General features: G+C 39.3%; 1 protein-coding gene and 1 long non-coding RNA gene across 5 annotated transcripts; one reads left to right on the top strand and one right to left on the bottom strand.

Moving 5' to 3' along the window:
* The first annotated feature begins 38,930 nt into the window (after nt 1-38,930).
* Nucleotides 38,931-43,006, top strand: LOC112825949 (uncharacterized). The gene is made up of 3 exons (XR_003208817.2): nt 38,931-39,373; nt 39,792-39,846; nt 42,785-43,006. It is a non-coding gene; the product is annotated as an uncharacterized lncRNA (long non-coding RNA).
* On the bottom strand, nt 39,533-69,328 carry SLC18A1 (solute carrier family 18 member A1). Of its 4 annotated transcripts, XM_025874028.1 has the most exons (15): nt 69,205-69,328; nt 68,173-68,536; nt 67,496-67,554; nt 64,609-64,692; nt 63,309-63,401; nt 60,995-61,084; nt 60,710-60,753; nt 58,650-58,710; nt 58,470-58,565; nt 43,798-43,876; nt 42,801-42,852; nt 41,241-41,304; nt 40,855-40,974; nt 40,501-40,634; nt 39,533-39,646 (listed from the first exon to the last, which is right to left on the bottom strand). In XM_025874028.1, exons 1-15 carry the CDS (start codon nt 69,326-69,328, stop codon nt 39,533-39,535), a joined length of 1,578 nt encoding a protein of 525 aa, XP_025729813.1. The 4 variants fall into 4 exon arrangements, with proteins under 4 accessions (XP_025729813.1, XP_025729814.1, XP_073747351.1 ...); XM_025874029.1 differs by lacking the exon at nt 58,470-58,565; XM_073891250.1 differs by lacking the exon at nt 64,609-64,692.
* Between the last annotated feature and the right edge of the window lie 2,761 nt (nt 69,329-72,089).

The raw sequence follows: 72,089 nt of genomic DNA, 5'->3' as shown, positions 1-72,089 counted from the left end.
ATTCACTATGGCTGGTAGCTTACAACAGATACAATTGCAGTTGTGTTCTTAGTGAGTCTGACTTGGGGGAACAGGGAAGAATTTGTATTAGTGTAATCATTGGCCATTCTGAGCAGCCTTCCACTTTGGAGGGTCTGCACTTGCTTTTTCCTCTGCTCAGATGCCCTTCCCACAGATACCTGCTTGGCTCTTCCTTCCCTTTATTCAGGTCTCTGTCAAAGAGGCTTCCCTGACCATCCTTTCTAAAATAGCATCTCTCCTTTGTCACTCTCACCCAATTTAGTTTTTCTTTAAGGCCCTTAACACCACCTCACATAAAATTAACTCTCCTTGAAGTCCTCTCTACCTTCCACTTGAATATAAACCCCAGTGAGACAGTGATCTTTCTAGGTATTCCAGGTTTTGTTACTTGATTTATGCCATGTGCCCAGTATTAGTGTGTAGTACACTGAAAGGGTTTAATATGAGTTGAATGAGTAAGTGAATGAATCTTCCCTCACATAACCATTTAGTGATAATTGTTCTTTCTAAAGCTTCCCTAAATTTCATTAGAGCTGGGTTATAATGTGTTTTTCCTAACCACATTTCCTAGTAATGACTTTCATACCCTAAGTCACGCTGGGGATGCCCTAGGTCTAAATCAGTTTATAATGGCATCACTTCAAAGGAGACTCCTAGCTACCCTATGACCAAGCAATTGCACTCTGGATATTTACCTCAAAGAATACAAATGTAGTGATCCAAAGGGGCACCTGCGGAGGGAGGTGGAGGTATGGGGTATGATGGGCATTAAGGAGGGCACATGATATAATGAGCACTGGGTGTTACATAAGACTGATGAATCACCGACCTCTACCTCTGAAACCAATAATACATTATATGTTAATTAATTAAATTTAAATTAAAAAATGGAAAAAAATTATTATCAACTTCAAGGAAGATAAAAATACAATGCCCTTGAATAATTATAACCTATCTTATATTCTAAAGAATAAGAATTATATGCAAATTCACTTTATAGGGATGGGAATAATTTTCATGGAATAATATAACTAAGTTTATTTTATAGAAAAATAGTTTACAAAATAAATAAATAAATAAATAAATAAATAAATAAATAAAATCTTAAAAAAACAAACAAACAAAGGAGACTCTTATTTGGAAAATTCACCTGAGTGGAAATTAACCATAAATGGAGTGCCCTGGGACAAGGGTTCACATACAAAAATGTATGCATAAATATTCACAAACATTCACCTACACACACACAAAATCTCACACATGCATGCACACATAGCAGTTTGGCCTCTTTGGTAAATAATATATTTTGTCACCATGTAAAATATATGTTGTATTTATTCTCTGGAATATGTTTTTTAGCTTTTAAAATTTTTTAAATAAAAACCAAAAATGTTTAACTCCATAAGGATTCTTACACAGACAAGTTCGTAGTTTCAGTATTTAAAAACAGGTTATCCACAATGTAGAAATGACTAAACACAAAACAAAATAGAAAAGAACTAAAAATGCATGCATTCATGTAATACATTTATACTTTCAGGACATAATTTGATAGAATTCTAATCATGTTGATTTTTTTCAAAGTCCTAAACTGACATTGTAGCAAGTTACAAGATTACCTGCATACGAACATGCTGTCTGTGGATAACAACTCCATAACTGATTCGATGCTATCACTTTCATGTGTTTCTATATGGAGCTGTATTTTATAAACTTAGCCCATCTTGAAAATCTGCATTTACTCCATAACTCAGGGAGATTATTCATGGATGTAACCACAGTTACGTCTATTGTATTTATGTTTTAGAGGAATGAAGGTAAAAATAAAGTAGTCTGAACATTTGCACATTTCTGGCTTCTGAGTATTCATTTCTTGCTAAGTTGTGAAAGTGTTGTTAAGAATTTGGTACCATTCTAATATCCTTATTCCTTTCTTCATCCATTCAACAAATATTTATCAAAGACCTACTATGTACCTGTTCTGAAAGTTTGAGGTATATCAGTGAAGATAACTAGAAAAGATTTCTGTTCTTATGGAAATTTTTATTAAGGAGAGACAGATAAGAGTGTATTATTTTCCCAGTGTTGCATAACAAATTATCACAAACTTGGCAGTTTAAAAAAACACACATGTATCATCTCATAATTTGTGTAGGTCAGGAGTCAGTGCACAGTCTGCCTTTTAGGAACTTTCAATCTTACTACAGAAAAGAGTCATGTGAAAGTATTACTAACAGTTCATTAGATACTAAAACCTCTTAAAACAACAGCAACTTAAAAACTAGGTACATCAACTTAAGACCATTCAATTTTAGTTTAGGGTTGAAAAGACCATCACTATGATTTCAAATGTATTTCTTAGGGTCTGACTGTAATCACTGTCTTTAAAGTAACTTACTAGGACTAATATTTGTGGTGATGACCCTTAATCATATGAAAAAGTTAGAATCTCCTTAGGGTGCCTGGGTGGCTCAGTAAATTTCAGGTCATGATCCTGGAATTCCAGGATCAAACCCCACATGGGGCTCCCCGCTCAGCAGGAAGTCTGCTTCTCCCTCTCCCTCTGCTGCTCCCCTTTACTCATTCTCTCTCAAATAAATAAAATCTTAAAAAAAAAAGAAAAAGAATTTCCTCAGTGTCATCTGTACAAAAGTCTGCAAACATCTATTTTAAATTGATTTCTACCCAAAACAGCTAGAATGTATTCATATTTTGGTACTTAAAAGCATAGGTCCTCACCCATTAAAATTAAAATTGGCCTTCAGAAATGACTAATTTCCTAATGGTGACTATTCAAAATTTGACTACACTTTGTAGTTGAAGAGGAAAGGCCATGAAAGTTTTCTTGGGGGATGATCAGAGGGGACTCTCCTCCAATCTAGGCAATTCTGCACAAGTTTAGCTTGTACCTCTGTCCCAATTTCTGGTGGACAGGTGTAGTTTCAAGGCACTACTTTCCCATTTCTCCTTAAATTATTTCTCACTCTTTTTTTTTTTTTAAGTCAAGTAGCAGCATGATTCATACAATTACTTCCTCCTCCCACAAAGTCTTAGAAAAGGCCTTCCAAATGAGAACAACAGCAACAAAATGATTACTATGGTTATTTATAGCAGGCCAGGATTAGTTCATTGAATTGCAAAATTCCTCTTTCTGCTTTTAATTCTGTGTTTTTCTTTTAAAATGGAAAGAATTGGGTGGGATTTATGTAAGCATTTAGTTTCTGGCTCATGTCCACCCCCAATAACTCATTCCTTGTGACCTACAGAGCAGAGTTTCATCTGTACACAGTTATGAGTGGCAACTTTAATTAGGATGTAGACATTCTAGCATTCACAAAATATTTTCCTTTCTAATTGCTGAGAGTAAATAATTACCATAAGTTAGACTACAAAAGAGAAAAAGATAAATTAATAGTGAAAGGACTGTTGGAGCTCAGAGATGTTACTCTGTGATTAAGGGAAATTCACCTAAACTCAGTGAGCCTCCCTTTGCTCATCTATAAAATGGTATTTAAGAATATGTATTTTGCCTACCTTACAGGCTTGTTTGGAGGATGAAATAAGCAGTATTTTGTAAGCTTGCTTAGTCATAAGAACTACTTGAGCTGCTTATTTAAAAAAAATAATAATAACAATTTACCCAGATTCCTATGTTTTCCAGAGAACTGAGTAATTCTTATCACTAAATAGGTTTGGAAAACAACGAGATAATGGAAAATGTAATTAGCCAGCTGGAGAAGATTACAGAAATAGAAGATGCATGCATTTCCGATAGTGTCTTATAACTGTACAAAAAATTCTTTTAAAATTTATTTTATATTTGTCCTTTGTGTATCTGCTCAGAGTTAAGATTGTTTTGCTATTGTTACTGTTGTCACTTTTGTTCCTTAAGACCTAAGTTCTAGTCTCAACCCTGCTACTATTACTAGTTGGGTAATTTGCGTGATTTGTTTCACTTCTCTGGGCCTCACTTTCTTATTTACAAAGTTACTAGGTGGTATCCATGTCTGATGACCTATTTTCCCTTGATAACCTTCTTTCCAACTGCTAGATTCTAAGTGCTTAATATTGTGAAGTATTTGATTATTTCAGAGTTTAACACACCATCATTAAGAAGTTGTCATAATCCTTCAGACATGTACACACTTTTCCAAAGAAGAGCTCCAGATGGCTAACAGACACATGAGAAAATGCTCAATATCACTCATTATCAAGGAAATACAAATCAAAACCATGATGAGATACCACCTCACACCTGTCAGAATGGCTACAGTCAACAACACAGGAAGCAACAGGTATTGGTGAGGATGTGGAGAAAGGGGGACCCTCTTACACTATTGGTGAGAATGCAAACTGGTGCAGACACTCTGGAGAATAGTTATAGAAGTTCCTCAAAAAGTTAAAAATAGAACTACCCTATGATCCAGCAATTGCACTACTAGGTATTTACCCAAAGGATACAAAAATATAAATTCAAAAGGGCACCTGCACCGCGATGTTTATAGCACCATCATCAACAATAGCCAAGCTATGGAAAGAACTTAAATGTCCATCCATTCATTGATGAATGGATCAAGTTGATATATATATCAATATATGTATATGTGTGTATATATTTGTGTGTATACACACACACACATCTGTGTGTATATATGTGTGTGTGTATAATCTAATATTACTCAGCCATCAAAAAGAATGAAATCTTGCCATTTGCAACAATGTGGATGGAAGTAGAGTGTATTATGCTAAGTGAAATAAGTCAGTCAGAGAAAAACAAATACCAAATGATCTCACTCATATGTGAAACTTAAGAAAACAGATGAACATATGGGAAGGGGGGAAGAGAGAGAGGGAAATTAACCGTAAAAGACTCTTAACAATGGAGAACAAAATGAGGGCTGATGGAGGGAGGACATGGGGGATGGGTTAGATGGGTGATGGGTATTAAGGAGGGCATATTTTGTGATGAGCACTGGGTCTTGGATGTAAGTGATGAATTTGATGAATTACTGAATTCTACTCCAGAAATCAATATTACACTGTATGTTAACTAAGTAAAATAAAGTAATAAAATAAAAAAAATTAAAAAAAGAAGAAAAAGAAAAGAAAAGAAAGAAGAAAGAAATAAGGAAAGAAAGAAAGAAAAGAAAGAGAAAGAAAGAAAGAAGAAAGGAAAGAAAGAAAGAAAGAAAGAGAAAGAAAGAAAGGGATTTGGGCTCCTGGGTTGCTTAGTTGGTTAAGCCTCTGACTCTTGATTTTGACTCAGTTCATGTTCTTAGGGTCATGGATTCAGCCCCACATCTGGCTCTGTGTTCAGTGTGGAGTCTGCTCTTTCTCCCTCTCCTTCAGCCCCTCCTCCCACTCATTTGGCTCTCTAAATAAATAAATAAATAAATAAATAAATAAATAAATAAAATCTTTAAAAAAACAAAAAGAGAAAGTAGGGATTTATTTTTTTTCCAGATGGTTGGCTAGCTTATTGTCCCCAAACTATTTATTGAATACACCATCATTCCTCCAATGACTTGAAATACTTTTTTATATATTAAATTCACACATACATTAGGTCATATTCCAAAACATCTATTTTACTATATTTATTGATCTGTAATTTTATACATCACACCAAGAGTATCTTGATACTCTTCTATTCAAATTTTTTTCTAGGTATTCTCACTAGTTTGTTTTCTATATTAAAATTTAAGAGAAGCTAGTCTAGAAGCTAAAAAACATTTACCTTGGTATTTTTATTGAGGTCATACTAACTATAAATGATTTTGAGGAGACCTTACAATATTGAGGGTTTTTAAAATCCAAAACAAGTTATATCTTTCCACTTATTCAAATCTTCTTGGGTAGTGGGAGCAGAGACAAATGGAAATGCAAAGAAAGGACAGTAAGATTGAAAAGCTGTAAAAGAAACACTCTGGGAACCTGAGCAGATCTATTGTTTGGAGTCAAAAGGAGAGTAATAAGACTGGGTGGCATAGGAGTCAGGTTGTTGCAGAGCCTTGAGTGCCAAGTTAAAGAATGTGGATTTCATTCAGGCTGTTAAAAGGCTTGCTTCAGGAAGATTCTTAAGAGCTGTCAGTGGTTCTCAACCAGGGGTGATTTTGCACCCGGAGCACATTTGACAACTTCTGGAAACTTTTATGTGTCAGAGTGACACAGAAGGTGCTACAGGTATCTAGAAATATTGGCCAGGGAAGCTGCCAAGCACCCTCTAATGCAACGAACTGCCTACCACAATGGGAATGATCCAATGCAAAATGTCAATAGTGCCAAGGTTGAAAATCCCTTCACTAGAAGGATTAAAAGGCAAACAGACTCCAATCAGGGAAACAATTTAAGAGGCCAGTGCAGACACGGTGGGCTCTGACCATGTCTTAATGTAGTTCCTATTGGCATCTCCCCTTCCAGCATCTACTATTCAAAAGCAGAATGGTACCAGTGAAGCCTCGACAGTCCTGGTGGACCCCACCCCTGCAAAGGAATTGTTATTTAGTGGTTTGCATACTTCATACTTCTATGTCTATTAAGACATAGAAAAACCTCAATCCAGAAAATGTTTTGAAAAATTCTTACTGTAAAACTTTCAAAATAAAAGCTTGTTTAGAGTTCAAATGCTCAGAATTACGGAAACCACACTAGGCTAATTTTAGAAATTTGAGTAATTATGGGTGGCTTTTCTGGTCTTGAGAAAAATGAACAGCATTTCCTGTTAAGGAACCACATCCCTGAAAATGTTATACCTCCCACTGTTCAAAGTGGGCTCAGTTTCTGGGCCTCTAGAGCAACACTTAGCATAATACATGCAAATAATAGGCACTGATAAATAAAAGTGAGTGAATACATAGGGAAAAGTAAACATATAACTATATTATTTGAAATAATTGAATATTATAATTGAATAACAACTAAGTTTATTTTGAATTTAACGTGTGCAAACAGTCTGAGTGGATTTTCTCACTGACTTCTCACAATGAAATGATGGTGTCATCATTACACATAAGAAAATAAGGCCCAGAGGGTAAGTGGATTGCCCATGGTCACCTAGCTAATTCGTAGAGAACAAGGATATAGGCAATCTGTCACTAGAATCCATCATGTTAAGCACTCGGTTGTAGTGCTACCTGACCTTTGGGGTGCCGGGAGAGCTGCTTACAAAGAGGTGCCATGCCTCAGAACTCATTGCAAAGCTTCCCAAGGAGTTGCCAAGGAGAGGGACCAGTCATTGGACCCTGTTACTCCTCTTACTACTGATACACAACTCCCACCCTCTATCTGACCCTAACAATGTCCTTGAGGGATAAACATATAGGATCCCATTTTGTAGTCATGGAATTTGATGCTCAGAGTTAAACCTGCCTGAGGCCCTACATTCAGTGAGTCACAATACTAGGTCTACAGCAGCCTGATGTTTCTTGTAGTATGTCACAGTCTGTATCAGTTATCAATTTATTGCCTCTCAGCTCAAAATTCACCCTCCATCACTTTGTGTAAATGGAGCTAGATCCTGCAAATACACTCCTTTGCCAGTCAGCACAATGTTAAGTTTTGTTAGTAGAAAATGCTGGAGAGACACTGCCAGAGGAGGGGGTTTTTCTCTTCTTGGTTCCAGAGTGCTCCTTTCTTGAAGCTCTGGCAGTGCATGGTCTGTCAAATATCCAACTCCTGCAGTGAATGACCTCTTTAGCACCCAGCTCCTGCAGAGTCCAATCCCCTCAATAACACTGTTAAGCAGAAGGCATCTCATGTACTGGACCTGCTAATTTTTCAATATTCAAAAACAATTCAAAATCCTGTTTATTTCTAAACTTATATTTCAAATATATCTCTAAGTACAATAGCCAGCATCCAATTCTCCAACCATGGGTTATCAATGCTTTCCATCATTTGTAATCTCAGTATGTCCCTTCTCCCAGGAACAAGTGCATTTGATCACCAGCTCTCATGAGAACAATGCCAACTCACATGCACGCAGCAACTTCACATATGTTAGGTCATTAAGCTATCAAAGAAACTCCTGGGACTTCCACAGCAAGTTTCACTCTCCCCTCTTTAGACAAGCAAAACCTGTCACTGGGAAAGTTAAATGATTCTCAAAAGGGCAAGTGATAAACATCAAAGCTGCAAGCTAGGACTAAAATCCAGAACTTCCAAGTTTGTTGTTCTTTTTCTATTTTCTCCCAGTTTCCCATCTCCCCGTTTCTTAGACAGAAGCTTTATCCTTTGTTAAGGAATTTCAAAGATAAGCATATAGGAGTGTATGGAGGACTATTTGGGGAGCTGCAGGGTTCTTCTAGCACCCTTCATATCACTGTTGAGCAGAAGGCATCTCATGTATTGGACCAGCTACACTCCCAGCCCAAAACAGAGGCAGGGATTGAGGGTATGGAAGGGCTGGGTAGGAGTGGGGACATGAAAATGGTATTGGATAATCTGAATGGAACTTTAAGGTCCTTTCCAAGCAAAGTGCCAAGGCTGCACAGAGAAGGAAGTGAGTGTGGGTGTAGGAAGGGTGGGGGGGCAGATCAACAGCCATTTTGTCTGTCCTGCTTGGATGCTAGCAAGGCTTTATAGAAGAAGTTGTCTGCCATCTGAAGGGGCATGCAGGCTTCCCTCATGTGGTGACTTGGGATTTGTACATTAGCAGAGAACTAGTATCACTTTTTAGATAAGGTTTGGGTATATCATGTTTGCGCCAGACTATCTTGGTTTACACCTACTCTAGAGCAATTAATTCCTGCTAATTATTTTTAGTACCCTTTTCATTGTCAAAATCAAATTACACAGTCACCCTGTTAGGTCTATGGCAGACAGTGGACACTGGGATGCAGGACTAAGGGTTGTGTAACGAGGCCACTAGTTTGAATGTGAATGTTCATTCTCTCTGGAGAAGCACTTTGGGTATAATTGATGTTCTTTGAGATTCCCTCATTTTGTGGAAAAATTCTCTCCTTTTTTCACTACCGATTCAGCTGTTTCTCTGCTTATCAGCACCTCCATCCAAGGTTTAGTGAATTCAAATTCATTCTCTAATTCTGTATCTTGGAAAGTAGCTAAAGACACATTTATAAATCAATCAATCATATTTTTAATTTTCTATCAAATTATGGTGGAGTTGAGTAAGAGTCAAACTAAGAGAGAAATCTAAATGGGAAAGAAGGTATTTATATGCAGATGTGAAAATTTCCAAGTGAAATGTGTGTGTGTAACCAGAACACCTCTAGGTGTCACCAACTTGTAACAACAATGACGGCAGCAATGAAGATGACATTAGCAGTGATTAGCATTTATTAAGGACTTACCATGGGCCATTGCACTAGGTACTATTCCACTTACCCCCCAAATAGCCATATAAACTATATATAAATTTGAAATGTTACATTTAATATAATATCCAAAAGGTAATAGATACTTCTACCCTAGGACATCTTCAATCTCTCACACCCTACTAAAGACGTCCTAACCACACCCCCACCCCTCCTTCCAGTTATTTCTGGAACCATGAAAAGTTTCACAAGTACTTGTATTTTTCTTTTTTACTTTTTCAAACTTCTCATTTTGAAGTAATTTCAGACTTACATAGAAGTTGCAAAAATAGTACAAAGAATTCTTGTATATTTTCACCCATATTCCCCAAATGCTAACACTTTATACAACCATAGTCCAATTATCACAGTGAATAAATTAACATTGCATAAATAACATTATCTAGTCTATTAATAACTCACTAATGTAACTTTTTCTGCTCCAGTATCCAATCCAGAATCACCTATTGTGTTATTTTTGTCACATCTCCTTAGTAACCTTGAATCTGACACAGTTCTCCAGTCTTTCTTTGACTTTCCCGACCCTGATACTTTTGCATAGCACTGACTGTATACAGTGTTCTTCAGTTTTGGGTTGTTTGATGAATCTTCATGATTTAAGTTCAAGTTATGCATTGGGGGCAAGATTATCACAGAAGTGATAGGTATCCTTTTTAGTGCATATTAGGACACACATGAAGTCATTTGCCCCTTTACAGGTGATGTTGATTTTGACTGCTTATGCCTGTGCTGTCTGCTAAGTTTCTCCATACTAAAGTTACTATTTATTTTCCTTTTGTGATTAATAAGTATCTTGTGGGGAGATATTTTGAGAACATATAAACACCGTGTTTCCATAACACTTTGTCAAATAAGTTTAGTCTATATTGATGATTCTTGCCTGTAATAGTAATCACTAGTTATGTTTGCCAAATGGTGATGTTTTATTTCTATCAGTCCCTTTGCATTTATTAGTTGGAATCCTACAATAAGAAAGAGTTTTCTCTTCTCCCCCATTTATTTAATGATTCTTTATTTATATCAGTATGGACATAAGGATTCTTATTTTATTCCATGTCTTCTTTTTTAAAATATTAACATATAATGTATTATTTGTTTCAGGGGTACAGTTCTGTGATTCATCAGTCTTACATAATTCACAGCGCTCACCGCTCACCGTAGCATGTACCCTCCCCGATGTCCATCACCCAGCCGCCCTGTCCCTCCCACCCCCCTCCATGCGTTCTATAATCATTTCAGATTTGGCCACTGGGGATTCTTTCATGTTGGTGCCAGTAGGACTCAAGCTCTCTTGAGGCTTTTTCCTCATAGAGGTCTGTGTCTGAGAAGCCACTTTTTGCAAAGGGTACTGTGCCACCATCACTACCTGAAAATACTGTTTCCCTAACTCTGTGTCCTGCCAGGTGCTCCTGCCACTGCTACTGTTCCTGCTTTGCTTCTCTTCAGAGGGTGCTGGCTGCTCTGGGTTCCAGGGCAGGAAGGAGACATACGTGCAGCCCTCAAGCAGCCCTGCCCATATCCCTCAGTCACACATCAAGTGTGTGTGTTTTCAGGAAGTGACTTCAGCTTCTAAATTCTTTATCTCATGCAGAGACTTCTAGGAGTCCTAACAGGGAAAAAAATGTGGTGAGTCTAGAGGCTTTGGAACAGCTGACTTGCACAGCAAAGAATCAGAAAGGGTCATGGAAAGTTGAACAATAAACTGTGAGGTGGAAGGATAGTCTCCAAAACCAAATGTATTAGGAACCCCCCTATTGGAGCAATAATCACTTTATCAACCTCTTTCTATTAGAGTAATAGTGAACATCCCTCATACCAAATGTAAATAGTTTTTGTTTTCCCCCTCAAATGGCTTTTATATCCATTATCTGTCTTGATCTTGATGCAAAACAACGGTGCTCTTATTGTTTAAATCCATTTGGGGATGAGAAAACTGAGGAACTTATAAGATCATACAGACAAAAGTGAATATCTATACCTGATATAAGTGTCTGATTCTCCAGTTCGGGCCTTTCTTAGGTCACACTGCTAACCAAGTCATTTTCCTTTTCTTGGCTGGATTCCTCTATTATACAAAGCTGTGGTTGGATTCAGATTATTTTTATTCTCAGAGGCATATCAAAAATTGGTGGGGAGATGATATGAGATATAAAAACAAAGTAGATTGTTGGTGGGAATGCAAATTGGTGCAGCCACTCTGGAGAATAGTATGAAGTTTCCTCAAAAAGTTAAAAATAGAGCTACCCTACAATCCAGCAGTTGCACTACTAGGTATTTACTGAAAGAGTACAAAAATACTAATTCAAAGGGATGCATGCACCCCAATGTTTATAGCAGCATTGTCAACAACAGCCAAATTATAGAAACAGCCTGTTTTCATCAACTGATGACTGAATGAAGAAGGTGTGGTGTATGTTGGTGGGAATATAAACTGGTGCAGCCACTCTGGAAAACGGTATGGAGATTTCTCAAAAAGTTAAAAATAGAGTACCCTATGACCCAGCAATTGCACTACTAGGTATTTATCAAAAGAATATAAACATAGTGACTTGAAGGGTCATGTGCACCCCAATGCTTCTAGCAGCAATGTCCACAATAGTCAAACTATTGAAAGAGCCCAGATGTGCATCAACAGATGAATGAATAAAGAAGATGTGGTATATATATATATATATATATATATATATATATATATATATAAAATGGAAGATTACTCAGCCATCAAAAAGGATGAAATCTTACCATTTACATCAACATGGATGGAACTAGAGGTTATTTTGCTGAGCCAGATAAGTCAATCAGAGAAAGAAAATTATCATATGGTTTCACTCATATGAGGAATATAAGAAACAGCACAGAGGATCATAGGGGAAGGGGGGGAAAACAGAATGGAAGAAGTCGGAGAGGGAGACCAACCATGAGAGACTCTTAAGTATGGGAAAGAAACTGAGGGTTGCTGGAGGAGAGTGGGTGAGGGGATGGGGTAACTGGGTGACAAGTATTAAGGAGGACACATGATGTGATGAGCACTGAGTGTTATATGAAACTGATAAATTACTGAACTCTACATGGGAAACTAATGATCTACATGTTGGCTAATTGAATTTAAATTAAAAAGTGTTGCCATTAAAAACAAAAATAAATAAATAATAAATAAATAAATAAATAAATAAATAAATGCAATAAGTCAAAATTCTGCTTTGTTTTTATTTATTTTTTGTTTGATTTTAAAGAGTAGCTCTATTTTTAGCTTCTTGAGGAATCTCTATACTGTTTTCCAAAGTGACTGTACAAGTTGGCATTCCCATCAAGGTAATTAATGGCAACACTTTTTAAATTTTGACTAACCTAGAAACAGGCTATGAGATCCTTATACTTGTCAAAGGAGATCTGGACAGAAAACACTGCACAACACTGGGCTAAATGGTCTGCAAGCTCTTATCCAGCACTTCTGATCACTGATTCTAATTCCACTTTACTTAGCGCCACCTAGGAATTCATTTGCATATTTTGACACCAAACTCTCAGAAATATTTGTTAGGTTTGCTTTTTTAAAATGTTATTTATGCATGTATGCACATTTGTATATAATAATGCTAACATAACTCAAAAAGGAAGGTTACATGATTTAAGATAGTCTAGCCCAGAGGAAGGAGAATAATTTGAAGATTTTACAGGGATCTTCCAGTTGCACATTCTAAAAAGAAATAGATACTACCCAAATCATATGTTATTGTGACAACCCAGAATGTTTACGATTTGTTTTGGTAGAAATTCATTCTAAAGAATGTGTTGCTAGAACTCCGTTTCCAGGTTAGAAATTGAGCAGAACCTCTCTTCATAGGACTGGGTAAGAGAAACAAATTCTGTGACCTCAGTAAGAGAAATGAAATATATGGCTATATATTTCTGCCTACCCGCCCCTTCTTTCTCCAAACTCTTGGATCTAGGGGGGGGTTGAGGGGTTGACATGTGAATCAACTTTCATTTATGTAAATGATCTAGAAATGGTTCAAGCTATGTTTTTGAATGTTTGTGAGAGAGGTAGGAGTGGAAGGATAATTTTTGTTAGAAAGTAGAACAGTAAATTTAGCTCAGAACTTCTCTCCTTTCCTTCTTCTCCTGCCAGGATTGGAAGGAACAGAAAATCAGGTGTTTTGTTATTTTAATCATAAATGATGATTATCAGCTGGCTAAAAATCAGGTCAAACATGTATTATAAATGACTATTGTAGCCACCATTTTTACAGATCATTTACTCAGAGAAGGAAATAGGTTCACATTTTATAGAATCTTCCTTTTAGTGTTCAGAAAGTACCGTATGAATATGAATAATGAAAATGAATAAATAACATCTAAAAAAAAAAGTACTGTAGACTGAAGTAGGGAGATCTGGATTTGCATTCTGACTCTGCCATCTACTAGTTAAATGACCTGAGCATGACACTGAAACTCATGGAATGCCTGTGTCTCCATTTACATAGTGGAGCAAATAATCCCTGCCCTGTTCAATCTGGATCAAGGGAGAGGGTTTCTATAAGTTGTAAAATGCCACAAAAATTTAAGATGGTGTTATTATTATTTGCCATGGGGGGCTTTCATCTGCATATCCTATACTAAATTTCCATCTCTCCCAAGACGAAAGGAGACCTTGTCTGTGGTTTTGTTTGTCCCAGACCCCCAAGGAGATAGGAGGTTGCCAGAAGTTCCCCTCCTCAGAACTGAATGTGCTGCATGGCTCAATACCCTTCAGCAGAGACTGCCAGAAACAGAACCCTCTGTCTTGATCTGAACATAACCTGACATATGATAAGACATGATACAATGTTATTGCTTCAACAGACCCAGTTTCAGGGCAGACAGTTTTTCAACCAGCTTCCTGTCCTGGGGCTCTGCAGTACAAGGGTGATTTGACCATGGACCACACTCCAGAAACCATTGGCTTTAGTGTCAGAAATGACTACATCTTTACCACTTCTAGGGCACTGAAAAATCAAGGCAGATACTGCTTGCCATTAGTTTGGATTTTTTTCTTGATTTGGGCTTACAGAACTGTGTGGAGAATTTGATCAGGTCCTCTTTCACCTAAAAGGATGTGTCTCTAGCTTTCCTTGCCAAACATAATGAAATGTCTTTACCACAGCTCTCAGGGGGAAAATGGTCATATATCTTAGGAGCATTTGGCTCAGCACTGTGAATTATGAAATGATTTTGAGAGAACTATCCAGTGATATCCTGTTTGGATAGAAAAAGAATGTGGTTTTTCTTGTTTTGTTTTGTTTTTTAGTGGAAAAGTGAATCTTACAAAATCAGGCCAATTCCCTCTGCTTTCTCCAGTTCCCTTTCCCTGTATGTAGGAGAGACAACATAGAAGTTGTCTTCTGTCAGTGTCTTTATGCTTCCAACTAGACAGAGAAAACATTTCCACCAGTGAGCACTTTAATCCCATAGTGATCCCTCAAATGCAGTGTATCTCCTCAAAAGTGTATGTCTCTAGCATCTTGAGATACCTGCTTAATGGTCTCTCTGGGCTGCCAGATGGTTCTTGGCTCTCCATATGCTGTTCTCTCATTTCCTTGGTCCAAACAATATAAAGATTTTGAAAGAGCCCCTTGGATTTCTGCACCCTACACCAGATTGTGCCATCTCCTCAATTCTGAGAGAACACAAAGTCAGGAATTAACAGCTATAATATGGCAACTGCAATGCAAGACCTAAAGCCCTGTTTCAGGCTCTGCTTCTCCCAGGAGGGAGCACTGCTGCAGCCTCCTCCCCAGTCAGCCTGTCTCCTACTGCCCCCTTTCTGTCTTTCACAGTCCTGCCAACATCATCTTCCTGGACCATGCTTGTCATGGTTCTCCTTTCCTACCATCAGTAAGATAAAGGCGAACTTTCCCCAACCTGGATTTTGAGGTTTCTTATGACCCAGAATCAGCACACCTCTCCTTCTTTGGCTCCCATTTTGCTCAACATGAGAATTATTTTCTATCCCATTGCCTCCCTCTTCCCACTGTCACTGCTGTTTTGCTCAAAGTATCTGTTTGCTTTCCTAAGGTATATTTCCAAGCTTTTTTTGCCCAGCTGAAAAATCAGCTTCTTTTTTCTTTTTTGGTGTCAAGTTTTAATTTTTTTTTAAATTTTTTATTGTTATGTTGATCACCATATATTACATCATTAGTTTTTGATGTAGTGTTCCATGATTCATTGTTTGTGCATAACACCCAGTGCTCCACGCAGAATGTGCCCTCTTTAATACCCATCACCAGGCTAATCCATCCCCCTACCCTCCTCCCCTCTAGAACCCTCAGTTTGTTTTTCAGAGTCCATCGTCTCTCATAGTTCGTCTCCCCCTCCGACTTACTCCCCTTCATTCTTCCCCTCCGGCTATCTTCTTCTTTTTCTTTTTTCTTAACATATGTTGCATTATTTGTTTCAGAAGTACAGATCTGTGATTCAACAGTCTTGCACAATTCACAGTGCTCACGATAGCACATACCCTCCCCAATGTCTATCACCCAGCCACCCCATCCCTCCCACCCCCCACCACTCCAGCAACTCTCAGTTTGTTTCCTGAGATTAAGAATTCCTCATATCAGTGAGATCATATGATACATGTCTTTCTCTGATTGACTTATTTCACTCAGCATAACACCCTCCAGTTCCATCCACGTCGTTGCAAACGGCAAGATCTCATTCCTTTTGATGACTGCATAATATTCCATTGTGTATATATACCACATCTTCTTTATCCATTCATCTGTCGATGGACATCTTGGCTCTTTCCACAGTTCGGCTATTGTGGACATTGCTGCTATAAACATTGGGGTGCACGTACCCCTTTGGATCCCTACATTTGTATCTTTGTGGTAAATACCCAGTAGTGCAATTGCTGGATCATATGGTAGCTCTATTTTCAACTGTTTGAGGAATCTCCATACTGTTTTCCAGAGTGGCTGCACCAGCTTGCATTCCCACCAACAGTGTAGGAGGGTTCCCCTTTCTCCACATCCCCGCCAACATCTGTCGTTCCCTGACTTGTTAATTTTAGCCATTCTGACTTGTGTGAGGTGGTATCTCATTGAGGTTTTGATTTGGATTTCCCTGATGCTGAACGATGTTGAGCACTTTTTCATGTGTCTGTTGGCCATTTGGATGTCTTCTTTGGAAAAATGTCTGTTCATGTCTTCTGCCCATTTCTTGATTGGATTATTTGTTCTTTGGGTGTTGAGTTTGATAAGTTCTTTATAGATTTTGGAGACTAGCCCTTTATCTGATATGTCATTTGCAAATATTTTCTCCCATTCTGTCAGTTGTCTTTTGGTTTTGTGGACTGTTTCTTTTGTTGTGCAAAAGCTTTTTATCTTGATGAAATCCCAATCGTTCATTTTTGCCCTTGCTTCCCTTGCCTTTGGCGATGTTTCTAGGAAGAAGTTTCTGCGGCTGAGGTCGAAGAGGTTGCTACCTGTGTTCTCCTTTAGGATTTTGATGGACTCCTGTCTCACGTTGAGGTCTTTCAACCATTTGGAGTCTATTTTTGTGTGTGGTGTAAGGAAATGGTCCAGTTTCATTCTTCTGCATGTGGCTGTCCAATTTTCCCAACACCATTTGTTGAAGAGACTGTCTTTTTTCCATTGGACATTCTTTCCTGCTTTGTCAAAGATGAGTTGACCATAGAGTTGAGGGTCCATTTCTGGGCTCTCTATTCTGTTGCATTGATCTATGTGTCTGTTTTTGTGCCAGTACCATACTGTCTTGATGATGACAGCTTTGTAATAGAGCTGGAAGTCTGGAATTGTGATGCCGCCAGCTTTGCTTTTCTTTTTCAAGATTCCTCTGGCTATTTGGGATTTCTTCCGGTTCCATACAAATTTTAGGATTATTTGTTCCATTTCTTTGAAAAAAGTGGATGGTATTTTGATGGGGATTGCATTGAATGTGTAGATTGCTCTAGGTAGCATTGACATCTTCACAATGTTTGTTCTTCCAATCCATGAGCATGGAACGTTTTTCCATTTCTTTGTGTCTTCTTCAATTTGTTTCATGAGTCTTTTATAGTTTTCTGAGTACAGATTCTTTGCCTCTTTGGTTAAATTTATTTCTAGGTATCTCATGGTTTTGGGTGCAGTTGTAAATGGGATAGACTCCTTGATTTGTCTCTCTTCTGTCTTGTTGTTGGTGTATAGGAATGCCACTGATTTCTGTGCATTGATTTTATATCCTGCTACTTGACTGAATTCCTATATGAGTTCTAGCAGTTTTGGGGTGGAGTTTTTTGGGTTTTCCACATACAGTATCATATTATCTGCAAAGAGTGAGAGTTTGACTTCCTCCTTGCCGATTTGGATGCCTTTGATTTCTTTTTGTTGTCTGATTGTTGTGGCTAGGACTTCTAATACTATGTTGAATAGCAGTGGTGATAGTGGACATCCCTGCTGCATTCCTGAGGTGTCAAGTTTTTATTTAAATTCTAGTTAGTTATATAGAGAGTAATATTGGTTTCAGGAGTAGAACTTAGTGATTCATCACTTACATAGAACATCTAATGCTTATCATAACAAGTGTCCACACATCACCCATTTAGTCCATCCCCCATCCACCTCCCTCCATCAACCCTCAGTTTGTTCTCTATCATTAAGAGTTAAGAGTCTCTTATGGTTTCCTTCCTTCTCTTTTTTCCCCTTCCCTTATTTTCATCCGTTTTGTTTCTTAAATTCCGCATGAATGAAATCATATTGTATTTGTCTTTCTCTCACTGACTTATTTTGCATAATGTAAAATCTGCTTCTTGAGAGTGCAGTTCAAATCTTATAGCTTCAATAGGACCTTCCTTCACATGAAATGATCTCTCCTTCCTTTGAACTGTCTCAGAAATTTTCTGTATTTTTCACTTCAGTCAACCAATCAACTTCCTACAATTGTACTCTTCAATAATGCTATGGGCTGAATGTCTGCTTTCCTCTAAAATTCATTTGTTGAAGCCCTGCCCATCAATGTGATGGTATTTAGAGAGGGGGCCTTGGGGTAATAATTAGGGTTAGAAGAGGTCATGAGGGCAGGTGCCCTGGTCTGATGAGATTAGTGTGCTTATAAGATTATAAGATATGAGTTCTCTCTATCCCCTCTCTCTCTCTCCTCCCCTCCCTTCATGCCTCCCTTTCCTCCCTGCAGGCAGACACTTAGGAAAGGGCTTGTGAGAACAAGGCAAGATGGTGGCCATCAGTAAGGCAGAGAGAGGGCCATTACCAGAACCTAACCATGCTGGCTCCTAATCTCTAGGAGGAATTCCAGCTTCCAAAACTGGAAGAAAACAAATTTCTGTTGTTTAAGCTAGCTAGTTTATGGTATTTTGTTATGGCAGCCTGAGCCGACTCAGACAAATATTTTAAGTCTTTTGCTGGGTAACGTTTTCTCTTGTTTTACTTCCTACCTTCCCAACAGGATAACTAACTCTCCTGGCCTTAAACACCTTAGCATCCCCCCACAGGGCTTGATATTCAAGAATTAATTGGTCTCATTTGAATTCAACTTAGTCTTTTAGGCCAATTGAAGAAAGATATGTCTATTTTTATGGAAGTATGTTTTTTGAAAATAATTCAAGAGATCTGGCTCTATATCCTCAAGATCATATCCTAAGTAGAATAATGTTTCCTAAAAAGATTGTTCAAGAAAACTCTTTTTGAGTCTTTAATGTATAAATAGAAATTATTTGCCAATTCCCTTAGTAATTGGATAATCATGTGTAGTCCTTATTCTTGAGAAAATTTAAATTACTTTTTCACCCTTCTGACACAGTTTGGAACTCCAACTTTCCATCTTGTTTACATGAGTTCTTCACAAAAGCCCTTTCTTCATAATCACAAAGGTTAATGTCCATTTACCTCCATCCTGAACCACTGTGACTTTTCAGGAAGCTGAGTCAGAATTGGGAGGTTTAACAATATAAGCATTTTACAAACTGAGTTTTCTTTCTTAATCAGTCCACATTTTGCAAAAGCTTTATTTTTTCCTAACATGCCCACTATTATGTGGGGAAAAAAAAAAACCCTCCAAAATGGCTGAGGGTTTGTTTTCCACTCCTCCCCGACTTCTAAGGTCAGGTTCTGACTCTTTGAAATGTGTCCTGAAATGTGTCCAAGAATAGCAGGAAGGAAGGGACTAGCTTCTGGGAACTCATTGCACTTCCACCTAGAAACTGAGGAAGGCCAGGTGCCCAGAGATATCAGCAGCTGATGAAAATAAGTGTGTATTAGACAAGAGGCCTAATTCAGTGGGGCTGCTATTCCCTCATGGGGAAAAAAGCCCACAGTGCATTTTCTGTCCTCAAGTGAATGTTAGTTTGTCAGATGTTATCCATAGAAAGCATATGATTAACAGCTCGGTCTATTAATCCTGAGGACTTAGGCCTGATTTAGAGTGCCCTCCCACTTCTTCTCTACTGCAGTGGATGTTCTCTGGGGATTCTGTTTCCTGCCTCTCTGACCACTGTTCTCTACTGCCATGGCACTTACTGGCCCAAAGTGACTGTGCTCAGCATCCTTATTCAGAAACATTCTATGGCCTTTAAGAGTCTACAGCATTAATTCCAAACATCTTCAGAACACTTCTGAAAGCCCTCCACAATGTCTCTCAATTAACCTGTTCAAGCCTCTCTCTTATTACATCTCATACATGTTATCCATAACCCCAGTAGGTCTAGTCCTTCCTACCTTTGCTCAAGCTGTTCTCCTTCCATGTGTCTTTTCCCTCTTTACCAGCCTGGCCAGTGTTGTGCCAAGCTACACTGGAGTCAAGACAAAAGGAAAAATACACACCCTCATGGACACTTATCAAGGTATGCTCTCATATTTGGAATCAAATGCAAAAGTTAATAAAAGCTCTATAATCAAAAAAACATGACTATCTATAAAGCTCTGTGTTTCCCACTCTGTTTGCAGGGCATTGTCAATCCCCATTATTTATATGGTAAGGAACTAGGAACCCAGGAACTGATTGAAACTGACTCTTCCCATTATATAAGAATACAGTATTATTGGGTGCCTGGGTGGCTCACGCAGTTAAGTGTCTGCCTTCGGCTCAGGTCATGATCCCAGGGTCTTGGGATCGAGTCCCACATCAGGCTCTCTGCTCAGTGGGGAGCCTGCTTTTCCCTCTCCCTCTGCCCCCTGCTCATGATTTATTACTCTCTCATGCTCTCTCTCTCAAATAAGTAAATAAAATCTTAAAAAAAAAGAATGCAGTGTTACAAAACAAACAAATATCACTTATTGAAATTTTGATTCTCTGTTCATCATGGGCTTTTTTGTGTTCAATTTTAAAAAATATCTCATTAAAATACTAGTTATCTTGATAACTGAGTTTTTTCTCCTTTTTTTCATTTCTTTCTTTTTTTTTTGGAGTATAGTTGACCCACAATGTTACATTGGTTTCAGATGTGCAACTAAGTGATTTGACAAGTTTATACATTATGCTATGTTCACCACAAGTGTAGCTACAATCTGTCACTATATAATGCTTGTCACTAATAATGTCACTATACAATGATACATTATCATTGACTATATTCTTTACACTGTGCCTTTTATTCCCATAATTTACTCATTCCATAACTGGAAGCCTATATCTCCCTCTTACCTTCACTGATTTTGCCCAACCACCCACCTTCCTCCCCTCTGGCAACCATGAGTTTGTTCTCTGTATTTATAGGTCTGATTCTCCTTTTTGTTTGCCTATTCATTTGTTTTTGTTTTTATTTTTAAATTCCACTAGTAAGTGGAATCATATGATATTTGTCTTTCTTTCTGACTTATTTCACTTGGTATAATACCCTCTAGGTCATCCATGTTGTCTCAAATGGCACAATCTCATCCTTTTTTATGGATGCATAATGTTTCATTATATACATATATACATACATTTTCCTTATTCTTTCATCTGATAACTGAGTTTTTTAGTAGCACTCTTTTACATTTTGTACCCTAGTCAAAGTGTCTTACTTGCCTTACCCAAATCGCTGCCCTGAATCTGGCAAAACAGGGTTCTCACAGCCCAGTTTAGATACTATTTCCTCTAAGAAGCCTTAGCAGATCACATTTATTAGAATCGATCACTCCATCATCGTAATTCCACAGCATGCTGCTTGGGCCTGTATCTTGGTCCTAACTATGCTCTTTTCCAGGTTATTGTCATGTGGGTCTTGCTCACTTACCAGCTGAGGGCTCTTGGAGAAGTAGCTTCACACCTTTTTCATCTCTGTATTCCTTGCTGTGTTTAACATAGCACTCTGCATGTGTAACTAACTATTCAATAAGTTTTGGTTTGATTAAATAACAAATTCTAATCCTCTGACCTGAAATCCCACTCAGATGTTATTTGTTGTAAAATATGACTCAGTATAAATTCTCTTATTGCAACTGAGGGGAATTTGGTTCCCAAAGTTCTGAGGATACTAGTTAAAAAGTAGTCCCATTATATTTGGGCTGGAGTATAAATGTATGGCACAGAAATGCCTCACAATGGCCTTCTGCTCTTCTCTGTTAGTGTCTCTTTCCAATGAGCCTCTTCCCATTTCTCCCCATTAGATCAATGAGGGATTCCCCACAATGCAGGCTGCCCACATTCTTTATTCTCTTTGCTAAAGAACTAGACCTGAGGCTCAATGCTTCCAGTGTTTCTCATATTTGTGTTTGTTCCTGATGCTCCCCACTGATATCTCTCTTTCCAGGTTATATCTCTCACATGGGATAGGCCACTGTTTCCCCAGATTACTGGCAAAGAAAGGAGCTCCTGATCTTTCCTAGTGAGGCCCAAGGTGCAACTGTCCCTGATTTGAAAGCCTTTGGGCCTGCTGGTAATTCCCTAGGGAATTTGAAGACATTTCTCCATACATTTAATGGCATGCTTTTGCATGCTTAAATTAAGAAGCTATGTGTAAGACTTAAAGCAACTCATAATAGTGGAAACAAAATTTTAAACCAAGAGAATAAATTAACACCTGAATAACTAAGTAAAGTGGTCTCAGCGACTTCTCTACTACCCTAAAGATGAAATATTCCTAGACTCCGGGGAAGAAGGAAGGAAAAGTGGGCCCTTTTATTTGTGTCAGGGTAAAGGTTTTATAGACTACTTCTGAAAAGTTTCAATTAGGGTCACAAAGGAATAAAACTGAGGATAAATTTCCCCAAATCAAGGGCTTTGACCGACCTGATGCTTCTAGGCCCAAGAAGCATTGAGGCACCTTTTAAACTCTGTTACAGTTTGCTGCTGCCTGCTGTGGACACCTCCCACAGACTCTCCTGGCTGTGTGACATAGCTTCCTGGTGGCCACTGCTGATATAGCCAAAGCATTCAGACCAACTCACTGAGTTAAGCCCGGACATTCCTCAAGAGAAACAACCACAATGCCATAAATGAATTACATTAGCCTTTAACTTAGGTTAACACTGTACTTGCTCTAGTCAAACTTTGCATCAGCCAATCCACAGATTCCCAGAGAACATCACCAGGATGCTCTTGTTCTCAATCCCAAGTTTGACAAGCTGCATTTACATGTCCCAAGTGAGAAAGTGTGGTGGGTGGTTTTGATAGAATAGTTCCCTACATGGCCTCTCCAAGCCAGAGATAAGCCCTGAGAAGTCTCTTTAAGAAATATTTTCTCAGTATTCTAAATTCCACTTTTCCTACATCATATCAGTGGATGTGAAATGCAAGTGACACAGGCATTTGGAACTCTGTGAGATGGAGCACACCAAATTCCAAGGCTGATGGGCTTTAGGAACACACTGAAATATACATGTTAGCCCACATATTCTCCCTGGTCTGTCCTCAGTACTATGATCTATCAGTGTATCTCTTTCCAAGCCCATTTTCATTGCTATTCCATGTTGGTCTTTGTCTCTTGAGTAAATGAGTCAAATTCAAATTCATTCATTCATACCCTCATGGATTCACTCCCTCACCAACACATTTTGAGTAACTTCGGTATCCAAAGCACTGGTCCAGTGCTGTGAGGGGCTCAGAGATGACTTCGAGAGCCCCTGAGAGCCTGCCACCACTCTCTTCTCCCTGTCACCGCCCCCCCCCCCACAGCCAGCACCCTGCCAGGGTCTGAACTGCCAGGTTAGAATCTCCTATTACCCTTACCTCTATCCATAATTCCCTGGATTAAGTTTAAGTCTTCAATAGGAAAAGTTTTGGAGACTTATCCTTACAGGAAAGGGAAAAACAAGATTCCTAAAACCAGCAGACAGGTTTTTCAATTTGGAAAATAGAAGTTTGGGTTAGCTAAATACTACTAGGCAACAGGAACTGTGTACAAGTAGAGAAATTGTCTGCAGGGCCTGTGCCAAGATAATCTGCTGCTCAGCTCCTGTGGGATTTCAATACGGGCTAATATACTGACTCACCAGGGAGGGCTTTCTAAGAAAGATGGCAGGACCAATATTTTTCTAATGGTAAACATGCTGTTTTCCTTGTGGCTGGTTCACTCAACTCCCTCCCTAAGCCTACCAGATGAGACAGTTCATTAGTTGGGCTTTTGAGTGTTCAACCTGCCTAGCTCTCTACTAAATATCAAGCACACTGCTACAACTAGAAGTTCCATTTCCTGGCTAGGAAGAGCCCTGACACTGATGTATGTAGAGAAGATCTGCAAGTACATATAAACACAGAAATGGGCACAACACCACCAGGACTGCAGACAACACCTGAGAAGGAAGAAATCTTATTGTCAGGAACTGCTTATTAAGAATAAGTATGAAAAATGTAGGGATCCGAAGGGGTATGTGCACCCCGATGTTTAGAGCAGCAATGTCCACAATAGCCAAACTGTGGAAAGAGTCAAGATGTCCATCGACAGATGAATGGATAAAGAAGATGTGGTATATATATACAATGGAATATTATGCAACCATCAAAAGGAATGAGATCTTGCCATTTGCAATGACGTGGATGGAACTGGAGGGTGTTATGCTGAGTGAAATAAGTCAACCAGAGAAAGGCATGTATCATATGACCTCACTGATATGAGGAATTCTTAATCTCAGGAAACAAACTGAGGGTTGCTGGAGTGGGAGTGGGGTGGGAGGGATGGGGTGGCTGGGTGATAGATATTGGGGAGGGTATGTGCTATGGCGAGCACTCTGAATTGTGCAAGACTGTTGAATCACAGACCTGTACCTCTGAAACAAATAATGCAATATATGTTAAAAAAAAAAAAAAAGAAGCAGATAGCAGCAGGGGAAGAATGAAGGGGGGAAACCGGAGGGGGAGACGAACCATGAGATGATGGACTCTGAATAACAAACTGAAGGTTCTAGAGGGGTGGGGGGTGGAGGGATGGGTTAGACTGGTGATGGGTATTAAAGAGGGCACATTCTGCGTGGAGCACTGGGTGTTATGCACAAACAATGAATCATGGAACACTACATTAAAAACTAATGATGTAATGTATGGTGATTAACATAATAATAAAAATTTTTAAAAAGAATAAGTATGAAAATAAGAAACTTAGAATTTGCTTGCCAATCTGAGGGCAACATTTCAAGTGCAATGCTGCTAAGCCTTACCACAGTACGTGAAAAACAGGTGTTAATCTCATTTTCCACAGGAAAAAACTGAGGCACAGAGGTGACCTGGCTTGCCTAGTGTGACTGTAGACAGGGACGTTGACCCAAGACTGTCTGGCTCCACCTCTCTCTCAAATCTTTCCCAGAAATCAAAATCTTCATACAATCCCTTCCCCTGGGACATGCAAGAGCCGGGGTTGCCCATTCAGGCAAGGAGGAGACCATGGCCCACTTGATAGGATTTCAGGGATGCCATGATTGAAAACTTTCCTTCAACAGCTTGCCAGCGGTGGCTGCTGGTAATCATATCATAATTGTTTCTTTGGTTGTTTATGTTGTACTAACTGCATTCACTCTCTTCTTATTTGTTGGCTTCTTCCCCTCAGCCCCCACGAAGCATTCAACTCTCTCCATTCTAAAAACAAAAAACAAAACAAAACAAAATAAAAAACACATACAACTTTCTGCACCTCTGCCTATCCCCCTATTTATAGCCTCCTCTTTGGTGTTCCACCTCTGGAAAAGTAGTATCACAGTGCTGCTGTATCTCTTTATCCTCCTATGTCCAGTTCTTATGTCCACTAACCCAAGCCCTCCTAAGGAACTCTTAGTTGTCATCTATAAGGGTATCTTTGCAGCCTCCTTCCTTCCTGGCTTTCCTTGGCATTCAGTGGTACTGATCACAACCTTGTTACACTGTCTTCTTTCTCAGCTTTAGGCAAACTTATTTTTTCTAGATTTGTTGATGTTGCTCTATCTCTCCTGGGTTTTTTTCCTGTGTGTCTCACTGGCTTTAATTTAAAGTCTATCCCCTTGCTGCTTCTTCATCTTTATTCCAGCTCTTGGCCATAGAAATCATGCCACAAACTGGAGTCAGGAAGCCATATGTTTTGACAACTCCTTCTATTCCTCAGTCTCCACATCCTTTAAATTCTATTTTCTTTTACTTATCCTGTGTCCTCTGTTATCTCAGCTACTGCCCCTTTTGAGTTTTTCTCTTTTCTCACTTGTAATAAAGAGACTCCCAATGGATATTCCTGCTCATAATATATCCGCACCTCAGTGGAACCTCTACATGGCTGTCAAAGAGATCCTTTGACAGTACAAACATGGCCATATCAGGACATGAATGAAAGCCTTAAATAACCCTGATTCACTATAATTTAATGTCTGAATTCCGTGGAATGGCCTTTAAGCCTCTTTACAGAGTCCTTTACTGGATGGCCTGCAACCACTCCCACCATTCATATAGCTCTCCAGGCCCTCAGAAGGACCTGTCACTCCTGAAACCTATGCCTCCCCATCTGTGTTGCTCACCTCCTCTTTGTGAGAAGCACACTCTTATCCATCCCTCAAGGTTCAACCCAAATATCATCTCCTCTAGCCAACTCCCTCTTCTCTCTTCCAATTTCTTCCCCCCAAAATGGTTGAACTGAAGCACCCTTTGTGCATCTGCAGCACTTTCATCCTTCTGTGAATAGAGCCCCAGGCCCAAGGCCTTCTTTAAAGAGTTGCTGGACAGGTAAAAGCCAGGTTTTGTCTAACTTTGTTTTTCTAGTACAGTAACTGTACATCATAGGAGCCAAATAAATGATAATCATGATCATGAAAACACATTACTGAATGAATGAACTAGTACATTAAAATTTTCTTTTATGGGTTTTCAAGAAGAAGGGAAAAAGAGAGATGGAGATAGACAAAAGGGGAAGCAGAAGCAATGAACAGGGTAGAATAACTTAGCTTATCAGATCACCAGCTGTATTTAAATGATAGGGCTAGTTAAGTTTTATTTCACAGAAAGCCAGTTGGCAATTTAGTACGGGGGAGCTGCCTCAGGAACCCCAGGCCATGTCCTAAAAGTGGGACTGGTTATACCCAGCCTCTGGAGGCCTGTGCATTCTGATTGAAAGAAGATAGAAAAATGATCAAAACAAACACTTCACAAGTTTTCCCTTGAGCCTTTTTGTGGAGTAGCAGTTTTCTATGCCTGAAAAAAACCTCCCTGAAATTGAAAAAGCTGGAAGCTTCCAAGGAAAGGAGTTAGGTTTCCAGTGTGGTCAGGGCTCCTCCTGGTGGATCTCTATAAACTGAATCTTTCCTAATCTCATCCTTACCCATTTATTCAGCATTCTCAGTCTTCATCAACTATTGTATGTATATTAGTTTTTTATTGCTACTATAACAAATTATCTCAAATGTAGTGACTTAAAGCAATATAAATATATTATCTTATAGTTCTATAGTGGCCAAGGGCCCAAAGATGGGTCACTTTACAGGAAAATTATTTTGAGCTGAAGGCAACTGAGACTCTACAGGTTTTTGGGAAGGAGGAATACTTGTCTTCTCAAAGGTCCTTCTAGCTGCACTAAGAATCAAGTTGACATGAAACAGATTAACAAGAAAAAATCAAATTTAATAAGTATATGTTTGGGGAAATCCACATAGACATGGAAATACCAAAGACAATCAGGCAAAATAAGGTATATATGTCATTCTGAACTAAAGAGAAGGGGGTGGGACCTGGAATTTCAGAGGAAAAGAATTCACTTGACAGGATGAAAAGAAGTGCAGATATTTGGTAATTAAGTGTTTGCCCTAAAATACAGATAGCCATTCAGATAAAATTTATCTCTGTGAATAATACTTATTCCGGGGAAGACCCCAATTTATTGATTTTTTTATTTAAATTCAATTAGCCAACACATCATTGGTTTCAAATGTAGTGTTCAACAATTCATCAGTTGCATATAACATCCAGTGCTCATCAGATCAGGTGTCCTCCTTAATGCCCATCACCCAGTTACTGTATCCCCTTACCCACCTCCCCTTCAGCAACCCTTAGTTTGTTTCCCATAGTTAAGAGTCTCTCATGGTTTGGAAAGACCATGAGATTTAGATTCTTTTCTTCTGTGTGGTTAAGGAAGGGACAGAAGTTTCTTTTGAGCTCACAGGGTCTCAAGTGACTTCAGCTCAAAATAATCCACATGCCAAAGTGGCACATTCATGGTTGGGGAGGGGTATCTGTCCTGATCCCCTTAAGTCCCCCCATCTGAAACTTCCATGGGAGTATCACATATTAAAAATTGAGCTGGTAGGTTGTTTCATCTCAATTATCCAGTTGCTTTGTTCTGATAATAGGTCAGTTTAGTTAAACTCATTTCAGAAAACAGTGATGCACGTGTATTCTCAAAGCTAGGCTGATGGTTCGAGTAATCAGGTATTAAATAAAAGACATTTCTATGGAAATAAAGGAAAAACAATAGTTAATAATTGGATCAAACATTAAGCCAGTGTCTGAGTTCTAAGGGTAGCCAGCTGAGAAGATTTCTAGATGTCAGACTTTAAGCATCTTCACATAGAGTGAGGGGAGGTAGAGGCAATCTGACAGATGCTCCTGGTTTGTAGTTCAAATGTCTCCGGTGATTTTGTCATACAGCAATAAGCACAAAGATTGTCTATGAATGAGTTATGGTGATTTCTTTATATCAAGTTATTAATATTTAGTGTGCAAGTTTTCAGAAAAAAAGGGCAGTTTTAGTTTCCAAATGATTCCAAGTCAGAAAGTTGGAAGAAATATCAAAATGTTAGTTAGGCACTGGAAGACACTAGAAGAAATCAAGATCTAGTCAAGTTTACAATGAATTATATTAAAATCTAATACCTACAAAGATGTGTTATTGAAACATATTTTCTCTCTATAATCACTCTCATTTTTACCAAAGATAGTCAAATTGACACTAATGTGTTTGCAAAATAAGTCTAGTCTCAAAAAAACTTGGTTTGTTTATTTACATAAGTGCAGTAAGAATAGTGATTGACCATATACATCTTTAAAACTTGTTTGCTTAGGGAAACAAAAGCAAAAATAAACTATTGGGACTTCATCAAAATAAAAAGCTTCTGGAAAACAAACTGAAGGCTGTGGAAAAGGAGGTGGGTGGGGGGATGGGGTAACTGGGTGATGGGCATTAAGAAGGGCATGTGATGTGATGAGCACTGGGTGTTATACACAACTAATGAATCATTGAGCATTATATCAAAAACTAATGGTGTACTATGTGTTGGTTCATTGAATTTAAATTAAAAGAAAAAGATAAAAACTTCTACACAGTGAAGGGAACAACCAACAAAATAAAAAGCAACCTTGGAAATGGTAGAAGATTTTATAAATGACATACCTTATAAAGGGTTAATATCCAAAATCCATGAAGAGTTTATCAAATGCAACACCCAAAGAACAAATGATCCAGTTAAAAAATGGGCAGAAGACATGAATAAACATTTTTCCAAAGAAGACATCCAGATGGCTAACAGACACAGGAAAATATGCTCAACATGTACTCATCAACAGGGAAATACAAATCAAAACCACAATGAGATACTACCTCACACTGATTAGAATGGTTAAAATTAACAGCTCAGGAAACAACAGATGTTGGCAAGGATGTGGAGAAAGGGGAACCCTCTTACACTGTTGGTGGGAATGCAAACTTGTGCAGCCACTCTGGAAAACAGTATTGAGGTTCCTCAAAAAGTTAAAAAGAGAAATACCCTATGACCCTGCAATCACACTACTAGGTATTTACCCAAAGGATACAAAAATATGAATTCACAGGGATACATGAACCCCAATGTTTATAGAACCCCATTATCAACAATGGGCAAATTATAGAAAGAGTCCAAGTGTGTCCATTGACTGATGAATGGATAAAAAAGAAGTGGTACACACACACACACACACACACACACACACACACACAAGAATATTATTTGGCAATAAAAAATGAAATCTTGCCATTTGCAACAACATGGATTGATCTAGACAGTATAATGATTTCACTTACGTTTAGAATTTAAGAAAAAACACAAAAGAATATAGTGGGGAAAAAACGACAGTAAAACCAAGAAACAGACTCTCAACTACAGAGAACAAACTGAGGCTTGCTGGAAGGGAGGTGGGCAAGGGGAGGAGTTAAATAGGTGGTGGGCATTAAGGAGTGCACTTGTGATGAGCACTGGGTGTTGTATGTAAGTGATGAATCATTAAATTCTACACCTGAAACTAATGTTACACTGTATGTTAAGTAACTGGAATTGAATAAAAACTTGGAAATAAAAATAAATAAATAAATAAAACTTGTTTGCTGGAACTTTTCATAAAGAATCTCTAGAATGAATTAGCGTCTGGAGGCCAGAAGCCAAGCCAAATACTTGCCATCAGAGTTTGCCTGTAATACCTATAGATTTGGGTGAATTACTCTCTTCTCAAGGTCCCCGAAATATCCTGAAGTTCCTACACCTGCCAAGAAGTGACCTTCTTTACTCACCTGGTAAGTATGTTGGGAACTCTGTAAGCAAGGTATCAGGCTAATATTTCCAAGGGGGCTTTATTGGATCCATAAAGTCAACCTTGGAGCCTTAAAACTGTGTGATCATATCTGAGTCTATGCAGGTCTTTCTCAAACATGACATTCTGGACAAAGCCTTGGTAATATAACCAATATTTCCAATTGTGTCTTGTCAGAAAGAGAACAGATTCTAAATGAGCTTATGCAAATAAATATATTGCCATTAAAATATAAGAATATCTGCTGAGAGTTTCTGAATTCTGGAGAATTCATGTAGGGAGGAAAAAAATAAACGTTGCAGTTTGTTCACAAAGGTATATTTTGTCATATTGCTGTCAATTCACTTAAGGGAAAATGTTTTCTATTCCCCACAACAACCAAGGAGGAACTTTGTAGAGGAAAGACCAGTGGGAAAGAGTAGCCAAAACATAACAGCAGAGTGTACACACAGCATACACCAGAAATACCTCCTGAGGTTTTTGTTGTGGTGGTGGTTATTGTTGTTTTTGTTGTGTGTTTTTTTCTTTTTCTTTGTTTTCCAGAAACAATGACAAAACAGAGAAATTCACCCCAAAAGAAAGAACAGTAGGTAGTCCTCAGTGCCAGAATCAATATGGATATAAGTAAGATGTCTGAAATAGAATTTAAAACAATGATTCACAGAATCCCAATAGAGAAGAATCCAGGGCCAGATGGCTTCCCACCAAACATTTAAGAAGAATTAATACCTATTCTTCTGAAACTGTTTCAAAAAATAGAAATGGAGGGCAAACTTCTAAACTTATTCTATGAGGCCAGCATTACCTTGATCCCAAAATGAGACAATGACCCCACCAAAAAGGAGAATTACAGACCAAATATCCCTGATGAACATGGATGCAAAAATTCTCACCAAGATACTAGCCAAAAGGATCCAACAGTACATTAAAAGGATTATTCACCATGACCAAATGGGATTTTTCTGGGCTGCAAGGGTGATTCAACATCCACAAATCAATCAGTATGATACACCACATTAATGAAAGAAAAGAACTATATGATCCTCTTAAGAGATGAGGAAAAATAATTTGACAAAACACGGTATCCTTTCTTAAAAAAATTCTGCAGTGTTGGGATAGAAGGAACATACCTCAATATCATAAAAGCCATATATGAAAAACCCACGGTGGATATCATCCTAAATAGGGAAAAACTGAGAACTTTTCCCCTAAGGTCAGGAACTCAATAGGGATGTCCACTCACCACTGTTGTTCAACATGGTATTAGAAGTCCTAGACTAAGAAGTCAGACAACAAAAAGAAATAAAAGGCATTCAAGTTGGCAAAGAAGTCAAATTCTCATTCTTCACAAATGACATGATACTCTATGTAGAAAACCCAAAAGACTCCAGCAAAACATTGTTAGAACTGATACAGGAATTCAGCAAAGTGGCAGGATATAAAATCAATGCACAGAAGTTAGTTGCATTTCTTTACACTAACAATGAAGCAGAAGAAAGAGAAATCAAGGAATTGATCCCATTTATAGTTGCACCAAAAACCATAAGATACCTAGGAATAAGCCTAACCAAAGAGATAAAACTAGAGAACACTTATCAAAGAAATTGAGGAAGACACAAAGAACTGGAAAAACATTCCATACTCATGGATTAGAAGAACAAATATTGTTAAAATGTCTATGCTACCCAAAGCAATCTACACATTCATAGCAATCCCTATCAAAATACCATCAGCATTTTCATAGAGCTGGAACAAACAATCCTAAAATTTGAATGTAACCAGAAAAACCTTGAATAGCCAAAGGAATGTTGAAAAAGAAAACCAAAGCTGGAAGCATCACAATTCCAGACTTCAAGCTGTATTGCAAAGATGCAAGCATCAAGGCATGTGGTACTGGCGCAAAAACAGACACATAGATTAATGAAACAGAATAGAGAGCCCAGAAATGGACCTTAACTCTATGGTCGTCTAATCTTTGACAAAGCAGGAAAGAATAGCCAATGGAACAGACAGTCTCTTCAACAAATGGTGTTGGGAAAATTGGACAGCCACATGCAAAACAATGAAACTGGACCACTTTCTTACACCACACACAAAAATAAACTCAAAATGGATGAAAGACCTCAAGGTGAGACAGGAATCCATCAAAATCCTAGAGAAGAACACAGGCAGCAACCTCTTTGACCTCAGCCGCAGCAACTTCTTCCTAGAAACATCACAAAAGGTAAGGAAAGCAAGGGCAAAAATGAACTATTGGGACTTCATCAAGATAAAAAGCTTTTGCATAGAAAAAGAAACAGTCAACAAAACTAAAAGGCAACCTATGGAATGGGAGAAAATATTTGCAAATGACATATCAGATAAAGGGTAAGTAGCCAAGATTTATAAAGAAATTATCAAACTCAACACCCAAAAAACAAAAAGTCCAGTCAAGGAATGGGCAGAAGACATGAACAGACATGTCTCCAAAGAAGATATACAAATGGCCAACACACATGAAAAAATGCTCACCATCACTTGGCATCAGAGAAATCCAAATCAAAACCACAGTTAAATCCCACCTCACACTGGTCAGGGTGGCTCAAATTAACCACTCAAGAAACAACAGATGTTGGTGAGAATGCACACTGGTGCAGCTGCTCCTGGAAAACAGTATGGAGGTTCCTTAAAAAGGTAAAAAGAGAGCTACCTTATGATCCAACAACTGCACTTCTAGGTATTTATCCAAAGGATACAAACATAGTGATTTGAAGGGGCACATGCACCCCAATGTTTATAGCAGTCATGTCCACAATAGCCAAAATATGGAAAGAGCCCAGATGCCTATCGACAAATGAATGGATAAAGAAGTGATACATATATTGGAATATTACTCAGACATCAAAAAGAATGAAATCTTGGGGCACTTGGGTGGCTCAGTTGGTTAAGCATCTGTCTTCCACTCAGGTCATGATCTCAGGGTCCTGGGATCTAGTCCCACATAGGCTCCCTGCTTGGCAGGAAGCCGGCTTCTCCCCCTCCCACTCCCCCTGCTTGAGCTCCTGATCTTGCTATCTCTCTCTCTGTCAAATAAATAAATAAATAAAATCTTTTTTAAAAAATGAAATCTTACCATTTGCAATGATGTGGATGGAACAAGAGGGTATTATGCTAAGTGAAATAAGCCAATCAGAGAAAGACGAATATCATATGATTTCACCCATATGTGGAATTTAAGAAACAAAACAAATGGGGACGCCTGGGTGGCTCAGTTGGTTAAGTGGCTACCTTCAGTCTGGGTCATGATCCCAGGGTCCTGGGATCGAGTCCTGCAGTGGGCTCCTTTCCTTGCTCGGCAGGGAGCCTGCTTCTCCCTCTCTCTCCCTCTGCTTGTTCTCTCTCTGTCAAATAAATAAAATCTTAAAAAAAAAAAAGAAAAGACACAAAACAAATGAACATAGGGGAAGGGAAAGAAAAATAAAATAAGACAAAATCAGAGAGGGAAACAAACCAGAAGAGACTCTTAACTCTAGGAAACAAACTGAGGGTTGCTGGAAATAAGGTGGGTGGGGGGATAGGGTAATTGGCCATTGGGCATTAAGGAGGGCACTTGATGTAATGAGCATTGGGTGTATACGCAATTGATGACTCACTAAATTCTACCTCTGAAACTAATAATACACTCTATGTTAATTAATTGATTTTAAATAAAAAAGATGTGGTACACACACACACACACACACACACAGTAGAATATTATTCAGCCATAAAAAGGAATGAAATCACGCCATTTGCAACAACAGGGATGGAGCTAAAGAGTATAATGGTAAGCAAAATAACTCAGAGAAAGACAAACATCATATGATTTCACTCCAATTTGGAATTTAAGAAACAAAACAAATGAGCAAAGGAAAAAAAAAAAAGAGAAAAACCAAGGAACAAACTCTTAACTATAGAGAACAAACTGATGGTTACCAGAGGGGAGGTGGGTGGAACATGGGTGAAGTAGGTGATAGGGATTAAAGTGTATACTCAAGAGCACTGAGTAATGTATAGAATTTTACCACTATATTGTACACACAAAACTAATGTAACATTGTATGTTAACTATACTGGAATTAAATTTTTAAAAACTTAGTTAAAAATAATTTTACAAAGATATTAAATCAAGAAAGATCTGGGTAAGTTTCTTAGATGTAAAAAAAAAAAGACAAAAAAACTAACTAAATAAATAAATTACCTAAAATTTGAAACTGGAGTATAGGATTTAGGGGTGAGGAAGCAGGAAGCAAAAGACATTTGTTGTTGTTATTATTATTATTATACAGTTGAGGAATTATTTATTTTTTCATTTTAACTATGATTTATCAAGACAGGATACATTAATCAAGACAGAGAGATGCTGGCATAAAGTTTACATTACATTGTTCAAGTTATTTTAATCAAGACAGGGAGATACTGGCTTATGGAGTAAAAATAGATTAATGGAATAGAATTGAGATCTCAGAAATAAATCCTGACATATGAAGTCAACTGACTTTCAAAAAAGGGTTCCGAGAAAATTCAATGGTAAGAAATAGTATTTTCAACAGATCCTGCTAGGACAACTGGATATCCACATATAAAAGAATGAAGTGAGACCCCCTCCATCAGACCATATACAAAACGAATGCAAAATGGATTGTATCTAAATGTAAGCGCTAAACCTAAAAACTGTTAGAAGAAAATGCAGATATAAGTCTTTTCTTTTGTTTTTTGGGTTTTTTGGTTGTTTTTTAAACTCGATTAGCCAACATATAGTACATCATTAGTTTCAGATGTAATGTTCAATAATTTATCAGTTATGTATAACACCCAGTGCTCATCACATCATGTGCCCTACAGATATAAGTCGTCATGACCATAAAATAGGCAATGACTTGCTAGCTTTGGTGCCAAAACACAAGCAACAAGGATAAAATTGATACATGAAATTCACCAAAATTACAACCATTTGTGCTCCAAAGGACACTATCAAGAGAATGAAAAGACAACCCACAGAATGGTAGAAAATATTTGACAATCATATATCTGTAAGGGATTTGAATATGCCTCATTCTAGTTGGGTGATCTTAGGGAGCTTATCTTCCCTTATTGGACCTCAGTTTCCTCTTCTGTGAGACGAGAGTTGGAATAACTGATAATAGAAAGTAGCACTTAAATAGGACTTTATGGTTTATAAAGTGCATTCTTATTCATTTATTATCTTATTTAATCTTCATTATAACTCTGTTATAAAGGCATTCGTATTATTCTCACCTTACAAATAAGGAAGTTTTCTATTGCAACATCACTTTTATGTATGGGGTTCTACCACTGCTTTGCTTTGTAAGACTGCTTTCCTCTCCCCAGGTCCCTGACATCCCATGTCATGATTTTATGGTAGATCTAAGTTGAGCACCATACCACCTGCACATTTTCATGAGCTATAACTTACTTTCCTTTTTTTCTTGTGAAGATTTGCTAAGCCACCTGTTGGGTCATCTGCTCTGTCTGCTGACCCACAGCACACTCTTCCTTTAGGAATAGTTGCCAGTTACTGAACTGGGCAAAAGAGTCTGAGTAACCAAAACCAGCAAGATTCGATTCAACTTCACTCTTCTCCCTTGTGATTTCAGGAGACTGCATGATGACTCGCTTTGGAGGATAAATGCAAATAGTCCTTGATCACTCCTCCTACCTCTGCTAACACTGTGCTCTTCACTCTCCAGAGGAAAAACAAAGACAAAAAGGGGAAGGAGAAAGAGGAAGAAGAAGCAGCACATTTTATTTCCAGTAATTTCCTGAAAGCAGAAATTAAAACTTCAAGTAACATTTGTATATCTGAGGTGATGTGGAACATTGGACTGACCTCTCAGCTTTGACTCAAGCTCCTCCCAAGGCCCTGCCCCTAGCCCTCACTGAAGATGCCCTGAAATGAGCCAGTGGTGGGAAGGAAACAGATCTGAAAATGGTGATACAAAAGCCCAGAGATATGAAATGATCTATACCAGGCCACACAGCTAGAACATGGGAGAGCTAGGTGAAAATATTAGGATTAGGTCTGTCTACTCCTGACTTGATCCTCTTTCTATCATCTTATGATTTATGATCATTCCTGTCCTAAAATCCTTAAGACTGTGGAGAGTGCTGTGTTCCAAGGCTACTTCGTTCCAGTCCTCCCTTGTTCCGGAAATAGTTCTTCTCCCACAGACAAGACTGTAAGGATGAGCTGTGTAACAGTGGCTCTGGTGTGCTGCCCATGAAGCTCAGCCTATGTGGGGGAGAACAAACAGCTGTTAGAGACAACAGAGGTGCTTTGCCACACCCCATCCAGGGACATCTAGGAATGCTAGGGGGAAGGACTGCATTGCCCTTTCTTCATGTCAGCCTCAGAGGACAGAGACTTACACAAGCATTTTTGAGCTGCCTCCAGGAATAGAGTTAAGTTGATTTGGGCTATATCTGGGAATAATGAATTCCCTAAGTAATACAATACAGTGGGAGATAGTACTTCCTAATATTTACTCTCATCTTAGCTCTTTAGCACTTTTGGAGTGGCCCCTTGTGGAAGTGTTCTAAGACTCTGGTCACCAAGACTGGGACTTTCTTAAATATTTTAGCTACTTTAATCATATCCCCTCATATTTGGGTCTCTCCCTATAAGAATTTTCCTGTCTCTCTCTACATCACTCTCCCTGCCACTGATTCATCACCTCCTGTGCCCCCTCTACATTTTCTCCAACTCCACAGTCACTGCCTTAATTTGTGGTGCTGTGGCTTCCACCCAGGTTTTGTACTTTGGAAACAAAATGTCTTCTGGTTTGTTTCCAATACTCCCTCTGAGAATGCCCAAAATTTCTCTGGCCTATTGAACACAATGTCTCATTGGTCCCACTATCTTCTCTGCTGCATCATAATTGATAATTCAGAGACTATCATCCTATAAACATGTTTATGGTCTCTTCAACTCCTCTCTTTCCAAAGGGGAAAATACATTTCTTTATCCTTTCCACAGGAGAGGTCATCTGACATTTTATGCTACTTAAAAAAAAAAACTTAATTGTGACTCATTTTTGCTGGACTGATTATTTTCATGTTTAGAAGAACTTAGTGTCACCTGTGAATGTGGAACTTTATAATGTATTATTTTCTTCATATCATTTATTAAGCCACTGATGAAGACCAATCCCGGGGTGCCTGGGTGGCTCAATTGGTTAAGCAGCTGCCTTCATCTCAGGTCATGATCCCAGGGTCCTGGGATTGAGCCCCACGTCAGTCTCCCTGCTCAGTGGCGAGTCTACTTCTCCCTCTCCCTCTGCCTGCCTCTCTGCCTACTTGTGCTCTCTATCTCTCTGTCAAATAAATAAAAAATAAAATCTTTAAAAAAAAAGACCAATTCCATTGTCTATTTTTATGGGATTCTCCTTTTTATACTCTTCCATACATAGACTGTGTTTATGATCTATTTGTGATCTAAAATAAAAAAAAAGTTCCTTGACTTACTTTGTAGTACATGATGTTGATTTTTCTACAATAAATTATAATTATAATTTATACCCATTGTTTTCCCCAAAATATGTTTTATATTGCTTAAACAATGTTAACTGGCAGGTCAGGGATGAGTTCCTCTTTTAAAAATTCTTCCTATTTTATAAATGTGTTAACAGTTTTTGTAACAAGCCCAGTCTTTATTATAAATCCTCCTCCCCAGGTAGGAGTAAGGAGTGTACCATTGTCAGTGCCCCTGACTCCTCTGCATCCTAACTTACCTCACTCCCTCTTTGTACAGGGGTCCAGTGGCCATTCACTCAGTCTACATTTAGTTACAGCTTACATATTTTGACAAAGGATTTTCTAATTTTACCTTGGGATTCTTCAAATTCTGAGACAAATAATATCTTGACTAAATGACAACATAAGCACATCTGGTTTTGAAAATCAGGTAAGTCTAGTTAATGCTAACCTTCTAAAAACATATCCACAAATCAGATATCCATTGTCCAAGTGATAAGGATTCATTGAGGTTCAGCTTGAATGTGTTCTGGTGATTTGAGGCTTGCCCTGAGCCCACCAAACTCCTGCAAAGGAGTGCAATGATCAGAGCCAGATATCATTCCAGAGTAAAGTTTGAACATCTCAATCTGATATCCAGGTATCCCTACAGCCTGCACTTGTGGGCCTTTCCATTCCTACCTCTGCCTCCATTTCCACCATTATTCCCCACCCAGACTATGAGCATCCCTACCTCTTTGTTCTTGAACACAGAGTGTATACTAACTTGCAGTATTGATCAATTCTATACTGTGTATATCCTGTTTGCTCAAATAGATGGGAAGCTACTTAAAAGGGGGTAGCATGTCTCCCATCTCTTTGAAACCCCACATTTAATAAATGTTTCAAAAAGGTAAAAAATGTCAAAATATTTATAGTATCTATGTATTTGCCCACACATTCTCTTTTGCTATAAGAGCATTTAGTCTACCATGTCTGAATTAGGTAATAACTTATTCATTGACAAGTGAGAACAATTCCCCATTATAATCATTGTATTAGGAAATCCATTGTGGGAAGGGATTTCAGGGTGGTTGCTTTTCACTTCCTCCAATAAAATCTTGTAGTCAATAATTTTTTTCTGTCCTTTCCTAAGAAAGGTGTAAACCCAGCCTTCCATTCACTGAGGGCAAAATCACTTTAACAGCTATAGGTTTAGCCACAGAAAAACCACTCAGCTTCTAAAAAACAGGCAAACAATTTCCCAAATTGGCAATCTGGCAGCAGTATAACATTGAGGACACTTTCTCAACTCAGCTGAGAAAACTCAGGAAGGACCACATGGAGGAACAGAGGACAAAAGTTTTATGGTCTGCTGGGAATGTGTCAAAGAAAATCAGATAGCAAATGAAATGAGGTTTGTCAGTCACCCCACTGGTTTCAGGGGCACACTGTGCTCACTGCTATTCCTGTGGAATAAGTCACTCCTTGCAGCACCCACCAGCTCAAGTTTAATCAGCTTCACAACAGCCTAGGAGAAAGCATCACTACGTCCTCTCATAAAAGATGGGCACCTGAGGCAACAAAGCTTAGAGGAAGAACTACGGGTTACACAGGTAAGGAGAGAACCAAGGAATGGCACTCGTGGGAGGGGAGGAAAGGAGATACCCAGGGGAAAGGGAAGTGAAGCCTATTGAGCAGCCCATGGTGATCTGGTGATCAGTCCAAAGCTGATGAATCCACATGTGACAAGGTTCGGAGACCACCTTCTCCTACTACTCTTCACTGCCAGCCTCCTCATCGCTGTCCTCCCCCAGAGGAAATTCCCTTGTGGGCTTCTGAGTTGCACACATCCGAGTCTCCATGGCACAGTCCTGGCTCAAAATTGCCTGAAGCATGACACAGGAAGAGAAATTACTGCATATCTTTTACCAGTCTCCCTGTTCCCTTCCCTCACTAGTCCATCCACGTCTAGTGTTGCTCAAGAAAGATTCAAGAAACAAGCATAAGATTCTTTTTCTGCTTCATTTGCAGGCACAGACCTCCCAAGGCACCTAGGTGTAGCAATCCTGGTCAAGACAAATATCTGGTATGTTTTAAATTGAATCATAACAGTGGTAGTGTAAGCTATAGCAGGGAGCCAGCTGAAACTGGTACTATCCCCTATCAGACCTCTCTGTCTTTTTTCGTCCCTGTGATCAGCCCCTACATCCATCATTAAGCCACCCAGACCCTTAGGGTCCTCATGCTGCAATAAAGTATCTTATTAACTAAAATCACAAGTTATGGTTCTCTTCTCTGGGGTTTTGTACTTTAAAGGATGACCTGCTAAGGGTAATGGCAGACATGAATGAATGAATGAATGAATGAATGAATGAGCCCAGTGGAATTTTGCCCACCTTGAGGAGATAATGTATTAACTCACATTTTACTGGTAACTAAAGTATAGGATGCCTTTGATGGCCCCTGCCCCCAACTCTTTATAAGCTTCTCATTTTTGTTCTTTACTTAGGGCCCTTCTTAACCACCCAGTATAAGAGGAGAAGTGGTTAGTAAAGAAGGGAAAATAAGGAAGAGCACAAAGGAAAAATAAAGATGAAAATGGGATCAGAAAATATGGCAAAGCAAAAATGACTTCCAAAGAGGGAGGAAATAGCATACGATGAAAAGCAATGAGAGAGATGAAAAACAAACAAATAAACAGAAGATTATTATTCTTTTAGCAACAGTCAGAGCCCCTTACAAGATTTTCCTCCTTGGCTGGGGGGCTTCTCAGGTAGTAGCAGAGAGGAGCATAGATGATGTTGATGACCCCAATGATGACCATAAGCCAAGGGAAGCCAATGGCATGCACAATGGCACCCCCAGTGGATGGGCCTGTGAGGAATAAACCAAATTCACAAGTGTTTATTGACCCTTGATCACAAAGAAAACACTATGCAAGGGGCAATGGGTGGCCCAGAGGATGTCCCAAAGTCAAATATCTCCAGAACCCTGGGAGAATCAGCCTCCTGGCTTTACTCTCTGCTGGTAAACAGTAGATAAGAGAAAATAGGACACCAAGTCCTGGGTGCTCCCCTCTCCCCTGCCAACATACCTATAGCAAAGCCCATACAAAAAGCCACATCAGCTATGGCATAGACACTCCCATACACTGATGTGTGATGCAGGTCCACCAAGTGTCCCATTATGGGCATCATAGAGGAATCAACCATGCCTGTGGCAAAAGGAAACAGGACACTGTCAGCTCTACCCACAGTCCCTTCTCTTTTCTGTGGCACCCTTCCTTCTTCTCCTCCCTTTAGTCTATTCCCTTTGCCTGCTATCCTCCCACTCAGCACTAACACCTATTCCTGGTCGGAGTTAGGAGCCCACACCTTTGCCATCCACCCTCCTGCTTCTTCTGCCTTTCCATATACCTCCTCTGATCTGACCCAAAGCCAAAATTCAGGGGCTTTTTGTCTCCTTTAAAAGTACTCTTACCTATGGAAAAGCCAAGCCCTGCATTGGGGCCAATGAGACCAAAAATATTGTGAGCCAGAGGAACCTGCAGCAGGGAAGAAGGAAGAGTTTATCAGGAGTCCAATTAGTTACCACAAAAACAGAGGGTTTTGACATGATAAACATTTATTAACCATGTGCTATGTACCACATATATTATCTATCTGGATTATCACTTATCCTTATGAAGAACAATCTTTACCTTTATTTTAAAATATGAAAGCTAGATTGGTGCCATTTGGGTTAAATGCCCTATCCAAAGTTAAAAAGCTAGTAAGTGGCAAGATTAAGTCTAAATCTCAGATTTGACTCCATTATACATAATAATGGACCTCTTCTATTGCATGAATTCTTCTTCCACTTCCTTTAACCCCCCTCCCAGACATACTTCTGTCCTCACTCTTCACTGAATGGAGTTTCCTCTCAACAACATTCAAAGGTTTTAATTAAATCCTAATTTGGTAGCTACTGGAGCAAGAAGACAAAGAAAAGACACCAACAACCAATTACCAATAACAGATTAAAGAAAAATATCTAGAGGAGCAGGTGGCATGGTTTGGGGTGCTGCTTCAGCAAGCTTGTGAAACTCATTCCCAAACCTCCAATGAAAGACTTCTTTCCTCTTTCACCACTTCCTTAGGTCCCTCCCTGAACACCTGTTACCTAAATCTGCTACCCCAACACATTTACCCCTCAGAGGTTTAACATACCATCTAGATGTTTGTGGCTAATAAAATTTTAGGGATTATTCCTCAAAAGATATTTATAGTTTATCAATAGTTTGGGTTAAGGTTTACTGTGGGCCCACTGTGTGCTGTAGTTTATATGGACAGTCCTATGAGAGGCTATCAGAACCCTCTCTATACCGATGAGGATACTAAACAAAAAGAGGTGACATATCTAGCTCAAGATCCTACAAGCAGCAAGGGGCAAAGCTGGGAATGAATGTGGAATTCATGCTCCTGATCAAGACTTCCAGCCTTTCTTGAACACTGTACTCAGTGCTTTACAGCTCTAGTCTCATCTCCTTTAAGCCTAGGAGGCAAGTGTGCTTATGATCCCCAATATGGGGAGGAGAAAATAAAGGCTTAGAGAGCTTGAAGGGGGCTCTTGAAAATAGGAAAGCTCTTCTTTTTTTCTTTTTCTACCAAACATTCTGGCACCAGAGACTGCAACTCATACGATGGTTCCCCTGGTGGCTTATGAGGTCCTGTTAGGGTGAGATAAGTAAATTAAGCCATAAAATGAACCACTTTGATGGCCCCATAAATAGATGACAACATGAATTGTTTCATGTGGCCGTACATAGTGCCTCAGACCTCTGGCTACAGCTGCTCCCTTCTTCTCTCCTTCCCCACCTCCTTTAATGGGATGCTTGGTGGCATCTCTCCCAGAGCTAAATTCTTACCCATGCAGAAAGAGTTTCCAACAGTCATTGCCAAGTTAAGCTCCTGTTCATTTTAAAGGAAAATGGTATTTAAATGTCTGGGTCTCTCTCTCTCTCCCTTTCTCTCCTTCTCTCCTAGACCTTATTATACTTACACAAAGCAAGCTGGTGCCTACTACAATCATCCCAATCAGGGAGCACAGCCACCTGGAAGAAAAGAGCCATCAGCAAACTGTGCTAAAGGGAGAAATCCCTTCTACCTGCCACTCTATCTCCACAACACTAGTCAGTCCTACACCCCGAATTCCAGGAACCCCTTAGGATGTGAGAAGATGATGACATCTCTACATGATCTGTTTATAACGAGGTGAGCCCTTTCCCTGCCCTCCTCCTTGCCTGGCTCCATATCTCTTTCCATAGTAGAAGCAGAGGAGGTGCAATGGGACATATTCTTTCTTCCCCTAGCAGAGGAATCAGCTTACTCAGAAGGTTCCTGCCCCTTGGAAGTAACCTTCAAACTTAATTCATGCTGTTTCCCAATTCAGACTACCTCTCACCTATTCATAGTTTATCTGGTCTTCAAGGTCCATCTCAAAACCCACAAAAAATACCAAACTTCTTTCCTTTTCTGATTTCCTATAGTAGGGGTTTTTAAGCTTATCTTAAAAATCTATATGCTGAGCTTCAAAGATATAATTGAAAATTGAAGCTGTTCTCACTGTAGTAGAACAAGATCCAGACTCATACTTTTTAGCCCTCAAACCCTTTCCACTTGGTGGCCTCTGAGGTACCTCTTTAGAACTCTCTAGGGTTCCAGGGAACATAGTTTTACAACCACTGCCCCCAAAGTACTGAGCTTTTTCATAGTTGTTCTCTGTGGTGTTATTTTAGCTCTTCAACTAGACAACAAACATCTGGAAAGTAAAGGTTATCCCTCATATATTCACAACCAACTCAGGGCCTTACTTTATCCATAGCCCCCTCACCACCTACCACTCCTATCCTCCCTGTAGGCAACTTGTATCCATGTGTACTTGTCCTAAACTTTCAACCTCAGAGAAGCTGTTCATTATCCTAGGTGCAGGGACAACCTCAAAAAGGCTCTCCCATCTTACATTCCTGTTACTCTCCACAGATTCCCAGACTACATACCGACCCAACTTGTTGGCCAACACACCAAAGAGATTGGTGCCAATGAGGTAGGACACACTGGCAGGCAAGAAAGCTAGACCTGTAGAAAGACACAGTTCTAAGATTAGGACATGCCCAGTTTACTATAAAATACTTTATTTGCTGTAAGATAGTGAAGTCTCTCTGTTACCTTCAAGGATTCCAAACCACATTGTTTTGTGTGTTGGAGATCCTTGTGCAAACCCAGAACAGTTAACATGAGGCTCTATACTTCCATCTTCCTCAGGAGCTGGGCTTTGTTTAGCTTTAATACAATGTACTCCCAGCTCCCCACTTAGATTTCCTAAAGAATGGCCCTAATGAGCCATTCTCATGTATAAAATCCTTCTGATTATCAGCATAAGAACATCATCAGCCTTACAGAAAGAAATACATATTTCCTGGGAAATGAAATTCCTGCCTTGCTATTCACCTTTCTTTCCATTGCTCTGGTAGTGATCTTGGATAAGTTACTAAACCTTTCTGAGCTTTAACATCCACATCTAGCAAAAACAAAGCTATGATTCTATCATACCAATTTACACTGAGGAGCAAATTGGATAGCATATTTAAAAGTATTTTGTAAACTGAAGCACTGGTCACATTGCTTTCTCTGACAGTAGAGTCAAGTGCTCTAGAGCATGAGCTTTGAATCCACACAGTTCTGGGTTGAAACTGTGGTTTGGCTACATTTAGCTCTGTGACTTTGGGCACCTTACCCTCCCTCAGTCTCATTCATTCATTCAGTACTTTTAATGAGCTCTTACTATGTGTCAGGTGTTCTAAGATTAGAGGGGTAAATAAGCTAGACAAAATCTTAGCTTTTGGGGAGTTTACATTCCAAGGGAGGGAGCCAGACAATAAACAAGTGAACAAATGAAGGAAAAAGATAATTTAGAAAAATATTAAGTTGTGTAAAAACATTTAATGTTGTGGCATGGAAGTGTGATCAGGAATAGAGCTAACTTCAATTTGGTGTCTGGTAAGGCTTTTTTGAGGAGATGACATTTAAACTGAGATCTGAATAACCAAAACAGAACATTCCAAGCAGAAACAAACAAATAAACAAATAAAAACATCTAATGCAAATACAAAGAAATTAAAGAAGAAACTATTTGTCTGTTATAAGAATAGAAAGGAGGTCTGTGTGGCTGAAGCACAATGAGCAAAGTGAAGAGTAATAGAAAATGTAGGCCTAGAATTTGGAATTTATTCCAAGTGCAATGGGAAACTTTGAAGAGGAATGACATATTTTAATTTACATTTTTTTCAAGCCCTCTGGTAGTGGTTAGAAGAATGGGTTCACAGGACAAGACTATTTGAAGAACCCAGGAAGAAAGAGATAATGCCTCAGCTTAGATGTCATGATGGAAAGAAGTGAATAAAACAAGAGGTATTATTATGGTGGTAGAGTCAGTGGAATTTTCTGTTGGATTGGGTATGGGCATAGTGGGAGTGAGAGAAAAAGAAATCAAGGATCGCTCATGTTGTCTTACTCAGTTGGGTAACTAGAGATGGAGGAAGAACTTAGGGAAACATGAAAGGTTTAAAATGCATATTAGAAATCCAACTGGAGATGTCAGGCAGTTGGTGTACAGGTCTAGACTTCCCAGGACAGATCCTAAGCACAGATATACATGTTTAACTGATTGGTTTATACATGGTTCTTTAAGCCATAGGAAGGGGGGTGAGCAAGATGGAGGAGGAGTAGGAGACCTAAATTTCGTCTGGTCCCAAGAATTCAGCTAGATAGGTATCAAACCATTCTAAACACCTACAAACTCAACAGGAGATTAAAGAAAAGAATAGCAGCAACTCTCTGAACAGAAAAGCGACCACTTTCTGGAAGGTAGGACGTGCAGAGAAGTGAATCCAAGGCAGTATTTGGGAAGACAGACCGAGGGGGGAGGGAACCAGCTACCGGCAAGTGATAGAGCAGCAGAGCACAAAATCGGAACTTTTAGAAGTCTGCACCGCTGAGGGATGTTGCTCCAGTGGCTAAGCAGGGGGTGGAACCCTCACTGGGACAGTGTGGTCTCAGGATCCTCGGAGTCACAGAAAGACCGGGGGTGCCTGAGTGCGGCAGAGCTCCTAGGTATCAGAGCAGGGAAGCCAGCTGCAAAGATGGAGCTGAGGAGTGGGCTGTCAGCTCAGCATTGCCATAAACTGTGATCCACGGCACAGTCGGGCCACTGCTCTTCCAGCAGGGACCCAACAAGTGGCAGATCCGGGGAGACTCCCCTTCCTCCCCCAGGGAGGAGCGGCACAGGAGTGCACTGCAGGAATCTGCTGGGTTTGGAGACTCCAAATGGGGTGCTGTGCCAGAGATAGAAATGCTCAGTCACAGGCCAGGTGAGCACGGAGTGCGGCTGGAGAATGGGAAGAAGAGAGTGATTGACAGCTTTTCTCTGGGGGCACACGGAGGAGCGGGGCCTCGAGCTCTTGACTCCTCCAGGGTCAGTGATTGGGAGGCTGCCATTTTCATTCTAGTCCTCCAAAGCTGTATGGAAAGTTTGCAGGAAATAAAAGCTACCAGAGCAAATCTGAGCAGATTACTTAGCCCAGCCCCTATGAGGGTGGGGCAATTCTGCCTCAGGCAAAGACATTTGAGAATCATGGCAACAGGCCCCTCCCCCAGAAGACCAGCAAAAACAGCCAGCCAAAACCAAGTTTACCAATCAATGAGAATGGAAAAACCCCAGCGCTAGGGGAATACAGCACAGAGAATTCATGGCTTTTTTCCTCCTGATTCTTTAGTCTTTCAAAATTAATTTTTTAAATTTTCTTTATTTTTTCTTTTTCTATTTTTTTAATTTTTCTTTTTCCCTTTTTGAACCAACATCTTAACAATTCTTTTTTAAAAAATATTTTTATTTTTCATTTTTATTTTTTTTAAGATTTTATTTATTTATTTGACAGTGAGAGACACAGCGAGAGAGGGAACACAACCAGCAGGAGTGGGAGAGGAAGAAGCAGGCTTCCCACTGAGAAGGGAGCCTGATGTGGAGCTCGATTCCAGGACCCTGGGATCATGACCTGAGCTGAAGGCAGAAGCTCAACAACTGAGCCACCCAGGCGCCCCTTATTTTTCATTTTTAGAGTCATATTCTATCCCTTCATTGTAGTTAACCTTAGTTTTTGTATATATATGTTATCTTTTTAAAATTTGGGGATACAGTTTCTTCTAACAGACCAAAATATACCCTAAATCTCCAGTGTAAGACTTTGTTCTAGTCTCCTGCCTGATCACATTCTCTCCCTTTTGTTTTTTTTAATTGCTTTTCCTTTTTTCAACCAACTTCTTATCTTATCAATTCCTTTTATAAAATCTTTTATAATTTTCATCTTTACAGTCATATTTCATCCCTTCATCGTATTTACCCTTATTTTTATACATATATAAGTTTTTCTTTATTTAAAATTTTGGGAGGCACTTTCTTCTAACGGACCAATATATGCCCAAAATCTAGTGTGTGGCACTGATCTATTCACCAGCCTGATCATATTTGATCATATTCTATTTTTTTTCTTTCTTTCCCTTACTTTTACCCCCCAGTTTCAGGTCTTTTCTGATTTGTTTAGTGTATATTATTCTGGGTTTGTTTTTACCACATTAGCATTTTGATCTCTCATTCATCTATTCTCCTCTGGACAAAATAACAAGACAGAAAAAAATCACCTCAGAAAAAAGAACAAGAGGCAGTACTGACTGCCAGGGACCTAATCAATATGGACATTAGTAAGATGTCAGATTTAGAGTTCACAATGACAATTATAAAAATACAGCCGAGCTTGAAAAAAGCATGGAAGTTATTAGAGAAACCCTTTCTGGAGAAATAAAAGAACTAAAATCTAACCAAGTCAAAATCAAGAAGGCTATTAATGAGGTGAAATCAATATGGGAGGCTCTAACTGCTAGGATAAATGAGGCAGAAGAGAGAATTAGTGATATAGAAGACCAAATGATGGAAAATAAAGAAGCTGAGAAAAAGACAGATAAACAACTACTGGATCACGAGGGCAGAATTCGAGAGATAAGTGATACCATAAGATAAAACAATATTAGAATATTTGGGATCCCAGAAGAAGAAGAAAGAGAGAGAGGGGCAGAAGGTATATTGGAGCAAATTATAGCAGAGAACTTCCCTAATTTGGGGAAGGAAACAGGCATCAAAATCCAGGAAGCACAGAGAACCCCCCTCAAAATCAATAAAAGTAGGTCAACACCCCAACATCTAATAGTAAAACCTACAAGTCTCAGAGACAAAGAGAAAATTCTGAAAGCAGCTCGGGACAAGAAATCTGTAACCTACAATGGTAGAAACATTAGATTGGCGACAGACCTATCCACAGAGACCTGGCACGCCAGAAAGGACTGGCATGATATATTCAGAGCACTAAATGAGAATAATATGTAGCCAAGAATACTATATCCAGCTAGGCTGTCATTGAAAATAGGAGAGATAAAAACTTCCAGGACAAACAAAACCTAAAAGAATTTGCAGACACCAAACGAACCCTAAAAGAAATATTGAAAGGGGTCCTCTAAGCAAAGAGAGAGCCTAAAAGTAACATAGACCAGAAAGGAATAGAGGCAATATACAGTAATAGTCACCTTGCAGGCAATAAAATGACACCAAATTCATATCTTTCAATAGTTATCCTGAATATAAATGGGCTAAATGCCCCAATCAAAAGACACAGGCTATCAGATTGGATTAAAAAAAAGACCCATGAATATGCTGCCTGCAAGAGACTCATTTAGATGCAAAGACACCCCCAGATTGAAAGTGAGGGGTTGGAAAACCATTTACCATGCTAATGGACACCAAAAGAAAGCTGGGGTGGCATTCCTTATATCAGACAAATTAGATTTTAAACCAAAGACTGTAATAAGAGATGAGGAAGGACACTATATCCTACTTAAAGGGTCTATCCAACAAGAAGATCTAACAATTGTAAATATCTATGCCCCTAACATGGGAGCAGCCAATTATATAAGGCAATTAATAACAAAAGCAAACAAACACATCAACAACAATACAATAGTGCAGGACTTTAACACCCACCTCACTGAAAAGGACAGATCATTTAAGCAAAAGATCAACAAGGAAATAAAGACTTTAAATGACACACTGACCAAAAGGACTTCACAGATCTATTCAGAACATTCCATCCCAAAGGAACAGAATACTCATTCTTCTCTAGTGCCCATGGAACATTCTCCAGAATAGATCACATCCTTGGTCACAAATCAGGTCTCATTTGCTACCAAAAGATTGGGATCATTCCCTGCATATTTTCAGACCACAATGCTTTGAAACTAGAACTCAATCAGAAAGTCAGAAAGAAGTCAAATACGTGGAGGTTAAAGAGCATCTTACTAAAGAATGAATGGGTCAACCAGGAAATTAAAGAAGAATTAAAAAAATTCATGGAAACACGAATTCATGGAAACAAATGAAAATGAAAATACAACTGTTCAAAATCTTTGGGATGCAGCAAAAGCAGTCCTAAGAGGAAAGTATATAGCAATACAAGCCTTTCTCAAGAAACAAGAAAGGTCTCAAATACACAACCTAACCTTAGACCTAAAGGAGCTGGAGAAAGAACAGCAAATAAAGCCTAAACCCAGCAGGAGAAGAGAAATAATAAAGATCAGAGAGGAAATCAATGAAATAGAAACCAAAAGAACAGTAGAACAGATCAAAGAAACTAGGAGCTGGTTCTTTGAAAGAATTAACAAGATTGATAAACCCTTGGCCAGACTTATCCAAAAGAAAAGAGAAATGACCCAAATCAACAAAATCATGAATGAAAGAGGAGAGATCACAACCAATGCCAAAGAAATACAAACAATTATAAGAACATATTATGAGCAACTCTATGCCAGCAAATCAGATAATCTGGAAGAAACGGATGTGTTCCTAGAGATGCATCAGCTACCAGAACTGAACCAGGAAGAAATAGAAAACCTGAACAGACCTATAACCACTAAGGAAATTGAAGCAGTCATCAAAAATCTCCCAACAAACAAAAGCCCAGGGCCAGATGGCTTCCCAGGGGAATTCTATCAGACATTTAAAGAAGAATTAATACCTATTCTTCTGAAACTGTTCCAAAAGACAGAAATGGAACGAAAACTTCCAAACTCGTTTTATGGGGCCACCATTCCCTTTATCCCCAAACCAAAGACCCCACCCAAAAGGAGAATTATAGACCAATATCCTTGATGAATATGTATGCAAAAATTCTCACCAAAATACTAGCCAATAGGATCCAACAGTACATTAAAAGGATTATTCACCATGACTAAGTGGGATTTATCCCTGGGCTGCAAGGTTGGTTTCACATCCACAAATCAATCAACGTGATACAATACATTAACAAAAGAAAGAACAAGAATCGTATGATCCTCTCAATAGTTGCAGAAAAAGCATTTGACAAAGTACAACATCCTTTCTTGATCAAAACTCTTCAGAGTATAGGGATAGAGGGTACATACTTCAATATCATAAAAGCCATCTATGAAAAACCCACAGTGAATATCATTCTTAATGGGGAAAAACTGAGAGATTTCCCCCTAAGTCAGGAACATGGCAGGGATGTCCACTATCACCACTGCTATTCAACATAGTATTAGAAGTCCTAGCCACAGCAATCAGACAACAAAAATAAATCAAAGGCATCCAAATCGGCAAAGAAGAAGTCAAACTCTCACTGTTTGCAGATGATATGATACTTTATGTGGAAAACCCAAAAGACTCCACCCCAAAGCTGCTAGAACTCATACAGGAATTCAGTAAAGTGGCAGGATATAAAATCAATGCACAGAAATCAGTGGCATTCCTATACACCAACAACAAGACAGAAGAAAGAGAAAGTAAGGAGTCGATCCCATTTATAATTGCACCCAAAACCATAAGATACCTAGGAATAGATCTAACCAAAGAGGGAAAGAATGTGTACTCAGAAAACTATAAAATACACATGAAAGAAATTGAGGAAGACACAAAGAAATGGAAAAACATTCCATGGTCATGGACTGGAAGAAGAAATATTGTGAAGATGTCAATGCTACCTAGAGCAATCTACACATTCAATGCAATCCCCATTGCATCCATCTACTTTTTTCAAAGAAATGGAACAAATAATCCTAAAATTTGTATGAACCAGAAAAGACCTCGAATAGCCAGAGGGATGTTGAAAAGGAAAAGCAAAGCTGGTGGCATCACAATTCCAGATTTCCAGCTCTATTCCAATGCTGTCATTATCAAGACAGTATGGTACTGGCACAAAAACAGAGACATAGATCAATGGAACAGAATAGAGAGCCCAGAAATGGACCCTCACCTCTACGGTCAACTCATCTTTGACAAAGCAGGAAAGAATATCCAATGGAAAAAAAAAAGAGTCTCTTCAACGAATTCTCTTCAACCAGTCTCTTCAACCAATTTCCCAAGGTGTTGGGAAAATTGGACAGCCACATGCAGAAGAATGAAACTGGACCATTTCCTTACACTACACACAAAAGTAGACTCAAAATGGTTGAAAGACCTAAATGTGAGACAGGAGTCCATCAAAATCCTAAAGGAGAACACAGGCAGTAACCTCTTCGACCTCAGCCACAGCAACTTCTTCCTAGAAACATCGCCAAAGGCAAGGGAAGCAAGGGCAAAAATGAACTATTGGGACCTCATCAAGATAAAAAGCTTTTGCACAGCAAAAGAAAAAGTCCAGAAAACCAAAAGACAACCGACAGAATGGGAGAAGATATTTGCAAATGACATATCAGATAAAGGGGTAGTATCCAAAATCTATAAAGAACTTCTTAAACTCAACAACCAAAGAACAAATGATCCAATCAAAATGGGCAGAAGACATGAACAGACATTTTTCCAAAGAAGACATCCAAATGGCCAAAAGACACATGAAAAAGTGCTCAACATTGCTTGGCAACAGGGAAATCCAAATCAAAACCTCAATGAGATATCACCTCACACCAGTCAGAATGGCTAAAATTAGAAGTCAGGAAAGGACAGATGTTGGTGGGGATGCAGAGAAAGGGGAACCCTCCTACACTGTTGGTGGGAATGCAAGCTGGTGCTGCCACTCTGGAAAACAGTATGGAGGTTCTTCAAAAAATTGAAAATAGAGCTACCATATGATCCAGCAATTATACTACTGGGTATTTACCCCAAAGATACAAATGTAGGGACCCGAAGGGGTACGTGCACCCCAATGTTTATAGCAGCAATGTCCACAGTAGCCAAACTGTAGAAAGAACCAAGATGTCCATCGACAGATGAATGGATAAAGAAGATGTGGTATATATATACAATGGAATATTATGCAGCCATCAAAAGGAATGAGATCTTGCCATTTGCAACGACATGGCTGGAACTGGAGGGTGTTATGCTGAGCGAAATAAGTCAATCAGAGAAAGACATGTATCATATGACCTCACTGATATGAGGAATTCTTAATCTCAGGAAACAAACTGAGGGTTGCTGGAGTGTTGGGGGACGGAGGGATGGGGTGGCTGGGTGATAGACATTGGGGAGCATATGTGCTATCGTGAGCACTGTGAATTGTGCAAGACTGTTGAATCACAGATCTGTACCTTTGAAACAAATAATACAATATAAGTTAAAAAAAAAGAAGATAGAGGGAGGGGAAGAACGAAGGGGGGGAAATAGGAGGGGGAGATGAACCATGAGAGACGATGGACTCTGAAAAACAAACTGAGGGTTCTGGAGGGGATGGGGGGGGAGAATGGGTTAGCTTGGTGATGGGTATTAAAGAGGGCACGTTCTGCATGGAGTACTGGGTGTTATACACAAAGAGGAAATCATGGAACACTACATCAAAAACTAATGATGTAATATATGGTGATTCACATAACAATAAAAAATTAAAAAAAAAAACCTTAATGAGATACAACCTCACACCAGTCAGAATGGCTACAATTAACAAGGCAGGAAATGACAGATGTTGGCGAGGATGTGGAGAAAGTGGAACCCTCCTACACTGTTGGTGGGAGTGCAAGCTGGTGCAGCCACTCTGGAAAACATTATGGAAGTTCCTCAAAAAGTTGAAAATAGAGCTACCGTATGACCCAGCAATTGTACTACTGGGTATTTACCACAAAGATACAAATGTAATGATCTGAAGGGGTTTGTGCACCCCAATGTTTATAGCAGCAATGTCAATAGCCAAATTATGGAAAGAGCCAAGATGTCCATCGACAGAGGAATGGATAAAGAAGAAGTGGTATATATATACAATGGAATATTATGCAGCCATCAAAAAACCAAAACCAAAACAAAACGAAATCTTGCTATTTGCAATGACGTAGCTAGAACTAGAGGGTATTATACTAAGCAACATAAGTCAATCAGAGAAAGACAAGTATCATATGATCTCACTGATAGGAGGAATTATTAATCTCAGCAAACAAACTGAGGGTTGCTGGAGTAGTGGGGGGTGGGAGGGATGGTGTGGCTTGATGATGGACTTTGGGGTGGGTATGTGCTATGGTGCACACTGTGAATTGTGTAAGACTGATAAATCACAGACCTGTACCTCTGAAACAAATAATACATTATATATTAAAAAAAATAGAAGAAGAAGATAGCAGGAGGGGAAAAATGAAGGGGGGATCAGAGGGGGGGACGAACCATAAAAGACTATGGACTCTGAAAAACAAACAGGGTTGTAGAGGGGAGGGGGGGGGGGAATGGGGGTAGCGATTAAGGATGGTATGTATTGCATGGAGCCCTGGGTGTTATATGCAAACAATGAATCATGGAACAGTACACCAAAAACTAATGATGTACTGTATGGTGACTAACATAACATAATAAAATAAAATTTAGAAAAAAAGCCATAGGAAGGGCTGGGATCACCTCTGAAACATCAGATAGAGAAGAATAGAGATCCAAGGTCTGAGCGTTCATGGACTCCTACCTTTAAAAGTTATCAGGGAAGAGGAGATAACAAAGGTGATAAGAAGTAGCCAATGAAATAGTTGAGAGGGGATGGAATGAAAAAGAGGAAGGAGGAGGAGGAGAAGAACAGCAACACCAAGAGGAAGAAGTGGTGGAGGAGGAGGGTGAAGTGGGAGAGGGAGAGGAGGAGAAGGAGAAGTAACGGTGGTGGTGGTGATAGTAGTCGTTGGCCTCTGAAGGGGCTGGGATGCTTTAACTATAAAAAGAAGGCAGTGAATGTGGGTACAGATGCAGGAAAAAGAGTATACTTAGTGATGGGAACATATGAGTTCCCATCTCACTGTTTCTAATTTCTCAATGACTAGGAACTGAGAATGATGAAGGTAAAAGGATGAGGGTGTGGAAGAGATTTGAAGGGATAAGTATAAAACAGTCATTTCAGAAAATGGGAAGGAGAACATAACTGGGGACTTAGAGAAAGATTGTTGGGCAATGTGAAAACCTACTTTAGATTTGTAGCCATAAATGTAGGGTGAGACCAATAGTCTCACTGTGTGTTTTCCCACGGCCCCAAAGCGCTGCTCATGCATAGGTATGGAGTAGGCAACCAGATTGGCTTAACCAGAATCAATGCTGACAACCCCAGAGGGAGAGCAAGGCAAAGGAATTAACAATACTTTCAAAGGAGTAACATCATGATGGACTTCAGGCTGAATAAATGAAAAAGTGAGGACATGAGAAGTGATGCAAATAGAAAACCTCCAAGTGACCAAAATTTGTTGATATGGGGATATTAGAATACCTGAGCAGGGAATATGAGTTAATAATTGGACTGCTTAGAATTAAATTTCAGAGATGATAGAATTAATGCCAAGGTCAAAATTATATAAAGGTTAAGGCAAAAAGGAGAAAAAGATCATTGCAAAAGATTATTGCAAGAAAGTAGATTAAGGAAGAGGCCAAGATGTTGGTAGGGTTATCCACCTGGATATTGAAGCCACCAAAAGTGGTGACAGGAATAATGGAGAAAAGAATATGACCCAGGTGTTGATAATTTTAATGAATGAGAAGGGGTAACTAAGGGGTCAATAGGTGATTGCAATGAAGAGAGGTAGAGGGGAGGTATAATGTAATGACATAATCTTCAAGGCAGTTTGGGTCTTTGAAGGAGAATTAAGAAGAAATGATTCTGGGGTGCCTGGGTGGTTTAGTCAGTTAAGTGTCTGCCTTTGGCTTAGGTCATGATCCCAGCGTCCTTGGATCGAGTCCCGAGTCAGGGTCCCTGCCGGGAGCCTGCTTCTCCCTCTCCCTCTTCCCCTCCACCTGCACGTTTTCACTCTCTCTCTCAAATAAATAAATAAAATCTTAAAAAAAAGAAAGAAGAAGAAGAAGAAGAAGAAGAAGAAGAAGGAGAAGGAGAAGAAGAAATGATTCAGAAGCAGCAAAGGTGAGCAAAGTCTAGGGGAACGTGGATTTTCTCAGGACAGCTGGGAAACTGTTCTCAGGAAACAGATCTCAGGGCAAGATGATGGAAGTATTTAGAGATGAGGCTGAGGACATGGGGACACTTGTCAATGACAGGAGGTTCTACAAGGCCCAGGACTTTTTAGAGGGGGAGATAGGAAATTGGGTTAGATTAAGAAATTTCTGAAATATGGGGATAATAATAATTCCTACCAGAAAGGCTGGTTGTGAGCCTTAAATGAGATAATGTATGCCAGCCATTTTGCACAGTGTTTGACACAGAATAAGTGCCCTCTGAGCATCAGCCTTAACCGTTATTTTCATTAACTGGTGAGTAACAGGGTCAGGACTTGAACCCAGGCCTTTTCCTTCAGATGACTCTGGCATAAGGGACTGCACAGAATCAGCAGTGAGAGTTTCTTCAGGTCTCACTAGCCTCTCTATGCCTTTCTGTACCTACAGGAAACAGTGCTGCCTAATAGAAACTGTCATGATGATTACAATTAAACCTAAAGTCAACAATTCACCAGTTACTGGTTGATAGCTTGTTTGATTTTAATATTCTCTTTGATGGAGTGGAAGTGAAGCATATCTTAGTGTATTTGTCTATTTGTATAGGGCTGCAATATGTTTCAAACTGTACCCATTTGTTTATGTTTAATTGCTTTTCAAAGTTTAGAACTATAACTACTCCACTGTTTACCTAACTACTCCACTGTTTTTACCCAGTGAAAAGCCCCTCTAGGAAGCTCACTATCCTCCTAGATACATCTTCTTACTATTGTTTTAAATGATGTGGAATTTCCTAAATGAGATTTTCCTCAACCAATGTGATTTGTTCTTTAAAACCTGGGTATAGCTTGCATTTCAGTAGCATTTTGTGCAAAATAGGTGTTCCAAACTATATGTCTATAGACAAACATGTATTTTTCACAGCATATCTTCCAAGGAGCAGGGAATTACACATATCTGTGACTGTCAAAATAATTTCAACAAAAACAATGATGAAAATAGTAATTTTTATTTAAGTAGTATATCTATCCTGTATTCCATCCACTGTGCTAATCCCTTTATTTACTTATTTTTAAAGATTTTATTTATTTATTTGAGAGAGAGGGAGAGAGAGGTGGAGGGGAGGAGAAGAGGGAGAGGGACAAACAGACTTCAAGCTGAGCACGGAGCCCAACACGGAGCCCAACACAAGGCTTGATCTCAAGACCCTGACATCATGGCCTGAGCCAAAATCAAGGGTTGGATGCTCAACCAACTGAGCCACCCAGGTGCCCCTGTGTTAATCCTTTTAGAATACATAGATGTATTTAATCCTGACAACAACCCTGAAAGCATCCCCATTTCTTCAATTGAAAAAAAAAGTGGGGCGCCTGGGTGGCTCAGTTGGTTAAGCGACTGCCTTCGGCTCAGGTCATGATCCTGGAGTTCCGGGATCGAGTCCCGCATCAGGCTCCCTGCTCGGCAGGGAGTCTGCTTCTCCCTCTGACCCTATCCCCTCTGATGTGCTCTCTCTCTCTCATTCTCTCTCTCTCAAATAAATAAATAAAATCTTTAAAAAAAAAAGAAAAAAAAAGTGGTGTTTGAAGAGGTTAAATAACTCATCCAAGGTCACAAACAAGTAAGTGGTCAGGATTCAAACCCAGGTAGGCCTGTTTCCTCCCCTAAGGAAGAGTACTGGGCACAAAATGGGTCACTTAGAGAGGACCCAGTCACAGACTACAAATGACTCTCAAACGTGCTGTCTCCTCTCCTCCAAATAATTTTGACAGGTTGTCTGCATTTGGTGCAATATTTTTCAGTGATCCCTGACACCATATTGGCATCACCAGGAAACTTAAGAAAATGCAAATTTGATTCTATTGAATTTCTGGGTGGGGCCCAGCACTCTGAGTTTTAAAAGCTCACCAGGTGATGTGAGAGCTTTTGAAGCTAGACTTAGAGATGCAGATAGCATTGAGGAAACTTGTAAAGGATGGTGGTAGACAAAGCCTTCTTAATGTTCTTTATTTCCTGAGGGCTTTCTACTGCAGCCTCACCTGCAGAAGGGACTGCATAGAATCAGCCCAGTGAGTTTCTCTGGGTCTCACTAGCCTCCTGATGCCTTTCTGTACCTAGAGGAAACAGTGCTGCCTAATAGAAATTGTCATGACGATTATAATTAAACCCAAAGTCAACAATTCACTAGTAACTGAAGGCTGGTTTGCTTTTAATATTCTCTCCTGTGTGGTGAAGAGAGCTGGGGAGGAGCTGTTCTGAGCTGTGTTTGCCCACCTGCACCAAGAGCCTGAGCTGTCATAGCCTTGGGGCAGAGGATGCTTTTCTGCACGAAGCACCAACTAACTCAATTAATTGTCAGGTCAGAGGCATTTGCGGCCCAGAAAAATTCAATTTGAGGCTAGGAGTGCAGCTTGGAGCCTTGCTTGGAATTGTTCCCTTAAAAAATTAGATTTAGTGCTTTTCATTGTATGCAGAGCTGTATCAGGTCCTTATCGACTTCCCCTCTGGCCCCATACGCCTCTCCTCCCTACAGGGACTGAATGGCACATAAGCTTCTCTGCTCCCTTTCCTCAGGCTTCCTGGGAAGGGCCAGAACCTCCTCTCTAAACTCAGAGTCACAAGGACATCTCTCCATGAAGCAGAGGAAACTTCATGGTACCTCCATAAGCACCTTGTTAGAGGTAAAAGGATAGATAAAGAGAAATCTAGGGGAAGGGGAGTTGAAGAGAGAAAAGTGTGGGTGGTAATGATGGTGCATATTAATATTATATAGGTGTAAAGCATTTCCACATATTATGCCATTTATTTCTCAAATTATCCTTTGAACTAGACAGTATTCCAATGCCCATTTCAGAGATGAGAAAGTTGGTGCTCAGAAAATTGATGTGGTTTGGACAAGTTTACATAGCCAATCAATGGAGCTGAAATGAAACCCTTGATCTTTTGACTAAAAATCATTGATCATTCTACCACATTGCTAGGTATGTTGTCACTCCATTGCCCCTCTCAACTCCTCCCACCCTGCCCTTCTTGGGCTGCTTCTTGGAGGTGTTGCCTGCCCACTCAGTTTTGATTTACAGGTGTGGACAGAGAAGATAATTCTACAAAGGAAGCCCATTGTGTCTCTGTGACCCTGAAGACCTGGGCTTGATAGTGCATCTCAATTACCTGGGAAAGGGCCCATGGCATACACCTCTGCCCAAGCCCAAGTTGGGGAGCAAGGTCACTTACCTAACTGCCACTCAGGTAAGCACATGGTCTGCATCATCCAGATGGGCAGTGTAGGCTCCAGCATGGCCACTCCCATGTTAGAAAAGCAGAGGGAGCCTGGAGAGACAGTTCTGTGAGTCTCCAAGGGCTACCCAGAAGCCCAGACTCTCCCAGCCCAAAGAAAGGCATTTTCAGGCTTACCTGCAGCCACCAGGATATAAGGGTCTTTGAGAAGTGTAAGGAGAGGAGTCCCCCTGGCACTCTGAGAACATGGACAACAAAAAACTTCCATTTGTACAGTGTACATCTCTCCTATTGTCATAGAATCTGAAAATATGCAGACAGAACCTTAGAGATCATCTATGTCAGTTCCTTTACTGAAGAGACCAAATAACCAAATCAAAGGAGATAAAGTGACTTGCCCAATGTCACAGAGTCATCTGGCGGTGCACCTTCTGTGTACAAGGCAAACACTGTGGTAGTCACAAAGAGTAGGACAACAAATTCCAGACATGATTCCTGCTTTCATATGATCATCTCAACTAGATGAGTGTGGATAGTCAGCAAGGCCAGCAATGGACAATGGGTGTCTGGACTCTCAGTCTTGGGTCTCACCACTAGATCTTGCTGGCACTAATTGTTTGCCTTGGGAGAACCACAGGCAGAGTGCTGAATCCCAAAGGTGAGCACAGAGGTGATAACTCAGAAAGCTCCTCAAGCATTCTGGAGGCTTTATTCTGACCATTTTGAGCCATACTGGCAAGTCCAGCTGAAGATGTTTGAACATCTAGATTAAAATGCAAGCCTAAGTGTTCAGTTCTGATTTCCCCCTCCCCTCAGAAAAAATTTATTCCAATTAAACTCAATCACTCTGCCTTCCTCCCATGCATTCCAGCAGGTTATTTTTGCCTAAACTATGTTCATGGTTGGTTATTTTTGCCTAAACCACCTTCCTTCTCTCTACAGGTCCAACTCCTACCCATTCTTCAAAGTCAGTCTTAAATGGCTCCTTCTTTTCCACTGCATTCCCTGACTCAGTAGCTGAAACTTGTCCCTCTAACAAAATTCCTGAGCACTGTGCCCTGATCTGTGATGCTAACTACATTCTATCTGGTAATAGATTTAATAGTTTTGATATAATAACCCTTTCTGCACACTTACAGGGGTGGATAAAAATATTCAGAGATACTAAAGCTAAATATATAATTCAAAATACAGAGACAGATCTAAATCACAAAATACACATAAAGAAGTCCAATAAGCCCTTTAGCCTAACAATTCCACTTCTAGGAATTTATTCTATAGATTATCTCCAATGTTATAAAAATGCACATACATAAGGTTATTAATTGTAGCACTCTTTATAACTGCAAAATATTGGAAGGCAGAAAAATAAAAATTAAATTTTTTGAATATGTAGAACATATTCAATGTAGAACATTACCATCTAAGTCAAAACTATTCAGAAAGATATTAAAGGAAAATAAATTCTCCTTTCACAACACTTTTGGTACCAAATGTGGGAGCTTTCCCACCAAACAATTCTTTAGTTCTCTATGGGCACCAACTCAGTGTCTTATAATGTAATTCAATTCTGACACTGACTACTTGGAGTTAGCACACACCCCACAGGTAAAGGGCTCAGGCCCACAAGACTGTCCCCTTTCAGATCCCAATTGCAAATAGTGGGTTCCCAGTTTACCCACACTTCTGTCTGACTTGGCTATAAAATCAAAGTTTTTAGATCAAACTTTCCCATATTTTCCATACTTCCTTATCTTTCATTCTTAGTGGTTTGGTATGGATTTCCCAGAGCCATCTTTGGCTTGGAGTCAGACAAATACCAACTCTGATATTTAACCATGATAGAATGATAGTCTATAAAGATACTCTTGGGGGGAGAGATGATCTAAATAACCTCTAAGGTCTTCTCTAGCTCTGAGGTATTGTAACTATGAACATACAGGTCCCAATGTCATTGTCTCCTGGTTCTGAGTTTACATATATATAGTTTTTGTAATGTTTCTTTGATTCTTCACAAGGCCCTTCCTCCATCTTTGTCCAACATCAGTCCAGACTCCCCCACCATCCCCAATGCTACCCTAAATATGATACCATCTGGGAATCCAAGTATAGTTCTTACTTTCCTTGACTCCACTCCCCTTCACCTTTCTTCTTATGGTTTGACAGGGATGATCTAGGGGTCTTAGCACATAGCCATTCTATATATCCCTTGGCAATGGAGCTTAGTGTCTACTTACTTCAGGAGAGACTTTGGAAGGCTGTAGGATACACAGCTGGAGTGCTAAGAAAGAAAGTGGGAGAGAAAGAGTTTATTTTGTCCACTGATTAGTTGGAGGCTCCAATAACAACCACATTGATATCACCTTATCATGTACAGATCTAACTCCCTGAGTTTCTTCCTTCTTTCCTAAAATGGGGCAGTCCTTGATCTTTTAAGCATGTCAAGACTAACACCACAGCATAGTGCATTCCCAACCTGACTTAAGCTATCTTCTGTCTGGTGACCTTTTATGGTGACTTACCTCCATCCAGTAGTGCCAGGAAGGCCAATATGAGGAAGGGTGAAGACCGCCCAACAAATACAAACATCACACTTCCAAAAGGAGCTCCCACTGTAAAGGCAAAGCAGGCATGGATTTCAGAAGAAAGGACCAATTCCTAGTTGGTGTGATTTGTCCACATTTACCCAATGAGCCTCCATGTAAGGTTCTGGGGATTCAGGAATGAAGAAGTCCTGGATCTCAGGAGCTCACTTTCTAGTAGAGAAAATGCACGTGCTGGGGGTGGGGCAAGGGGACCCATATAATTAGAACATGGTGAAGAGTAGAGTTCAACAGTAAAGGTTCAATCTACAAGGTGCTGTGCAAACACAGTGCAATGAGCAGGTGGCCACAAGGACTTTGTCAAGTGGGTAATATAGGTGGGGAAGAAGCATAAGTGAAGAGCATTGATGTGCCATAAAAGAGAGTGTGGTTGCAGTATGGAGGTTCCTCAAAAAGTTAAAAATACAGCTACCCTACAATCCAGGAACTGCACTACTAGGTATATATCCAAGGATACAAATATAGTGATTCGAAGGGGCACATGCACCTCAATGTTTACAGCAGAAATGTCTACAATAGCCAAAATATGGAGAGAGCCCAGATGTCCAGCAGCAGATGAATGGATAAAGAAAATGGTGTATATATATATACACACACACACAATGGAATATTAGCCATCAAAAAATGAAATCTTGCCATTTCCAATGACATGGATGGAACTAGAGGGTATTATGCTAGGTGACATAAGTCATCCAGAGAAAGACAAATACCATATGATTTCACTCATATGTGGAATTTAAGAAACAAAACAGATGAACATAGGTGAAGGGAAGGAAAAATAAAATAAGAGGAAAACAGAGAGGGAGGCAAACCGTAAGAGACTCTAAACTATAGGGAAATAACTGAGGGTTGCTGAAGGGGAGGTGGGTGGGGGGATGGGGTAACTGGGTGATGGGCATTAAGGAGGGCACTTGAAGTAATGAGAACTGGGTGCTGTATGCAACTGATGAATCACTGAATTCTATCTCTGAAACTAATACTACACTATATGTTAATTAAATTGATTTTAAATAAAAAAATTTGAAAAGAGTGTGGTTGGATAACAAATAGATGAAAATCAGTATTCAGTGTTCAGTCACTAGAATGTGAGTATTTGGGAGAGGAAGAGTAGAGGTAGGGAATGTTGAGGCCAAATAGTCAAAAGCCCTGTATATCCAGATAAAGCATCTAGTTGGTCTTGTGGGCAATGGAGAAACATGTTTTTTAGCAGGAGAGAAATACCACCAGCTCTGGGCATAGGAAGCTTCTTCTGGTGGCACCTTGAGGGAAGGAGGGAATGCACAAGAGATCAGGCAGTAGGCTGGTTCCAACTGAGGTGTGATGAGGAACCGACCTTGAGGAAGTAGCTGTAGAGAATATTAATGGGCTTATCCATTTGGAAGTGAGAAGTGATAAAGGAGACCAGGATGTACCAAAGTTTTAGCTTGGGTGTTTGGGAAAATGGATATTAACAAAGAGCAGGATTTTTGTTCCCTCTTCTCCCTGGGTTGTGGTGGGGGGGGTGGGTATGGACCAGGAAGAGACCTTTGGTGTTTTCCTCTCAAGTAGCTTGTGAGCTCCTAGAGGGAAGGAACCATGTGTGAGGCTTCTTACCTATATCCCCTGTGTGCTAGCATTGTCCTTGGCATATAGTAAGTGTTCCATAAAATATGTGACTTGTTGGAATAGTCAATCAATCTATATGAGGGATGAACCTCAAAGAAAGTGTTATTTTTTAGAGTTTGGGGTTTGAGTCCAGAAAATCTGAGTCTATATCCTGGCTCTGGCATTTTCTAGCTATGTAATCTTGGATGGCTACTTAACTTTTTTGGTCCTCATCTCTATAATGGAGACAATCATTCCTCCTTCATAGTGGTGTGAGGATTAAAAGAGATTATGTCTGCAATATATTTAGCACAAAATCTGACAAAGAGTTCCTCTCATTTTGAAAGCACTGGCCATGTGTGGAAGCAGAGGTGAGGCAGTGGCTGCTAACATGGGGATATTTGCTCACTGGAATAGACTAGGTTTCTTCCATTTCCAGGACCTCATGGGCTATTTTCCTTCTTAACAGGAAAGAGATTTTGCCTTTCCTGGGAAAAATTTCAGAAAGACTCAAAACATGATTGGACAGAAAAGGAAAGAAAATCCTCTCTTCCATGACCCTTAGGAACACTTGCCTCCTGGAGCCATCTTCGAAGAGTATGCAGTATCTTACCCTCTGAACCTAGATTTGGGACCAGGTGCCACTTACCCAGCACTCCCAAAGCCAGGCCCCCCAAGGCGATTCCCATGGCACGCCCTCTCTCATAGTCATCAGTGTAGACACTTGCCAGCATCCCAAGACCTGAAAGGAGAGTGACATATGGAGTTAGCATACAGGAGCCCTCTGTCTGCCTCTCTCACTGAATCCTTGGTCTATTAGTTCTTAGTTCTCTATCCTTATTATATCTTCAGGGATCATCTTACCTATGGTTGCAGTTTGAGGGGTTTTGTGAAACTTAGTCCATAGTATTTTACAAATACTGTCCCCACTGGTCCCCCAAACCCCCACATTGTTCACTCCTTCTGTTCACAATATTGTTGGAAGTGTGAAGGTCTCTGGGAAGGGTAATACAGAATACCACTGTCCACTGATAGAGCATTTCATTGCATTTTATCATTTCCTAACACATTTCCCTGAATAAATGGATGGATATGGAGTAGGTCAAAGGAAAATCTATAAACACAGACACAATTCTATTCAATGGAGGTGCCCAAGGAAGAGGAAAGTACAGAAGACATGTGAAAGACAGCATGGGCTGGGCTCTCCTATCATTTACTCATGTGTAAAATGGCATAAGATAGCTACTTCACAGGATTACATTAAATATTGTACTTAATGATACTTTGCAAAGTGATAGTGTTACTGGTAGTATTAGTATTACTTTTCTTATAAAATTTTTTTTCATTTTTACAACAAAACTTTATTTACAGAACCGCAACTCAGTCTGTTTTGGTATCACTATTGACAAAATGCCTACAGCTGAGGTATTACTAAGGTGATACATTGATTTTAGCTGTACCTAAAATCACAATCCAACACCATCCCAGCTTCCTATTTCTGTGTGGCTCTGAATGCAGCTTAAAACAAAAACAAAATTCTTTTTATAATGTATAATGGCTTAAGCAAAACACTTCTTTAGTTTTTTTCTATTTAAGGGTTGGAACTGAGACTACACATTTAGAAGGGGGCAGAGAAAAGACCATAGGGGGCATTAAATAAAAGACTGGCTTACTTCATAGTTTTACCTTGGGCTTGCTTTGACCTGAACTGGCTGTATCTAAATATTATCAGAGGAAGTTATGTCAGGCTTAGGGATTTATAACACTGACAATAACTCTACAGTTATCTTGTTTTTGAATAATTTCTGCTCACTAGGATACTTTCCTATCTATTCATATAAATCTTATAGGGTCTGAGGGTAGTAAGAAATGGTAAGAGATGTATGTGTGTGTATGCATGTGTGTGTGTGTGTGTGTGTGTGTGTGTGTGTGTAAGATGTCAGCATTACCTGCAACAGATGAAAATGAAGATCCAATGCCTTGAAGGGTTCGGGCTACAAACAGTAGGGTATAGGTACCAGAAAAAGCAAACACTGTGTATAGAGAATAGCAAGAATGCTCCAATTAACAAATTGTCTTTGTTCCCTCACCACCAGAAAATGTGCCCATGATATTGTAGATATGAGCCACTATGTATATATTTTAATAAAGGATGATCATTGCCCCCTATTTTTGGAGTTGTCTTTCTAATCTCCCACACCTTAATCAGGATTGCATTTTAATTGACACGAAGCTGAGAAACCACAGAAACACAAACCAATTCACCACACAGTGGATGGAAGCCTGGATTTTCACATTTCTGGCCCAAAGCCCAATATCCTGTCCACTGGAATCATGGCTGTCCAAAAAGTACAATGCCCTTAGACCCTACTTCTCAATCCTTCATATTCAACACCCAGATTTAACTTTTGCCATTGTTGGTCTCCACTGGGTCATCTACAGTGAGGGAATAAAAGCTATGTGTAATTGAAGGACCATAGGTATTGGGTAGAAAATAGTATCTTGTGATCCAATCAGATATTATTTCCTCTTACCTTATGCTGGAAAATATTTTAGCCAAATCAAATCAGTGAATGTGTATTAGGTAATATCAAACATACAACTATACTAGAAATGTGAAATAAAGAGAACATTCAGTTCATGCCCTTTAAGAGGGTCCATCTACTTAAGACTAGCATACACAAAACTGAGTACCAAACAGGAATATGTTATCAAAAACCAAATTACAGGGTGTTGGTGGTAAGCTTGGTAATTCCAGACATGTCTCACCTCCATTTCAAGACAATGCCCTCAAAAGAAAGAATTCCTCCCAAAGTATCTGAATCAGCAGAATCTGAATCCCTTTGCCCTTTCATTACAGATATATTTGGTCATTTGATGTCTTGTAATCTTCTTCCATTATCTCCTGATGTGATCACACTGTCTTCCAAACATGCATGTGCTTGGTCTCTCTTTGCTGAGTTTCCTATGCCTTCTCCTAGGCCTTCTGATTTCTAGTCTGTTCAAGGTTAGCTATTCTTATGTCCTTTTTTTTTAAGTTTTTTAAAAAAGATTTTATTTATTTATTTATTTATTTGACACAGAGAGAGAGCACAAGCAGGGGAAGTGGCAAGCAGAGGGAGAAGCAGGCTCCTGGATGAGCAGGGAACCCAACACAGGACTCAATCCCAGGACCCTGGGATCATGACCTGAGCTGAAGGCAGATGCTTAACTGACTGAGCCACCCAGGCGCCCTTATTCCTATCCTTTGAGAATAGAATGACCAACTTGTCTCAGTTTGCCAAGGACTTTGCATTCTAGGAGGACCCTGAATCCCAGACAAAGGATGGTTGGTCGTCCTATTTAGGAAAACCAAAACAATTTCTTTCTCACTTTACCCCCTAACATGGGTTACCATTTCACTCCTAATTACATTAAGCATGGGTCTCAGCTAGGGGCCCTTAATGGTGGTAAGGGGCATCAGCAACCTCTTTTTAGTATTTAAAAAACCCTAAAAAGGTGCCCCATAAGATTTCCTAAAGACCAAACATTTGCTAGAATTAGGTCAATTCAGTATAGCAACACTGATTATGGCATGGAAACAATAATTATTATTTAATTGCAGAGAATCAAGCAAGGCCCTTATGCTAAAGAGTTTGCGATACTCTAGCATTATCCTATTTTTCAGGGTGTTTGTTACATCTTCCCAGGCATGTATCATAAACTCCTAGGCTGGAACCATGTCATTTCATTCTTTATCTTCCCCCAGTGACTTTTGCCATCAAGACATAATATGTGCGCTCCATAAAGTTTTTTAGAGAAAATTATGAGTCTCATTTGATGAAACGAAGAATCCTATTAGTTTTTAATTTATTATTTGGCATAGGCTGAGGTTTTAGAAGTTCAATAAACATTTCTAACTTGAATTTCCTCATTTTCTTTGATTTAGCTAGAATTTTCACAAGTAAGCTCCAGTTCTCAGAACTTTACACATCAAGCTTCTGACCTTCCAGCCTTGACTGCAACAAATTCCTGTTAAGCATTGGTTGATAAGAGTCAAGCTATATGCTGATAGGGAAGAAAACTTGAGGAGGAGCAATAGAAAAAGCAGAAAAGCAATAAAAAGTTGATAAGAAAAACAGGAGGAAGGAGATATGTTATTGGGAGCAGAGTCAGCAGAGGCTCCAGAAGCTGCCTTCTCCTTCAATTAACCTCCCACCCCACCCCACCCGCCATCATTCCTTCTTATTTTAATTCTCAGGATCAATTTCCAGACATAATTTGTTTACTTACTGTTCTTATTCCATCTCTATTTTATTAGAACATTTATCTGATACTGGATAGACTTTCTCTTTCTTGTTTTTTTTTTAGCAAATTTATTTCTCTAAGCTATAACCTTTAATGACCTATGACATCACTTGAAGGCAGTAGACTTTTTGGTATTATCTAGTTACTATTGTTCAATTTAGATTCTTTGCTGGTGGCTCTTTACCTTTGTGTATCAAAATAATACAACCTCTTCCCAAAGATGGGATATTTGGACTAACCTCATTCAAGGGACTACTGATACACACACACAACAGCATATCTATCAAAACAACTGTTAACAATTTTCACCAGCTGAAGGAAGTAAAGCATCTGTTCTTCTATAGCAGAATATACAAATTCCAATTAGACTGATTTGCCACTACTGCTCTAAGGCCCATATCCAAAACTGCAGAGGATTTCAATCAGTGTCATAGGCCATTTTGTCAGATGCCTAATTAGCTAACTTGACCCTACTCTCTGCATTGTAGTGCATGTGATAAAATCAAAGGTAATCAGTGAAAAAAATAAAAGAGGAAGCAAATTACTTACTAACTTTGGAGAGAAACAGGATAACAAAGCCAGCAAACATGGGGATGTGATATCCAATTCTAAAAGAGAATTACAAAGATAAAAGATACAGTCCCAATAGGCATCTATATAATTGGACTATATTTTTTCATGTAACTGGTAACAGAAATGCAGTTATTTGAGTACATAGAAAAGCATGTCTCTGAATGCAAGGGTACAGATAGGATATGACATATTGATGTGTACAAGTAAATGAACAAACATGCAAATGTACCTGTAGACCAGGGCCAAAATCCTCTTTTCCAGAAAGGATGGCCTAGTCAGAGTGTATATCCCTTTGAAACATCAGGATAATCCTAAACACTGCTAATAAGCCAGTGCTCTAGATTGCAGTAGTTCTGCCTTGGAGCCATGTTCCAAGGCACTGATATAACATCCCCAGTATACTTCTGATCACTGGTTCTTTTTTTGGTGCTTAGCAGTCATTACATCACTAAGAAAATTTGAAGCCTATGGCATTTCATCAATATCATATTATCCTTTGGGTAACCAACTTTCCAAACAGTTGATTGCCTGGAGACTGACAAGTGAGTTTTCCTACTTTTTTCCTTCTAACTACCTTTATGATACCTCAGTCTATCATCCTCTTACTCCTGAGCCAGTGAGTACTATGTAGAGAACTGTACCCATTGAGATACCTGTTGGTGAGAGGTCCCACAAAAGGGTTGACCAGAAGTTGCATCAAAGCCTCTGAAGCAAACAGAAGCCCAACCCGCAAGTTCTCTTCCTCCAGAAACTCTGTGCCTTGCAAGCAGTTGTTTTGTTGTGCTGGGATGGCTCCAGTGACTGGAGGGGGGATGGTGCCAGCATTGTCATCTGTCCATGCTGTGCCACTGGGTGCACTTTCTTCGATAGCCATGGTGTTGTTATCAAAGAGGGAGAAGATGGTGGAAAAGGCAGGAGAAGTAAGGACATGCTGAGAAATTGTGGTGAGGCCAAGGTATAGAGGAGTGTTGATTTCTTTGAACTCTGTGGCATATAGAAAGTTGGGTATAATGGGCACTGAAAATCAAGAAGGATAAGTGATGAGAGCTAAGCACACTTTTTAACACTAACTGGTTCAGGGGCATTACTATGAGCTTCATATTCATGTTGAGGAAGGTGTCTAAATGACATGATTTGAAGCCTACTAAAAGACTGTACCTGCCCAAATTATCCTATTAGATTAAGTACCTAAATTCCAACCCACATACAATTGGTCCTCATTACTCCTGAATTCTGTATTGGCCAATCACTTACTTGCTAACATTTAGTTGTAATCACAAAATCGATGCCCACGGAGTTTTCACAATTTTTCTTGGACATGCATGCAGAGAGTGGGGAAAATTTCAAGTTACCAGATGCTTATTTTCACAGCTGAGGTTGAAGAATGTAGGCTCTGTCTTATTGTTTCAGCTCTCATATAGGGATGGCAGAGCATAAAAATGGTAGGGGCAGGGAAGTATAATGCAAGAACCTCCAGCTCTGGGGTCAGTTGGACACAGCTTGAACCCCGACTTGGCACCTAAGGCAAGTTACATAACACTTCTGAACCTCATTTTTTATTTTTTGTTTTCTAAACATAAAAAGAAAAATTCTCAAGTCCACTCACTGTTGAACTTTAGCAGGGTGTATGCTACCTGCTGGGGCCCAAAGCAAATAACCCCCAGCCTAAAGACACCCAAACATACCCACTACAGTAAGCAGCATGTTGTCCAGAAGCAGAGCAACAAACACCACCACCAGTACCAGCTTCCGTGACTCTCTCCCCTCCTTGAGCAACTGCTGAGGAGTATCCAAAAACACCTTGGGCATGGTGATTGCTGGGCTGGGAGTGTTTTCTCCAGTTTCTTATGAAAGGTCCTGTTATAGCTATAGGTCTTCTGCAGCCTTTATAGAAGAGGGGAGAAATCCTGCCCAGACAAGTGAAACTTACTATTAAAATGAAATGTGCAAGTAGTTGCAAATACTAGTATGGTATTTGAACCATTTCCTTGCCTGTGTCTCTGCTCACTTCCTATACATCTCAATAATTCTACCTGGTTCTCAGATTGCCTTCTAAGAAAGCATTGCTTACCAGCTTTTTATATCTGGAATTCTACCTAGCACATTAAGTAGATTCTAGCTCTGTTCACTTAGCTCTGTGTCTCAACTGCCTATCACTTCAATGGTTTATGTCAATATCTGAGGCCTACTTGTATTATTACTTGTTCAATCTTTTCCTCTAAATCTACTTTTTTTAAAAACCAAAATACTATTGTTTTTTAAAAAAATAAATGTGCCATACAAAACAAATTATGGTTCATGTGTATGCACCAATCCAAAATTATAGCCTATGGTCTGTACAACCCCCCAATATGTCATGTGCTACAAGTGTTACTTGTGCTGCCCACAGAGAAACACTGACCTAGACCAACACTGTCAGTTCACAGATGACAAGTATGAAGACTCAGGAGGCTAGGAGATCTGTTTCACACAATTAGTATCAAACTGGAATGAAACGCCAAGCTTTTTAACTTGCAGGATTATAGTCCACCATCTTCCCGTATTCTGTGGTACTTGAAGCACTTCTATGTTGTTTGAGCTATAAATCCCTGCCCAGTAAGGTGTGTTACTGTGTATAAATAAAATACTGTCATAATTAGTTCTCTACTTAGGGTTTCATGTCATTAGTCAGCATTAAGTCACAGTATTTTGTTAAACTTCAGGTAATAGCAATTTCAGGGAAGAATTTTTTTGTGTGTGTGTATGGCTTCTGTTGTGATATCAACAATACCAATCATACACGTTTTAATACATATTGCTGTCATGAAATGCATCAGGCTCTAAAATTTATGTAACCCTTTATTCAATAACTCTACTTCTAAGAACATATCTTAAGGAAAAGATCAGAAGTGTGGCCAAAGATTTATATTTAAAATTATTAATAGCTGAATTATTTATATTAGTGAAAAAATCAAACATTTTAATGGTGGAATATAAACAGCTCTTAAAAATCATTTTTTCATATAATTTCAATAACTTAGAAATACCCAATATAATGTTAAGTTAAAAAGGATATTAAACTGTATTTGCAGCTTGACCTCAATTATATAAAAAATCATGTGTATATTTTAAAAGATCAGAAAGATACATACTCCAGTGTCAGCTATTATAATCACTGATTTAAATTATATTTTTTACTTTTCTGTAATTTCTAAATATTTTTTAATTAACTACTTTCATAATTAACATACTTTACAAGAAGTAAATAATTTTAAATGATTATCACTGGAGTTCAATAGTGAGTTTTAAATGTTGGGAGTATCCCAAGCACTGAGCTACTCTGTTCTATTCTAAGACTAGAGCTGGGAGAAGAACATTATCCATGCTACAGTTTTAAGTGACCAAGAGGTCCCCACTGAACCAAATTCCCAGATAAGTTTTAAGCAGAAAATCCATGCAATCATTTAAGATCTTTCATTTCTCTATGTAAATAAGCTGTTTCTAAATACAAATTTACCTAAGATACATAAGGAAAAAAGGAGAGACTAAAAAAAAGGGGGCGGATAGAAAACTGAAGATGTAAAATGGAATAAGTACTGTAAAGACAGATCAAAAAAACACAGCCAAACCAAACAAAACCAAACCAAGAATTTGCCAACCAGTCAGTAATAAACTTTACCTTAGAGTCAAAACTCTCTGTTGAGAGACAAATTATAAGGAAGAATTAAATTGTGTCCAGAGAAAGAAACATCTTACCTTAGAGCCCATCTTATGTGAGGTGCTCAGTGAGGTATCGGCAGCTGTTAGCAGTTCAGAAGGGACTCTGTTCTCTGAGTGGACGTTCTGATGGATTCATTGCCACCTGTTATCTGAGGATGTCATGTGTGCCCTTTGTCCACAAAGATTTAATTGGAACTTCCAAAAGGTTTCATTCAGAGCCTTAGTTCCCTGCGTCAGAGGCAGGAAAGCAGGACTGGAGAGGATAAAGAGAGGGGGAAATTATCCTAAACAAAGATAGACTGGGCTGTGCTGTTTTTCATCTGGGCTTATCTATCACTGAATTCATTAACTCTTGCCTAGATTTGAATATAAATTGGCAGATAGAATGAAGCCAGAGTACAGTTCCTGTCCCTTGTTACTTAGTGAAAGAGACTCCATGTACCCCAATTGCTTTCTGGAAAGAAACAAATCTTAGAACATCCACCAGACCAAAACATAAACCAAAAAAAATCTATGCATGTCGTTCTCAACTCATAAAAATCCAACCTCTATTTCCTCTCTAAGGCATAGATTGTGCTGCCATCTTTGCATCTCAATGCTAGCTGATTGCCTGGCAGATAGTGGCCTCCTATAAATACTTCTTGTATGGATGACTGAATTAATGGCTACAGGAGAGAGTGTGGCTCATTGTGGGGTCTTGGAGTACGACCAGAAATCTGTATTTTTCTGACATTAAGAGTCATCAGTGGGGCAAAGAACATAAACAATTCATAAAAGAACAAGAGCAGCAGCAGAGGTTTCCAATTTATGGTCCCTCCTAACTGTTTTAAATAACTTGGGGACTTTTAATTTAAAGTCAGAAAAGAAGGAA

This window comes from Callorhinus ursinus, unplaced genomic scaffold, assembly GCF_003265705.2.
Source record: "Callorhinus ursinus isolate GAN/ISIS: 27379988/994484 unplaced genomic scaffold, GSC_fseal_2.0 scaffold4, whole genome shotgun sequence".
Taxonomy (NCBI): Eukaryota; Metazoa; Chordata; class Mammalia; order Carnivora; family Otariidae; genus Callorhinus; species Callorhinus ursinus.
Note: the sequence above shows the minus strand (reverse complement) of the source record. Positions and strands in the feature narration are given on the sequence as shown.

Excerpts from the sequence above, each read along its gene's own strand:
- SLC18A1 (XM_025874028.1), bottom strand. The coding sequence starts at position 69,328 with ATGCCCAAGGTGTTTTTGGATACTCCTCAGCAGTTGCTCAAGGAGGGG. Across the intron at positions 61,085-63,308 it reads CCTGGCTTTGGGAGTGCTGG|TGGGAGCTCCTTTTGGAAGT; the intron begins GTAAGTGGCACC and ends TTGCCTTTACAG. Across the intron at positions 58,566-58,649 it reads TTATATCCTGGTGGCTGCAG|GCTCCCTCTGCTTTTCTAAC; the intron begins GTAAGCCTGAAA and ends CTGTCTCTCCAG.